Here is a 70,019-nt window from a genome sequence, read left to right as displayed (position 1 = left end):
AGAGAGTCAAAATGCTTGGACATTATAAAATCTGAAATCAACAGAAAAGCTTCAGCCATTGCAAACAGATTATTTATGCTTCTCAAGAGAAGAGATTGTACAATCCAGTGAACAGCATGCAGCTTATGCAGAAGACTTACGAAACTCACAACGGTAGAAACTAAATTCTTTAGAAAAAGCTTCAGAGTAGAAAGATTTAAAGATACCAAATGTTGTGTCCTACTAGAAATTAGAAACCAGTTCCACAGCTACAAACCGAAAAACTTGACATTCAAATTCAAAGAACAGAGATTCTTGGTACAAACCTGCATATTTCCAATGAGAAATGAAAACAGAACCAAGCCCGAGATCGACATGAAAACTGCAAAGCAGATTTCCCAAACATAGGTACTAGTTTCAAGGTTCTGACCCAAAGAACTGCAAAAAGGTGAAGTACAAAGATATCAGACAATACTGTCAGAACTTAATGGCAATGTGCTAACCACAGGAAAGAGAGAGAATACAAGTAATCAAAGAAAACAAAAACCTGTTTTAAAAAAGGAAATTGAAAGTAAATGAATATACTCCAAAATTAGAAAAACTCAGTTGGACTGAAGATGGACATAGAGTCAATCTTCAACAAGCCTAAATAAAGAAGACCATAATTAAAGCCATCACTCAGCAGAGACCTCTTAAAAGCATTTAATCGCAGTTTTTTAAAGCACCACAAGAGCTAATGAAGCATGCTGCACTGTCATGAATCAATCTCAATTTCATCACTGCATCAAACATTAGTCACTGATCCCAACATCACTTCCCACCCACCTCCGAAAAAAAAGAAAAAAATGAACAAATTTATAGAAAAAGGGCAGATGCTTACACCCTGAGTTCTATCAATGATCATCACATATATTATGAAAAGAGGGGTTCATCACATTATACGTGCAATGTACACCACATGCAAATTTTTGCAACCCACCCCCTCAATGCGAAGACAATGTGATAAAAACAAGAGACCACTTCATTTATTTTTATTATGATTCTGAGAGGTCATGAGTTAACAACTTAACTAGATGGCCAAAATTATGTTGAAAGAGTAAATACTTAAAGGCGAAAATCTTATTTAATTAGATTTGTAAATTTTGTCAAACAAAATAAAGATTCATTATATCATTATAATAAAAACAACATTAGACATCATCTATAAATAGAGTCCATGGTTGGGAGATCAATGATAAATATTGTCAACTACCAAAACTAGTGATAAAGAACTCAAAAAGAGGTATGGCAACAAGCATATTAGAGATGGACAGAACACAATTAAGCTGAAGTCAAAGATTTAGCAAAATACTTTTCAGAAAAAAAAAAAAGATTTAGCAAAATATAGCTGAAATACAGCCCATCTAGTAGAGAGAAACAAGCAAGGACCCAGCAAAAACTCTATGGGCAGAGGAAAATAAATGAAAAGGATCATATATGAGCACACCTTAGGTTTTGCAGGCCCCACCAAAAACAGTAAAAAAATTTCTCTGGAAAATCTTTCGACTCCACAACACCAGATTGAAGGGCATCAAGGAATATTCCAAAATTGAAAAGTGTTGTATTGGGTGTTTGTATAGGGCATGATTGATTTAGAAATGCACTAACAGAAGAATCACCAGGACAAGATAATGAATCGGGAGGGCATCCAGTAGAACTATTTCTACAGGCATCTTTCCAGCATGTGTATTCCCTTTCAATGGAAAACAAGTACCAAAAAGCTCCAAGAACCTACAAGAAAAGCTACTTTATCATTGGAAAATTTGGCAGAAGAATGAATTACGCTTTAAGTCAGAATAAGAGATACATTATAAAGAGAAAATATAACAGCTCCAGGCTTATAATATGCAGTTAACCAGATTCATACCATTAAAAAGTTTTAACTGATGTAAATGCCAATAATAATACCCAGACAACAATTCCCCATTGTTAGTTCAAAAGCACAAATTGGCATGCATAAGGTGTAGGATACAAAAATACATCCTCCTTTGGAGGATATCAGTTTTTTTTAAAATATAAGTAATCAGCTTTTATGCATAAATATAACTTAGACAGGAAAAAACAAAAAGTTATATCTTCCACAGGAGAGTGCCAATTTTAATGCAACAATTTGAAGTTCAAAAAAAAAAATGCAACAATTTTAAGAACAGGTCCAACTTTTTACAAAAGTTAGACACTAATTATTTTGTGAGGATCTTAGGGACAAGGGGAGAACATTGAAGATGAAGAAAACAATCCATTATAGATATTATATACCTATTCACTACCTTATATTGAATCATTATTCATGCACTTGCTCTGAAGTTAGAGCAACCTTCATATTTTACATTTCATGCTAAACTCTTCCACCCATTTCAATCAAACCTTAATCCACAACTTCGTAATACAAGTTATGGCTTTTCAAATTCCCATACTTCAGCTTCGACCTCTATTTTCAAAAAATATACATCAGCTGTTTTCTTAATGAAAATAATAATCATAAAAATAAGATGATTGACTTCAGAAGACATAAGAACACTTTTCCTCCACATGCAACAAAATCCATATGGTTAGAGATCTGCCTTTTTAAGCGTTTCCCTCTCATTATGCTGTTTTAATTTTGAAATCTCTTGAGTCCTACAAGCAATAAACCACTCAAGAGCCAAAGCCAAACACAAAAAGTACATGCAAAAAAGCAAATATGACAAAAGGTATAATTATGGTTAAAAATATTCTACTACCATCTAGCAAACTTACATGGCTTGCTAGCATGTAAAGAAAGAGATTGAATGCAGCTCCAGCCCATGCAGTTTCAGTTAGTATGCCAGAAGTCCTCGTAACTTCCTTATATAGAGGATATATTCGAAAAAACCTTGGCACATATTGGAAGAAAACAACAAACTTCAACAAGTTCTTGGTATTCAATGACCTCAAACCTCTCATATGTGGTATGATAATTAAAATCACCACCTGGACAAAGAACAAGAAGTTAAAAGTCCAAGCCGATAGTATCAAATTAAATGATGATGAATTTATGACTTCAATAAGATATTGCACATGATAGTATAGGAGTCATGACTACAGGCACAAGTTCATGGAAACAAAGACTGTGATAAATCATTAGGTTTCCATCAAAGATGCAAAGCTTAGTTAGCGCAATTAGAGTTACCCTTTGAACAACCTGAAAACTCACTCTTGCTACAGCAGTTTTTAGAATGGTTCAACAACTGCAGTTATGACAGAATTGCTAAATACTATTCACAGTGCAAAGAGCACAACAAGAACAAAGCTTCTGCTCACCCAATAAATTAAAAAGATTCATCCATGCTCTGCATTTTAACTTTTAAAGCCTCAATAGAGAATTACCTCTCATATTTTAACCAGGTAAATACAAGAGAAAGAACATTTTCAGAGGTCTACAAGGTTTTCTTACCTGAGGGAGGGGAAGAACTGCTAGAATGTCGATTACAAAATATGATTTCAGATACCTCTTCGCTATTGCCCATGAATCTTCAACTAAAACACCTCTTCCGAAGACACGAGAAGAAGGTGCAATGAACCCAGTACGAAACTGAAAAACAATATGGATTACATAAAAGATATCTGTGAATGAACGCAACACACTGGCTGTAGCCTCCATCTTTTCGTCCAAAGCAAGGCACTTCTTATCATCATTAATCACTGGGATGTAGAAGAACAAAGGATCAATTGAGACTGCTATTATGCATGACAATACAAATATCTTGTTCCACCTTTGAAGGAATGACCCCTGTGGATCAAGAACTTTCTTACTAGAACCAAAGCCTTTAGCCACAACTCTGTTAAATGAACAAGATCTCAATGACTTTCTAATCCCTTTAATCCTTTCTGAACCAGATTCAACCCCTCTTTGAAACTTTTCTGAAAATGAATTTATTGCAAATCTAACTCTCCCCGAATTTATCCCCTTATTATCAGAATATTGTGCCTCAGTGCTTTTCTCTGAATTCCAATCCTGGAACCTGGAAGACAGAAATTGATTTGAAGAAAATAAGTCTAACTTTTTATGTAGACAAAAGTAAAAGTTAGTAAGAGAAAATCAAAGCCCTATACTAATCACACAATATGTCACAATAACAGACATGGCATAAGTTGCAGTTGTGTGAGAAACGATGCATCAATAGTTATGGAAGCAGTAGATGAAGGCTAAGGTCACTCAAAAAGAAGTGGCAGTGACATGGCTGTGTCAATGACAGTAACTACAGCCGATGGGTATCAGTAATAGCATCATTGGGTAATGCAGAGGGTGGACGATGCCAGAGCTGATGGTTTGGCTTGCAAAATCGCACATCTTATAATATCTTAATGGCTTTAGGAATCAAAAAGTACATCTAAGACCTAAAATCAAGCACAGAATCCACTAAAAAAAACATAATCATCCTTTCACGTAACAAAAGCAATAAAAATGTAAGAAGTTACTGACCTCACAAACCTTTCTGGCGGATAACTCATAACTACAGCTTTCCTTATGATCCGACCTCTAAAAGAAGAAGAATCAACTCTGAAACATAAATAAATTTAAGAAACTGCTTCATGTACCCTGAAAAGGGAAGAACAGAAATAAAACACCAAGTTAGAACATCCCAATCTCTATTGCAGGCCAGGCACAACTATAGACAACCACAAAGGCAAAAATATATACCATTGCACAAACGTTAAAGACAACTAAAAACCAGACATAAAATTCGTTACGTCCAATGGAATTACAAAGCCGAAACAAGAAATCAGTCAATTTTACTCTCCCTTCACATGAAGATAATAGAAAATAACCTCCATTAAATCGTTGCATCATCATACTAATTAGTGAAAAAGGAAAGAAAAGAAAGTGACATGTAAAGTTGCAGATAGGCCACTAACTCCAATTGACCAAAATCCAAAAATATCTTAAAAAGATAAAAAGCGATACCGTACTCAACAGTAATGTCTACGCATAATTGAAAGAAGCTCTTGAATTACATGATTATTCAAGCCAAATTTTAGAAAAAAATAAATGTAGTAAATAAAGAACATACAAGCAAGGAACTTCTTCAGTTTCAGTTTCTTCAAGTCAAAGATCAAACCGTTTAAACCTGTTCTCAAAAATAAGTAGCCCTAAGCTGTCGGGAAAGTTTAAATTCAAAACATTCCTCTATAAATTGAAAAATAAAGATAATAATCAAGTTAAATATATGAATAATATCCAAAGCAAATGCAAAAAAAAAAAAATGGAGATAAGGAAGAAGGAAACATACAAAGTAAGAAACCTTTGCGGAGTCTAAACCAGGTTGGAAATGAATTACCGAATTTAAAATTTTCTACTTCCTCCCTTTCCTCTTCAGAGAGAGAGAGAGAGAGTAGGGGGAGGGAAGGGGGAAGCAATTTCCTGGAAATATCTAGGGTAGGGTATAGGGTCAGGGACTGAGTCGTTTCTCTTTTTCCATTCTCATTTAATAAATTAAAGACACGACGCCAAAGACAGAGAGTCCTGCTAGGGAAGCAAGAAATTCTTGTGACTCGGGGTCCACTGGAAAAAAGCTTTCTATGGGGTAAGTTCTGCGTTGGCCTTTCCCTCAGGTTCGCTGTTATCCAATTTCGTCCGCTACAAGGTTGACTCTGCTGTTCAGGTCTCCGGTAATATGATTTTATTTCTACCGTCCCCGAGTCGCTGGTGTTTTCGCTTTTGATTGCAAAGGGATGATGTGGCGATATATGATTGGGGAAGTGTGTAGATTTAAATAAAAGAGAACCGGATCAGAGGCTTGTTCTCATGACATAGGGTTGATGTGCCAAAAACCGTAGAGTACGTCTTTACTGAAGTCAAAGTAAGTGGCAGAGATTCTCGGCGCCCTTGTTGACCCAGAACCCGAGGCTGATCACAGAGGATTTTTGCCACCGTACCCCTGCTCCTATGCTGAATTTCCTTTGAATATTGGGGCTGGGATTTAAATTTCTAGTGGTAAATATATAGATCAACGATAATAATAATAATTGAATTTTTTATTGAAAATTTTTTTTACAGTTTGAACATAATTTTGAGTATTATGCTTACAAGAATAAGCAGCAACTAAATTATGACTCTTGCATCAATTGTCACAAAATATTAAAAACTTAAATTATTACTGAAGAAACTGTTCACAAAGTTAGAGGTGAGGAAACTTAACCAAATGGTTTGAGTTGGGTTAAGAGTTAAAGTCCAGCGTACCCTGGCCCCAATTTGCCCATTTGGAATTTTGGATAACACAATCGACGATAGGCTATGGATGTTAGATATGGAATAGGACAAGTTTCGTCATCTTCCGTCTTTTGCATTCGATATATCCAATACTTTGCTGACTTCTTAACTGATGAAATCTATAGAAAATTCTTGTCTTGGCAGCATCACTTCTTTAATTATTAGGGAGCCAATTTTCATCGTCCATATAAATTATATTAGCATTATTGTTACTTACGTTGCATGTGGATTTTTTTGTTTTAAATAACAATTATATATAAACTATAAATATTTTTAACATATAAAATTAATTATTTATAAATAAACAATTATAATTAAACTATAATTATATATAAAAACAATTCATATTTTAATTATATAGAGTTGAATTTTTGTAATATTAATCTATAAATTATTCAATATTATTAAAATTCTTATATATTTACAAATTAGATAAAACTTATTAATATTAATAATAAAAATATTTTAAAAATGATAATTTAAAATATAAACAATCATTTTTGTCCTTTAAAAAGGTTTCCAAATAATTAAATATACATACATTATTAATATTACATCAATTAAATTCTACATGAACTTCACCCAACATAAAAATATGAAGTTTAGAACTTAATTTAATATCGATTTTCCTTTTCATAATATGTATGAATGTATCTTTCAAAAGTAATTTAGCAAAAGAACAAGTTGTTCACGTGATTTACAGTTCAATGAGTATGGACTGCCCTTGAAGCAGCTGGCAACTTGAAAACCAAGTCACCTATAATGCACTAGTCTACAACACGGATCAAACAATTTAAAGGAAGATGAGTTACCCTGAGCTGGATTTAAATGGTTTTTGGTTTTCTATTTTGAAATTTAGCCAACCACATATTTCAATTCTGAGTTTAATGAACAGACCACGACAAGACCACCTGGCTTAACATGTTGTTTAACTGGTTTAGACAATAGATTGGTCTTAACATGTTGTTATTTTCATGAGCGATGAGGTTAGGCTTGGGCATGAGAAAAGTGACAGTCTAGTGGTCCCATCCCAGGCCTGAACTGCTGTATAACCTATTTTGGTTTGGATTGAGTTGGCACCGACTTAAAACAAGTTTAAGTAGAGGCGAGCAAATGAGTAATTTAGGTAGTTTCGTCTATTATACTAAGATTAATGGATTAAATATTTTTGAAAAATTGATCAAACATAAAAAAAGATTAAAATGATCAAACATAAAATTAGTTTGATCGGTTTGGTTTTAAACTAATAGATAAAAAATTTATCACATTTTTTTTTACAAATTATAATATTAAAATTTATAAACTTCATCCATAATTATAAAATATACAAATTATGTATAAATTATATATAATATATTACTTTATTATATATATGAAATTTAAAACACAACTTATATGTTATAATATCTTAATTTTTATAAATAATAACTAATTATAAACAATATCTTATAAAAATTAAGATAATAACTAATAAAATTATTAAGTGTACTCATATAAATAAAGTCTATTATAAATTATAGTAATACTTATGTATAAATTAAATATATGTATATATGTAATATATTACTTTATTATGTATATATGAAANTATATATATATATAATGTTTAAACAATTATCATATATATATATATTCACAATATTTTATATTACGAAACATTACTAAGATATAATAATTATAATATATTAATATATAAGATATTTACTATTATATATTATAATATTAACATATAAGTTATATCAATTAAAATATATAATTTGTAATTTCATATTAATACATATTTATAAATAAATATAAATATATAACTAAAATTAAATTGTTATGATTATAATTTGTATACGTATATATAATAAACTAATATATTTGAAGTATATTATTAATTCTTCTGAATATATAAAAAATATTTTATATATTAATATATAAAAAATAGTTTGATTTTTTTGATAGATTGATCTAAAAATTTTAAAATTAAGAACCAACAAAAAAACTAATTGAATCAAACATTTTAGACCAATTGATCTCATTGATCAATTAGACTAAACCATTTTACTCAAATTACATTTAATTAAAATAAATAATTAATCTGATTTGATTTTACTCACATATAATCTTAAGAGCTTAAATCAAATTTTATCTATCCAAAACCCAAATTCCATATATAGGGTAATGGGCCCAAGTCACTGCCTGCCCTTGAATAAATAGTCCTAGGAAACCTTCTTGCGCTGCTCCATACGTGCATAGTCCATAATGGTCTAGATGTGTATAGATATATCATCTTCAATTTATGTTTGGGGCGCGGATGTCAAAACTCAGATCCGGACCATTACTAGCTCATTGCATGAAGCAACCAGATACTACTATTTAATAATCCAACCTTGGCTGCCATTTATATGCTCATAGTCATAGCTACTCACGAATGAAACGCATTTACTCGATGATGTTCTGGAACACTATACGATCAATAAATGTGGAGTAAATTCAATTCTTATCATTAAAAATAAACCCTTGTGATCACTGGGCACTTGCAAATCATTTCTGCATTTAAATTATTCTTGGTAACAGACTACAACCAACTGGTACCTTTCTGCTAGTTAATCTATTCTGAGTTTTTTTTTTTAAATCTCAATCCCGTGCTTTGTCCAGTTATCTTCATTGTGATACGCTCGAGCCCCAAAAAAAGAACTGAACCCTTTTATTTTTTAGTTAAATAAGTAAATTAGAGATATTTTTTACTGTTTTTTCTTTTTTGGGTGGTTCAGAAATATTGTCAAAGGGGCCGGTTTGGACAGAAAATGACGTGGTAGCGATATTTGCAAAGGTTGCAAAGCACACTCGTTGAGTCGGTGACTTGCGAACTGGATATGTCTGCCCTGGATCGGGTACCCGATACCACCGCAGGGCGGGCTCGTTCCCTCTACAGTTACATTCCACGAGCTTATGCCTCATATTTATTTTGAAAATTATATGCGGCATTCATAAACCAAAATGTTATCTAATTAGTACTTTCTATGTCAATTTGATTGAAAATTTTATTATTTTATTATTATTTTAATGTTTAATATATTTTTATAAAAAATAAAATATTAATCAAAACAAAATTTTAATACAAATTAATTAAATTTGTTTGGAACAATAAATTATTTATAATTTTAAAATAACAATTATTAATATTAAAGATAAAAAAAAATAATGCATAAACTTTTAAAGTAATATTTTTGTTTTTCAAAAACATTTAAGAAAATTGTAGTCATTTTTGTTTTTTTTAATTGAGAATCATCATTTTATTATGAATTGAAATTTAAGTTTACAAATCATGAGTTCATATTCTTAATCTAAAAACATTATTGCTAGGTAGTAGAAGATTCATATTTATATATTTAAGATCAATTTCATCTTTTACTATTGTGAAATCTGTGACATTCTACTCCACTTAATTGTATAATATTTTTATTATATTGATTTTTTTACTCATATAAGAGAGGAACTTTTACATTAGTGTGGGTCTATCCTTGTATCTCTCAGGGAGACCTACATTGATAAAAATCTGAGTTTGCTCTGATATTAAATATTACGGATCGAAATTTAAGTTTAATATCATGTAACTTTAAATTTTAAAAATAAAATTTAAATAAACTTATAAGCCATGAATCAACATTTGAAATCTAAAAAATATACTTAATAAATAATAAAAGATCCATATTTATATACTCAACTCACCTTATCATTTACTAATGTGAAATCCAAACACATTTATTATAACAAATTCATAATTCAAGAACGTAATAATATTTACCTAAAATTTAGAACGCAAATTCTAAGGGCGGGCGCAGAAGATCAGCCCTCCACAAAAAAACAAAAGTGGATGCATGAAGAGTGCCACGTTGCCACTTCTCTTCGATGGGAAGCTACAAAAGTTGCCAGCTCTTTTTTTCTCTCTCTCCTCCACTCCGCACTCTCTCTTACTTTCTCTTTCTCTCACTCCACTATATAGCTCTACAAGTTTCTTCAATTCTCGTTCTCTTTTTCCATCGCTTTCTCTCTCTAGGGTTTCAGATTCTCCTCTCGGTTTTTCTAGGGAGAGAAAAAAACTACGCAACGCTGCCGATTCCTACTAACATCCACTTCAGATTCGGATCCTCCACGTGTTCCAACCCGGACCCGATCCTTACTGTCCGGTTCCCCCGATCCGATCCGGTTCTTTTATCCGAAGTTTCCAACGAGTGATCCGTTTTTGTTTGTAAAGTTCCGTTTAAATTTGATCGAAAAAATGCAGCTTGTTTTATTCCCACTCTGTTGCATGATTTATCAGCTCAAGAAATGAGTCGATTACTTTGAAAAGTAAATGTAAGATTTTGATTCCTCCCAGATTTTTCTTATGATTATTCTTAGGCTGAACTTACTTTTAGTAGAAAACTTAGCTTAATCATGCTAATTTTTGCTTCTTATGGATATTAAGAAAATGTTCATTAAGAAACATATATAGTATATTCAAATTTAACGTGTAATAATTCATTTTTGTTGGAATCCATTGAACCTATGCGAATTGTGTATTATTTTATTTAATGATCATTTTAATAATTATTTAGTGGGTGGGATGAATAATTATATATTTCAATTTCGAAATTAAAACTTAAAAAACCTTGTTTATTTTTAATTTCGTAATGTTACTGATTTTGTTAGGCAGCATTGTCCCGTATGCCTGAAGATCTGGCGTTACAAGGCCATAATTGAACCATTTTAGATGGTATGCAACAGTTGTTTAAGGAGTGTAATTGTTCAAACTGGGCATATAGGAACATTATTAACACCGAAAAGGGTGCATTTAAGGAGTGTCGGAAGGACTTCACATGTTGATGCTGGATTAACTTTTTGGTGGAATCGTGAATTTCGAACGACTGCAAAGATGATGGTTGATAGAGGTGCAACAGCAAACCAGGGTCCCGTTGTTGATATGTTTCCAGAGAAAGATGATGATGGTGGATATGTTAGCGGAGGGTGGAAAAGGTAAATAATAGTTTTTCACCTGTTTTAGATAGTTGTTATATCATGCACATTGAGCTGTAAGTATAGTCAGCCATAGAAAAATATCATGATTTATTTAGAATCAAACATGCAAATTGTTGGCTCTAAATATGATTTGGTTGATGAATAAATGTTGCTAGGAGTTACTGGTATGCTGGTATTTTAATTATTTAGTCATATTTGTTCTTTTCTTTGCGTCTTTGGTTCAACGAATGCATTGCCTAGTTACGGAGTTACTATACAATTGTATAGTTCTTGTTATTTCTATATGTGATCTTATTTACTCATTTTATGTTTAAAACCACACTTACATGGTAGTTTTCTTGTCTGATTTGGCAGTGAAGATGGAAAATTAAGCTGTGGATATTCAAGTTTCAGGGGGAAAAGAGCAACCATGGAAGATTTCTATGATATTAAAACTTCCAAGATTAACGGGCAGACAGTCTGCATGTTTGGAATCTTTGATGGTTAGATTCTCTCTTATCATTTCTTGCCTTGTGAAAGGATACGAAATTAAAGATATTACATATATACTAGAACACATTGTAAAAACACTTAGAAGGCACCATCCAACAGGATATTTAGAGAAGAGCACCGACGACAATGGGCTTGTCTTTCCCCTATATTGGGTTTCACAACCACAATACTGATGGGCAGAGAAATCATAAAAGATGCGAGTTTAATTGTTGGCATGATGAGTATTTGGTCGTTATGGGGCCATCTGAATATATGTAATAACCTTGGGTAGGGTGTTGGGACATGCTTACAAGTTACAACTTACTATTGGCACAAGCCTCCGAAGTTGTTCTGGGTCAAAGATGGACCTACTTTATGTCTGTCGAAGCTTTCTTGTCATTTCATTTAAATCAGAGTAGAAGTCATTATGAGGCTATGACAATCGTCAATCTAGATTTCTTTTGTTTTATATCTCTTGATGAATATTAATACCAGCAGTCATCCTGGTGATCTGATTTGGATGATATTAACATTTCCATAATATTTCCAGACAGCAAGATGTCTTTGATATCTGAATTGGATGATTTTTTGTTCCCCCGCTTTTAACCACTATTATGTGCCATTGCAGGGCATGGTGGTTCTCGCGCTGCTGAATATCTGAAGCAACACCTTTTTGAGAATCTAATGAAGCATCCACAGTTCATGACTGACACCAAATTGGCTATAAGTGCGTCCAAGATCTCCTATGTGCTGTGCTCATGGAGCATTTGAATTGTTTGATACCCTTTATTGTCAGCAGCTTTATAGAGGACCCAAGCATTTGCAAATATTTTTATATCTTTGTTTTCCTGAGTGTATAACTTGCATTCAGAATGGGGTCCTACATAAAATGCTTCTCAACCCGTTTGAATTCTGTGTCATTCATTTTGGATTCATGGATTATGGCTGCAGGTGAAACATATCAACAGACTGATGTAGACTTCTTGGATTCTGAAAGAGATACTTTTAGAGATGATGGTTCCACAGCTTCAACAGCAGTGTTGGTTGGAAACCATCTATATGTTGCCAATGTTGGAGACTCACGGACTATAATATCCAAGGCTGGAAAAGGTGTTCTATGGATTTTTTTATTGCATATTGATATCATAGTTTCACGCATATTAATTTTGCCTTCAAATATTATTACTTGAAGATGATCATGAAATGTTTTTATGAAATTGCGTAATGCAAGAGGCCAGTCAGGCTTCATGGCAAAGGGAACAAGACCAGGCCCCATTTTCTAAAAGCATTTGACTTTTCTTTATGCTGTCCTTTGTCTTAACTAGATAAATAGTCATGGTAAATCACGGTAATTTGTATTTAAATTTTATGTTTATTAATCACTAATAAGTGTGAACTACAATATGAAATGCATATTACTTTTTGCATTGACTGATACTTATGGTTCAATTAGAATATATCTACTCTAGACATGAAAACATGTTGAGGATTTTACATTTTGTTAGTGGGATTCCTGAAGCAGCCTCTTTTTCTTTTTGAAGCAATCCCTCTCTCTGAAGATCATAAACCAAATAGAAGTGATGAGCGGCAGAGAATTGAAAATGCTGGAGGGGTTGTAATGTGGGCAGGTAATACTGTTTAAAAATCTACCTTGTCTTATTGAAGCAAAAACCAAGAATTTCCATTACATCTGGTGCTTAAATTGGAATTTCTGGCTCCTGAAAGTTTAATAGTGTAAATTTCTTGTTAATCATGTTATTAGGAACTTGGAGGGTAGGAGGCGTGTTAGCTATGTCTCGTGCTTTTGGTAATCGCATGTTAAAGCAATTTGTTGTTGCAGAACCAGAGATACAGGTGATCCTCAAAATCATATACTAATAAGCTAGTAATCTCTAATCAACTTAATTGCTATTGTTACATTTAATTTTGCAATTACTTTCTCCCATCCTATTGCCTTGTGTTTAACAGTAAGGACTTGGTTAGGGTAAACATCATCTCAAGAGAAAATGATGAAGATTATGACTTTTATTTCATCCTTCCTAATTGATGCAACCATCCAAAGGTTAAATGTGTTAGAATTGGATGCTGACTTAAGAATGTGCTGTTGGTTGTTCTTTGATATGAATATGATGGTGAATACTGACCCTTTGTCGCATTCAACTTTTACCTGAGTTCTACTTTCTCTTGCTACATCCTATTTTGTCCCCTGATTTCTGTTATCTAGGATGATCTGACTACAACTTATTCTACAACAGATTCATACTGTATATACTATTTGTTTTCGAAGTGGTAGGTCATGAAAGTTGGATTAATGAAATTACTATTTGTTTTCGAGGTGGTAGGTCATGAAAGTTGGATTAATGAAATTTCTATTTCTTAATGTTTGTTATATCCCAGGATAAAGAGATAGATGAAGAATTTGAGTTGCTTGTGCTTGCTAGTGATGGATTATGGGATGTAGTGCCTAATGAGGTAAACGTCTCTCTGACATGTGTGTGGCTGCACTTTAGTCACCCATCCAAGTATCACTCATACATTTGATAGTGTTTTTGAGCAAAGCCTAAATATAAAGTAGTTATTTAGGTAGTTTAAACATGTGAAAAGGTAGAAAAAATAAAAGGGACTAACCAGCTCACATGAGCTTGCTGGTTTCACAATGTGATCCAAGAAGACTGTATTGGTTAATCAACATTGGAAGTCCCTGCTGTATTTTATTAGGAGATTTCACTGCATGTTTGCCTTGCTATAAGTTTAAATTCTGTTTCCAGGATGCTGTTTTGCTTGCCCGAGCAGAAGAAGAACCAGAAACAGCTGCTCGGAAGTTGACAGAAACTGCATTTACCCGTGGAAGTGCCGACAATATAACATGCATTGTAGCGAGATTCCACCATGACAAGGCAGATCCGGCTAATCCACAGGCCTCAGCATGATTAGATTTCCTTATTTTATTGCAGGTGCAGATTTATTGACAATTTAGTTGGTTTAATTTTGAAATCTGCATGTGCCTTATGGCCACTGTGCATATATCAAGGAGACAATTTGTTTATTCATTGCTTTCCGTTTCCTAATCTGCTCTTGTATGGAATACATGGACCCAACGTCCTGTTTATTCCCGAACTAGTCCTATATCTACCCATCTGTGTGTTGCATCCCCATGTTCAGTTAAAATCTAATAAAGCCTTAGTATTTACTCAATATACTAACTGATCATCTAATACAGAATATAACTAATTTGTTTAAGCCTTTTTGTTCATTTGGGTACTTGGATGAAAATTTTTAAAATTTTTAATCCTAAATATTAACATTTGACCCTTGAAAAAAAAAAGAGAAATTAATCAAATAACAACCAAAATGAGGAATTAGAGAAGGGCGGGGAAATCCCGTGAGACCATGTAGACGCTGATATTGGCTGGACCTTTTTCTTCTTTTCAACAATGTTGGTCTGAGAAATTGACTTTGTAAGCGTGCGCTTTACATCATTGTCCGAACAGAAGATTGAGTTATACTAATGAACTGAAAAAGGACAATGCATTCAAGTTTTGAAGATGGCAACCTGTACCATGGTTCCAAATAAAAAATAAATAAAAGAATTTACTAGAGTAAATATAACAATTTTAATGGTCTTTGATCTAATTTTATACACGTATCTATACTTAATTTACTATATTATTATGTATTTAAAATTTTAAGAATTCTTAAAAATAAATATTCATAGCTTTTTCTAAAAACATTGAATTTTTATCTTTATATATTTATAAAATGATATTTTATGATTAATTGATATTGTTTAAATATTGTACACAAACAATACGTCATATATAAATCTTTATACATAAATTATCAACACTGAAACCATAAAACTTTTTTCTTTAAATATACACTATAATGGTTTTTTTTTTTTTTGAAAGGAAAAATACACTATAATGGTACTTTAAAATTAATCATTATTAACCAATGTATCTATTGTTCAAACTTGATGATAATAGTATAACTATGAATCCATTTGTAATGGAGTTTTGTAGTCATGTTTATAGTTAATGTACACACAACTTTTTTATCTTTTTTTTTTCTATGATCCCTTTTATCTTTATCAGATTTATGACATAGGTATACTATGTACCGTATTATTTGTGTATATTTATGTACACATACATACGTGTTATATTTTTTTATATAAAAAATAGATTCGAATTTATTTATTATCGAAAAGAACACACATTTTTATTGAATTAAATGTCTAGATGTAATATATATTTAATTAAAAAATAAAAATTCTATCTCATCACGAACCATTTTGGGGATGTATTATTATTTAATAAACTTTTTTTTTTTGTAAAGTGCAAATAGAAGGAAGATGAAAATAGTAGTTCCTTCCATTAAAACATAAACAAAATCTACACTTTAATTTTTTTTTTTTCATAGAGAATCCAAAATAATAATTATTTCACCTAATTTGGGAATCCTACAAACCCATCACAAGAGTTAAAAACTAACCATGGTTAAGTTATTTTGCATCAAAACCCATTAAAATAAAAGTTGTATTAGGGTTAACACAAAAAGGTTAATACTATATTAAACCAACCCCATACTTACTTTCCTATTTTTTTTCCCTTTTATTTTATTTTAATTTCTTGGAGCCAACTTGAGGGGAAAAAAAAAGAAAAAGAAAGAAAGAAATTTTCCTCAGGTTCTCAAGGGGTTTTGACAAAATGGGTTACTGTACCTTATGATTCATGCTTGTCTCAGATTCAAAATTTCTTCACTTCAAAAGACTTTCTTTGGACAGGTATATGTTCTATGTATATTTTTATTTTTACTAACCTAAGTGGTTTTTTTTTGTTCATTTTGTCGAAGAAGTTTTCTTTTTGGGTGGTGATTTCTGTGGACTGTTTGTTGAAATTTTATAGAAATCTGGGGTTTTCAGTTTCTGCCGGGTAACAGAATTTGAAACGGCCAGATCCATTGAGACCCTGGAAAGTTCAATTTACTCTTCAGTGTCCTTTTCCAGTAGTTCGAATTACAGATGGGATTCTGTTTTTGGTTATTCAATGTGGCTTAAATGTCATATTTTTTGTTTATGGGGAAAGAAATGCCGATGAAAGTTTATATAAGGGTTGTTTCATTACCTTTTAAGTTAATTCATCTAGTTGTTTTCCGTGATTATATGGAGTTATTTTGGGTTCTCATAATAAATTTTGATCTTGAGAGATTAGCATTTTGCGGTTTTAGGCTATTGCAAACAAAAAAAAAAAAGAAAAAAAAAAGAACTAGTGAGGTTCTACGGGCTTGTTGCGTGGTGGTTATATGTAGATAGAAATATTAATGCGGTTAAGATTGAGAAATTGAGTTTGTCAACGGTATTCTCCAGAGGAGATGGTATGTTGAGTAAGTTAGCTTCATAATGGGTGAGGTGTAAAAATTCAACCATCTGTTGTATGACAGTGTTGTTGTTGCTCATAATAAGTTGAGGAATTTTGTAATCTGCATCAAAAGAAATTAAAGTGTTTTTTTTTGTATACTTATGATTTAGATCGTTGCTACGTATGAAACTTCTGACCATTCTGCATTTGGAATGTTGGTGATTGGTTCCTTTTAGTGAAGGTTAGTGTGCAAGAATTATGATGGAAAACTTTTAATGCTATGCACTTGGTGTTTCCTTGATATGTTTCTAGAGTCCGAACTAGGTGAGGGATGCGAGAGAAAACCAAAAAAACCACAACCAATGTGTTTTATATATTTGTGTATGAAATGGTAACTGATGGTATCAAGCTTATGAAATGGATAGTTAAGTGTTTACTCAGGATTTTATTTATCCAATATTTTGTAAGCTTGTTATAAGGCGCAATATTGTTATTTAGTTATTGATATAAGCAATGCATGATGCAAATGATTGATTAGGTCTGCAGAGTGGAAAGATCTCATCTATGAGAACTATTGTCTGGATAACAAAAAGTAAGCATGTCTGATCAATGCTATGATTATAGGTGGGCCCAGCCATAAAAGTTGTAGGATTTGGTATGTGGCATTGTGCCTATGGTTAATTTTGTTTGGATTAACTAAAAGAAAAAAACTGCTTGTCCCTGTTTCAACAGGCGTTGGCCGTTGATGAGGTGTCTGGGTGGTTCTATAGTTTTGGTTCTTTTGTCGTTGCATAGGCAGTTCTCAGACAAAAAAACAAGTATGCGTTTATATGTTCCACATACCTGAATTTCCATTATCTATCAATGTTCACGTGTTATTTATGCAGTAGTTGCATCTTTTCTATGTAAGAGTCTAAGTAGACATCTTTGACTATGTTCATAGTTATCATATTGATATCTGCTTTCTCCTCTTCTGTTTATAAGTACCTAATTTCCTCAAGTTGGTTGAGTTCATGGGCACATTTCCTTCTGAGTGTAAGATGTATTGTTGACCAAAGTTAACCTTTGGCTTGTAGGATTATTTGTTTCATAGGAAAAACATTCTTGTGGTTTGAGTTAAATCCATTTAAAATCCTCTCTCTCGCTATTTCCACTCTCATGCTCACTAGCATGAGAGAGAACTGATTAGTAATTGCACCACAATGTTTTTTCTTGGAAGGATAGTCTTATATTATTAATTTTACCAGCTCAAGTTGCATTGGATTGAAAGTAAACTTCACCATTTGTGATAAAATGGAATGTGTCAGAGCTTTTTAAGAAATGCAGGATATGGTATTATTATTATTTGAGACAGTATTGTTATAGTTATGAGTTGCAGTTTTTGTTCTACATATGCATTAGATATGTATTTGGAATGTATTGAAATTTAATAAGAATTTGCATTGATGCTTCTGCTTAAATAATGGTGAAAGTTATTTGTAGTTAACGTATGATTCTAGTGTCAGATAAAGAAATATGCAACCTGTGTTTAAGAATATGGATCTTTCTAGAAAGCAACCAAAACTTGTGTTTCAAATAAAGATTTGTCTTGTTTGTTTTTAGTGAAGTATCAGCTTATAGAACATTATCCTATTGGTAATGCATTTCCTTCTCAATTAGTTTTCTAATTCAGACTTATTCTAATTTTGGAGGTTTTTTTTCCCTTCGGACCAGGCATCAAAAACTAGGAGCTGTTACCTCTGTCGTAAAGCATGAAAGAGCCTTAAGCTGTAAATCGTGGGTTTTCGTTGGAGTTTTGTCATATTCATAATACCTAGGTCAGAAAGTAACACATTAAACTACCACAAAATTATGGAGTGTAACAAAGATGAGGCATTCAGGGCAAAAGAAATTGCTGAAAGGAAGGTTACAGAGAAGGATTATGCTGGAGCTAAAAAGTTTGCTTTGAAAGCTCAAAATTTGTATCCTGGGCTTGATGGTGTTGCCCAGATGTTGACAACACTTGATGTGTATATTTCTGCAGAGAATAAAGTGAGTGGGGAAGCAGATTGGTATGGTATGCTTGGTGTGAACCCATCGGCTGATGATGAGGTGGTGAGAAAACAATACAGGAAGCTGGCTCTGATGCTTCACCCTGACAAAAACAAGTCGGTAGGTGCAGATGGTGCTTTTAAGCTAGTTTCAGAGGCCTGGAGCTTGTTATCAGATAAGGCTAAGAGACTAGCATATAACCAGAAGATAAATGTCAGGGGAACACAACAGAAGTTTCCTGCACAGAGTGGGGTTTCATCAATCCCGCCCAGAGCAAATGGCTCTCGCAGTTCTAGTTCTACTGTAACTTCAAATGCTAGGACTCAGAACAGTAATAGCCGGGTAGGTCAAACCTCATTCCCTTCTCCTTCTAATAAAAAGCCTGCTACATTTTGGACTGTTTGCAATAGATGCAAAACACAGTATGAATACCTCAGAATTTACCTGAATCACACACTTTTATGCCCTAATTGTCATGAGGCATTTTTGGCTTTAGAAAAGGCCCCACCTCCAAATGTTTACAGGTCATCAAATTGGTGTAGCCAACAGCAGCAGGTTTCAGGGCATCATGCTACAAATAATAATCAATTTAACTATGGAAAAAATTCGTCTAGCGCGCAAAGTTCAGAACGTGATGGATTGGCCGGTCATGGTTCATCTATTAATGCAAGCTTCCAAGGGGGTCCTTTCTCTGGGGCAGCTGGTGTTAGTAGCACTGTTGCACCACCTTCCACCAGTGCCGAAGCTGCAAGTGTTGTTCGGAATGTACAAGAGAAAGTGAAAAGGGAGCGTGAAGAAGCCCTTAAAGCAGAGAGACTCCTGAAAAAGAGAAAAGAAGATATTCGTGTTAATGGTTATGTAGGTAAGATGACAACTCAAACGACCATGGGGAATGGACCTTGCTTGGGAACGGGTGTTTTTGGAGTGGGAAGTAATTATGGGTACTCTGGTAACAATAACAAGCCCATCAGTGAAAGAGAATTGTCATTGTTTGAAATTCGAAACATGCTGGTGGATAAGGCTCGGATTGTGATTCGTAAAAAACTTAAGGAGTGGAGCTCAGTAACTGAAGCACAAAGTGCTGACAAAGTTAAAGAGAAGATCAGAGAGAAAGAAAATAGGAAACAGAGGAGCACGGCAAATGGAGATGCACGAGATACCAATAAAGAATATCAAGGTAAGCATTCTCCTCCTGCTGCTTCTCCTGATGACTCAGATACTGGAATTGCACTATATTCGATGAATGTTCCAGATCCTGATTTTCACAATTTTGACTTGGATCGAAGTGAAAGTTCTTTTGGAGATGACCAGGTCTGGGCTGCATATGACGATGATGATGGGATGCCCCGTTTCTATGCTCGAATTCACAAGGTGATCTCCTTGAAGCCTTTTAAGATGAAAATTAGTTGGCTTAATTCAAGAAGTAGCAGTGAATTTGGTTTGCTAGACTGGATAGGCTCTGGTTTCTCCAAAACTTGTGGGGAGTTCAGAAGTGGCAGACATGAAATTAGTGAAACATTAAATGCTTTCTCCCACAAGGTTCAGTGGTCAAAAGGTAACCGTGGAGTAATTAGAATATTTCCTAGTAAGGGGGATGTTTGGGCTCTTTACAGGAACTGGTCTCCCGATTGGAATGAACAGACGCCAGATGAATTGATACACAAATATGACATGGTGGAAGTGCTCAATGACTATAATGAGGAACAAGGAATCTCTGTGATCCCTCTAATCAAGGTTGCTGGTTTTAGGACAGTTTTTCATAAGCATATGGACCCCAAGGAAGTCAGGAGGATTCCGAAAGAAGAGATGTTTCGCTTTTCCCATCAGGTGCCTAATTACTTGCTTACAGGCCAAGAAGCTCATGATGCTCCAATGGGATGTCGTGAGTTAGACCCAGCAGCCACTCCTTTGGAGCTACTTCAGGTAATTAATGAAGCTGCTGAAGCACCTATGGAAGACAATTCTCGGAAAACTGATAAAGAGACATTCAAGAGTGCAAGAGAAGGTGAGGCAGATGAACTGGTGGAGATTTCATCAAAATCCCAGGAATGATAGTTTGTAGAGAATAGCAAAACAAGCTAAGGATGATTAACTAATGCTGCTTGCCGAGAGAAGCATAGGATGCTGATGTGTAGATGATGGTGAAAAGGCTAAGAATATAGAATATGGAGACTGCTGACCACACCAGCTTGGTGAGTTTTGATATTGTAATCTTGGTCCAAACTGTAGAAATTGCTTTTTTTGTTGTGCCATAGTTGGATCCAAGAGCGGTCCATGTTTTTGTATTTTTGATAGTAAAGCTTCATTAAAAAACTCATGCTTGATTATACTCAAAATTTAATAGGAGTTGCTTCTTGAACTGTATTCCTGTTGTTTACAGTAGGTTTTTTGCTACACATAAAATTGTCCTGTGTGTGCCACGATTGTGAGGCCTCACCCTAACACTATGGATTACCCTTAAGTCAAAGGAAGCCTTATTTTGCTACCTGCTCTGAGGGTCAGGTTGACATTGCTGAAGCATTACCTCCTAGCTCTACACCAATTCCCTCACTCCTTGGACCATTAATGCCTATTTGATTATGAGAGTGATCATAAAATGACTGAATAAGGCCTTCGTTATTCACATTGCCTGTTGCATTAAAGACTTACAGTGCTTTTCTTCCGACATCCGAGGGGTCAACTTGGTGGGCTTAAATTTCCACATTTTTCATTGCACAGGCCAGGGAAACGTCGATTCTGTTGTGAAGTGCTGAACTTGAAATCTGGGGTCCACGAGTATGTCAGCTTGCCATGGGGCATGGGCCGGGGCCGGCCACATTCACTTTTTGGCTGACGACAAGAGACAAATCCCAAACTGAATTCCACCCCTCCAGTCTCCAGAATAGGTTCGCCAAATAATACAAAGTGAATAAAAGATCCCTCCCCCATCATGTTGTACGAAAAAACTAGCAAAAATCAATACCGTTTTATTGACTTCTTGTTCGTACTTCTATTGGCATATAATTCAGAAGCGTATAATTAAATGCATAGAATTTAGTTTGGCATCTTCCTTGTTGTATATAGTTAGGAAGAATTGAATGCAGAAGACTTGTCAACCATTGAAACGGAGAATCTTAGGACCAACTTCATTTGTTTAATTGGTGGGCATATGGCCAGAAGAGAGGACCTTGCAAGTTCAGAAATAAAAGTATGCTAGGAAGTTTCATGGGCAATTCCCATTTTGAAGACAAATTCAAGGAACTTCCCGGTTCCAAGTCCACGAAGACATTTTTTAGCTTGGGTTCCGATGCAGCTAGTCTCCATGCACTGTTACATGCAGACACATTTGCTCCCTCGATTGAAGACCTAAGCAATAGGGGCGTTTGCGTGATTTTGCTTCTTCTCTTTCACCTTTTCAGATTAATTAATTATTATTGTATATAAATCAAACAAAACAAACCATATTTTCCCTTTTTAATAATGTGTATGTGCCATTTTTATTTCAGAGTGGTAGAAGTTTGTGCTGCCCCGCAACTAAGGGTATGGCTGTTAAGCCCTCTCTTACTCTCTTAAGATGGAAAAGGAATCCAATAATTAGGATTCTAATACAAATACAATGTATATATACATATATACACATATCAAGTTTCTCCTTTTTATGTTTCTTTCACAAGGAATTAAAAAGCTTGCGTAACCTGCCAAACACCTTTGTTCAGCACATTTTTTATACGCCTCTTTCCCATTAAATAAAAAATAATTAATCAAACAGCTCTAACACTTTCGTTGCTTTAAGCACCTTAACTCTTTTTCCCCAAGACTGTAAAACTACTATTAATGATTTTTATTTGGAGAAAACATAATTTCAAATTTAAAATTAACTATAAACACAATAGTTTACGTGCCCCAAGGGACTCTGTTAAATGTATTAATTTGTAAAATATTATTGTTGTCTTTGTACATAATTTCCCTAAACCAGCAGGATTAAAATTTACACTTTCAAATAAATGACTACTTATATACTTTCAAACATCCAATAACATAAAACCCTAAGTTTAATCTTTACCAAAACTGTAAAACTTCCTATACAAAAATTTGGTCTCCCAGTGTAAAATTTGCATGCAATTAATATTTCACAATCAGATATAGATATTTATTATTATTCACTGAATATGTAGCGATCATTACCAAAATAACCCTTTTTTGTATATAATATATATATATATATATTTCTAATTACAGTTGTATATGGAATTTACATTAGAAAGTGAGAACAAATTCATGATGAAAAACGTGACAAACTGACAAGAATTTTGGCCAAGACACAGAGGTATGGTATTGGTAAAATAACAGGACTAATTTGGTCATTGCAAAGCAACACCAGCAAACATCAAACCTGGTAAATTCTAGGAAGTTTTAATGCAGAAACGAGTAAATGACTGACCTTTTAACAAACTTCCAAAATCAAATATATATTATTATTATATATAAAATTCTCCCATAAACCTTTTCTCTCTCTCTCTCTCTCTCTGTCCCTCCTTTCCTTCTATAAATAAAATCCCTCCTCCATCTTGCTTCCCCTCTCTCTCTCTCTCTCTTCATTTTTCCTTGTTTCTCTCCTTTTAGGTTTTAACCCTTTCAAGCTCTGTTCTTTTTCTCTGCTCTGTGGGATTCTCGACCGTATAATAAGCATCGACAACAATTCTCTCGACAAAACAGCTTAAATTTTGGTAAGCATTTTCTTCGGTTTTATATTTCATTTCCTAATATGCCTTTCTCCGCATATTACTTTTACTTTTACGAAGCATTAATGTCGTTTTGTTTCATCGTATTATCCTCTTTCATGCATTTTCTTGTTTGGTTTGTTGTGATCTTACATTAGATCTTTCTTAGTTTTGAATTATAGCATTGAAAGTTCTATTTTCCTTTTACTGCCAATGGCCAATGTTTCGATATTGTGGTAATTCCTCTTTTTTTTTTAAGGTTTTAATTATTAAATTTTCGGCTCGTTGTAGCCGAAATGCAGCGAACAAAACGAAAAAGCGGTTGGTGTTCGTTCCTGGACCTTCAAAAAGATCCACCCCTTAGGATTCCCGGTGACGCACGCGACTGATTCGCGCGTTAGTCCCCGGGCCCACGGTATCAGCTTCTCACGCGCCGTGTAGGCCCGGTCTTACTGTGCAAACCCGCCCTTTTTCAGTTCCTGAGAAACTTAATGCCCTTTTCCTATTCAAGGAATGAAACAAACGGCTTGTGAGCCGTACAAGTGTCACTTTGTAGGCCCGACTATTGACTGGGCCAAAGGCCCATTTGAACCGACAGTAGACTTCATTGTCTCTCGGACCCAGGCCTCGACCTCCTTAGTTTTAATCAGTCGTACAGAGGACTGACATGTGGATCTTATCTGCAGGATACCCCAGGTGTAGGGTTGAGATTGTAGGTTCCACCGACTAGTTTTAAAGGTTGTAGTTTTATAAAATAGTGGTGGGGATGGGGGGTAGGACCGCCCACAAAAGGCACTTTTGGACAAACGACTTATACCCGAAAAACGGTTAGAGGCATTTTTTGATAGTGATGAGTACTTGTTTGTCTAGATTTTTGCATGCACTTAACAGTGTGGTATTTCGATTAAAAGAGAGGACAAAACATTTCGAAAATATAATCATACGAATAATCTAAATAAGATATATAAATTTTTTATTTTTTTATATGTAACTACTTACACATTGTTATTGTTATTGTTTTTGTCTTTTATATTTCAGAGTAGACTATATAATACAATCTTTCAATAAATTAAGCTTATGCCAATTTCCAATTTTGCAATTTTCACTTTAAAAAAAAAACAATATATTGGTAAACTTTTCTAATCTTTTTTTTTAGACTTTCTTTTTTCAAAATTTCATTTGTAAGCCAAAAAAAAGGAAACCATATTTTATGACTGTTTTCAAAAGAGTTGGCAAGTGAAATTTAATAAGTATGCTTACCGCATACATAGTAGTCTGCCTCTTTCTCTTATTTAGTATAAGCCTTCACTATGTTTGCACTTTTTGGGGGACAGGTTAAGAGTTTGTCTATCTTTTAAGACGTTTTCATTCGTTTTGTTTATGAAATCGTCAAGGTTAGCACTTTATCCCATTGGTCTATGCTTTTTTATGTATATCCCAATTGGTCCGATATGTTATTCATCTCACCATAGCATTGAGACGATAAATCGAATTCTAAATTTTACATAATGAAATTTCATTTCAATTTAATTAGAAGGTCAGGTCTTCCATGAATTTTTCTTTTTTAGAATTGAAAAAAGGTGAATTTAAATTTTACATTTTAAATATAGAGATCATACATCAACCGATAAATTAAATGATCAAATACAAAATTTCTATTCAAAAACACTTTAGTTTCATGAAGTTTATGCATTTGAATAATATGCCAAGAGCAATAAAAAATCCTTTGCCTTTCTACCAACTCGTAAAGGAAAAAAAAACAATCACCGTTATTATACGTTAAGAATACAGAACCAACTATCAAGACAGATTCTTTTAATTTACATTAAATAAGCTTGTATCTCTATGCTGAGATTTAGGTGTCTAACAACGGACCGCCATTAGTCTGTTATATGTTGATTCTCAATTAGGTGAGAACATGGGATAAATTAACTTAAAGCACAAGTCATAAGTCAGCAAGGTGTCACTAACGAGGCCATGCATTGGCTGCTTTTACACTTAATTTATTCCCTAGCTATATCAATTCCTTAACTTTTCTTAATCGCAATATTTTACTCTATTTTACATTGATACTACTATAATTAATCATTCAAACTGTAGTTCCAGGCAGTTTCTTTGGACCCAGACATTTCGTCCTTTGTGCGGTGTCTGGTTCCACAGGGCCTTTTTTCCACTTACTCTAAACCGTGTCTCGACGTGTCCTCCTTAAACACCCAGATGTCCCGCTGCTTCTCAATCAACCGTTTACCTCTTCGACACGTGAATCCGTCTTTATGTACTAGAAAATATGTTACACCTTTCTTTTTTTTTTTTCCTTAACCCAGGTTCATGGTTTTTTCAATGTTCACACCTGACATGAGTAGGTTCAAAAAGTCATCAAGATTTTCTTTAAAATATAGAAATAAAGAAATAAGAAAAAAGGACAAGTCAATTCATGGCTGCATTGGATACACGTGTCTTCTTGGAACGTGTCATGTTGAGCAGCTCTTGTTTATTGGGTTTTGGTTATGCGGGCTGCACGAGTGTAACTATTAACTAACAATGGAGTTTGGCTTCTTCTGCTGATGTTGATGAGGAGCATGTTGATTGTTGGGGTCTCTAGAGTTAGTGGATGTCAGAGAACAAATGGAAAAGAAAAGAAGGAAGATTGTTCGATAATTGATAGTTTTCGTTTATGTACGCAGAGAACAAAGTGAAAGCTGTTTTTCCTCATCCTTCTTTTTCTATCGTATCAGCTTTAAATGTCAGATAAAATTTGTGTTGGTTTGTGCGTTGTCATGTGAACAAAAAAGGTGATGGAAAAGAGTAAAAAACCCCACCAAATGTTGTTTCCATCTGGTGCATGCTCACTGGACCTAAGAAAATCATTGTTAGAGGGGATCAAAGAACCTTTCATGAAAGGAAAACTACTGTTTCCTGGTAATTATAGAGCCGTATTTCCTTTAGTTAATGTAATCTGTTACTTTTGCTTGACATAGAATCCCCTTTTTTATTAGGAGGAGACATGCTGGGCGTTTCTCTTCTTTGATGAGGCTTTAGTTTGATTTTGATTGTAGCTTTGTAGGAAGCAATCATGTCTTCAATAGCTTTAGGAGCCTATGAAGAAGTTACTAGGAATGTTTGTTTCTTTGAAAATTCTAACTAAATCATGTCAGTTATCTCTAATGAAAAGAACAAGGCCGGAGATTCCTAGCAAGCAGCGGATAGAGCTTAGAAGTTCAAATAAAATCATTTTGCCTTTTCACTTTTACTCTAATAGTAATGACTGGCTTGCTACATTTGCTTTGTCTTTTAACTTTTCATGGTTAAAACTCAAGATGCATGCATGTTTGCTTGTTTTCTCTCGTCCACACACGAAACTGATGTGTCAAAATTGTTTTCCTTGGTCGCAATAAATTCGAGTCTTTATCTCATCCCCCACGGATTTGAAGATGGATGATAATATATCAAAAGGGGTTTGTTTTGAGTCCTTTCAATATTTACTCAAACGAGAAAGAAAAGTAAGTAATAACAATAATATTATTCTAATTCAGCTGGCGGCAGGGGTTGGAAATGAGGCAAAGAGGGTAGTTGAAGAGTGCAGCCAGATTGAAGCTACCCATAAATTTTTCTATTTTTTTCTCTTTGTTCATGTTTGTCTGAACTTTGAAAGACTGGTGTCGAGCCATAGCTGTAGTAGCAGATGTCAGTGTCAGCTGAATCAGCTGATGGCAACTCTAGTGAGACAACGCATTACAGTGGGCATGAGCATGCAATGTCGACTCATCATATCTAACTTATCTGATAAATCACGTTGCCCCTGTTTTGTTTTCTTCTTGTTTCCATGTATTCTCCTTTGACAGGAAGTTTTCAACTGGACAGTGACCTTTCTTAAACCATCCATTCTGGAGAAAGCCCGCTATCATGCTTTTGTAACACTTGTAAGGTTATATTGCTGTTTCCATGAAGGTGGCCTAGAGAAAAAATTAATACTACCATTGATAGCAATTTTCATGGGCGAAAAGGACTTGAATCAAAATGTTGAAATTGTAAACCCCATAATAATTCTTAATTGACTCAGCTAAATATGATCACATGAAAATGATTTTTGCCGCTTTATATAATTGTTTCATGTCTGTATATGTGTAATGGTACACCGCCGACGTCTAAGTAATTTAGACCCTCAAAGATATATTTGACCTGCTTTTCTTTCGTAATCAAACAGGGCATTTTAGTTGAAAAATTTAGGAGCATATACAGTAGTGCGTAGAAATAAATTAAGAGCCTTGTTTAAGTGGTCAAATTGTTTGACTTAACACATGCAATAAGAAGAATGTGGGTATTCCAGACACTACGAATTCAATTTGTGTTACTCTGTAAACTAAGGAGCCCCAACCCTACAAAAGGAGAGAAGAGAAACAGGGAGAGACAGAGAGAAGAAAAACAACCGTATGTTGTGCACCGAGCGGGAATACCCGGGCATTGAGGTAATCAAATTAGAAGAGCAATTCCCTTGGGTTTGCTTAGCATATTCCACCATGAATGATTGAGCAGCAGGTGCTTCATTTGTGGTAAATAAATCATTGATTCTTTTCATTTGTAAAGGCCACTAACTATGACTAGTACCTAAATCTAAAATCGACAATAATTTTTTGTGGCAAACCATCTGCCTTGTGGGGCCCACTTTTTCTTGGGCTTGGACTTTAATTGTCACTGGACTATCCTGTCATTGGTCATTTATTCGGACTCTTTTCTATTTTTTGGTTCTTTCGGTTTAGCTATGATTAGATTTCGAACATTCCTTTATTGTTTGATGAACAATTTTTTTCCTTCTTTTTCCCGTAAACAAAAGGAAAGCTTTTTGCGTATTAATTGGTTTTTCTTTATTTTTATTCGTTACGCATTTGTTTTTGCTTTGTTATGAAGTATTTTGTTTTCTATATATAGAGTTATGTTGTATGAAGTCGTCGAGCCAGTGGTGAAGGATTTTGTTTCTTCTTAATTTCCCTTTTCCAGAAGTGAGGAGAGTGTATGATAGTCGGCAGAAGTTTGAGAACAAAGCCCTTCTTTTTGAACGTTTCATTAATTGGTGAGGCCTGAGGATTATGCTAGTAGAATATAGTAGGAGCACCTCTCCTCAAATGTTTATTGATTGTTAGAATGTTTTCCTCTTCTTTTTTTCTTCTTTTGTATTGATCAATATTTAGTGATTAACTGTTCTATATTCAGGTGATCAAATCGCTAGCAAGTTTCATTCATTGCCATATATATAACATATACTAGTAGTTATGATTTCATCTGTTAGCCTCAAAGAAATGTTCTATATGTATGCTTTCTAATGAGGTTATTTCTGTTTTATATTAGATGATCAAGAGAAACTTGGCAAAGTTTAACGAGACAATGGGGTTTCAAATATCACATTCCAATAAGCAGAAGGTGAAACCTTTCTTTAGGCCAAAGAATGATGATAATGATGGTACAATTAATGGCTCCGTGAAAGGGATAGAATTAAGCCCACCTGATGTTGCAGGCTATGATTCATGGCTGGTAATTGAGTAGTCTTTCATCTACTTCCAATACATGCTCATTATATCACAATGGCTCTTTAAAATTCTCTGTTGGCTTTGGTTGGCGTTTACCATTGTTGCTGTTGTACATTAGCTCTTCTTTTTGCATGAATATTATCTCTTATATTTCTTATGTTATCAGGTGAAGCACCCTTCTGCATTGAACTCATTTGATTCCATAATGAAAGAAGCTAAGGGGAAAAAGGTCGTCGTGTTTTTAGATTACGACGGCACTCTGTCACCAATTGTTGAAGACCCTAATAAGGCCTTCATGTCCGCTGAGGTAGCCATTCAATATTACGTGTGCATGCACATAAATCTCCACTAAAGTACTACACAAAATCATCCCTGTTAGTCATGATTGTAAAATAATCTTACAATCTCTTAATTTTAGATGCGTGCGGCTGTGCGTGAAGTTGCCAAGTATTTTCCAACATCTATAATCAGCGGAAGGAGCCGAGATAAGGTAAAATAAATCTATGACATGGTCAGTTGAGTCAATTTTGAAAACTTATTTGAGCCTATTGGCTGGTTTACTGGCTAGTTTATAAACCTAAGCTGACGGTATCAAGCCTATCTTTTTGATTCAGGTTAAACAATTTGTACAGTTAAGTAATGTATATTATGCTGGAAGTCATGGGATGGACATAATGGCACCACCCAGAGCAGTGACGTCCTGTGATAAAAAGGTCAGTTGCTTTCTCCAACCCAATGAAGCTGGCAAAAGTATGCTTCTAAAGATCAATTTTTAATAAGCTCGGTTACCTTTTGGATTCCATAGGGGAATGAAGGCGCCTTTCAACCTGCGAAGTTGTTTTTACCTGCAATTCAAGAGGTAAGCTAACTTTGCAGAGGAAATTTGGTCTTTCAGGAGACTACCTTAGGAGATACATTGCAGGCTTTTCCACTCATTGTGCATGTATTTACATAAATAAGTTATTTCTTGGTGACAGATATCTGTGGTGTTGGTAGACAAAATTAGAGGAATACAAGGTGCTAGGATAGAGGACAACAGATTTTGCATCTCTGTTCATTATCGGCAAGTTCCACCAGTGGTAAATTTCAAACAAACCGACGCACATATACAACATTAAACATTTTCAATGTTTGCCATAGATCAGTTACATATCATTATAATAGTCTTAGGTCAAAACACTTTACTATTGTTAACTCTTTAGTTAATTTCTTGTAAAATTGGATTTCATATGCAGGACCATGAAATTTTGAAGGAGAAAGTGAAATCTCTAGTTGAAAATCGTCCAGAGTTTCGTCTGACAGAGGGTAAAATGGTAGGATAAATCATTTCCAGTTTCTGTTTGTAGATTTGGTGTGTGAATAACTTTTGTCCTCGCATCCTGAATTTTGTCTGTGCAATTCATGTAAAAAGGTTTTAGAAGTCCGACCATCAATAGACTGGAACAAAGGTGATGCCCTGAATTATTTGCTTGACACTTTAGGATTCAGCAATGCCAAAGATGTTCTCCCACTGTACATTGGAGATGATCGGACGGATGAAGATGCGTTCAAGGTATTTTTCCTTGTTCCCTTTTTCTACTTTACACTTATGATTGCTTTGAGGTTTAATTCATTGTACATCTGTGACATGTAATGTAAGACTATATTACTGATAGGTAAAATCTTTTCAAGACAACTAATGTCTCATCTTTCAGGTCATAGCAGCTAGACGGGAAGGGTTTCCCATCATTGTTTCTTCCACTCCGAAGGATACCAATGCTTGGTACTCCTTACGTGATCCGCCAGAAGTGTTAGCTTTCCTACTACGTCTAGCCAAATGGAGGAAATCGGAGATTCCTTTCTTCAAGTAGATCTGTCTGTCATGTCAGCGGTTCACATATATGTAGTGAAAGTGTATGTACTGAAATAATACTAGAGGAAAAGGGTCTTTCAATGGATGGATCACTTTAGGTGTTTTTGAAAGCTATTGTGTATCCATCCAGCTTGTAAATTAATGATATACCAGTTATCATTTTAACCGCAGGCTCCAAGCCCCTTTTTTCCCCTTCATTTTTAATCTGGGGCAGGATTCTAGTCCTTCACATTACTGGTTTGAGAGTCAGTGGTTAGTCACCCTGAGAACCAGAGCGGCCGTTGTCCCCCCCCCTCAAAGCTTTTGTAACTTTTTGGTTTGTTGGATTATTACCCATGAATGAAGGGTCTTATTATCTTCCTTTTGATTGGTTTCTCTTCTTCAAACCGAATAACAGGTAGAAAATAAGAAACGGGCATATAAATGTTGATGGACATGGATCTAAACTAGGGTTGTCTTCAAAGTCCAATTTCAACTTGTGGTCAATGCAGCCCAGGGCCAGGAGTGAGATGTAGGGAGAAGTTAAGGAAAATAAGTTGTTGTCTTTCCATGTTTTGGATTTGATTCGACCAATGCCACTATTGCAATAGGGACCAACACGTATACAACCGAGATATCCATTTCCTTTCAACTTCCAAAGTTCTACCCCTATTTTGGGCAGACAGGATCAAAAAGACGAATAAACAGCCAAATTGATGATGAGGCAATCCATTAGGTCACTGCTCAGAGAACACACTCCCTGGTCCCAATCTCCAATTCCATTCGACTTTAATAATTTACCAAATTTCATATTTATTTTATATATGAAATCACTTGTTGTGTTGAGGATTTTTAACCTTACCTATCGAATTGCTCTCCAAGTCTATTATGTTTATAGTCGGACTTGGTTAAACTTTTCTTGAAACATAATTATGTAAGTGTTTATCTGTTTCAATGATTGTTTCTACCTGCTTTTAAATTGCAAAACTCCTAGCAGCTATCGTTAATTAAGATTATGTTGATATATAATTATAAACTAAAAATTCATTATCCATTTTCATCAAAAGTTTGAACATCATTTTCATTCAATTCTATCAATGATATAATCACCAAAAAACAAAAAAACTCTAATCAATCGTCAGAATTCCAAACTTGAAGATGCGACCAGTATTGAAGTTTAAGCATGCTTATCTTAACATTTGCAATGAAAGTGGATTCGTCCAACGTCATGGATGTAATATGCCATTGCTTATAAATATGTGTTTTGCTTTTTTAGTTATATGTGGTTAATGGATTTAGATTTTGAGGCAGAATATTCCAAGTAATTTGGCACGTTCTTTGTCAAGATAAGAACCTAGAAAAGGGATAGCCAACATGACCTTTAAACCTTTATGCTCTTAAGAGGGAATCCATCACTTCTAATTGGAAAGTGAGGAGAATAATTAATTTGATATTGTTTTTTGTTGGTATTATGGTAAAGATGTAAAGACTTCTTCAGTGCTATTCTTCCTGTTTTTTCCCCTCATTTTTTCCTGGTTGGCTAACCATTGCATGCCAGCTATTAAGTTGGTGTTGCTTTCTAATCTAAAAGCATAGGCAGATTCTTTGCTAGAATCCCAGCTTCGTCTGTGTCCAATGTAGGCTTTGGTCAGATTCTTGGTAGGGAGTCATTTTCCAAGATTTAAAAGGTGTTCTTCTTTTCTTTGTAAAGGTAGCCAATAAAAATGGTACTGTGCTCGTATCAGCTAGATGCATTTGATGTCTGGCTCTCGCCTCTATGCTCTGAAGATGTGCCACAGATATCTTCACACCGACTGAAAAGTTTTAGGTGGGCCTTAAATTGGAATATTTTAGTGTTGTTGTCAATAGATCAAAAATCGATTCATTTTCAAGTAACAGCCTGAGGACTGAATTATGCAACAAAAAGCATTGGACATGAGTGACGTCAATGGTGGAGTAGCAGAAACGCCCCAAAGAACCTTGATAGGCTAAAATAATCTTCCCGCTGCATAGTTTTTCTACTTCTTTCATTGACCCACCAGCTTGAAATTTTGGTAGAAGGATGCAATATTGTGAGTGGATATAGTCTCTACAAGGTTTTGATAATTCAAACAATATATCCAATGAAACTCACTGCTAGTGCTTATGCTATTAATTTATCTAATAATGGAAATGCCTCATATCTTATGTGACTTCATCAGACTTGCAGGCACCAAGTGGCATATAATTCAAGTCACAGCTAATGCAGGAGATCCGTAGAAAGTTCTTTTAAAGGCACGAAAACCAATACTGTTGAGCGAGTAATTGCTGTAGCGAATTGGATTAAATATAAAGATCCATTGTTGGAGCAATAACCTTTAGTTTAACAGATATATCCAACATTCTTTAATGCCAATCCTGGTTGTGGGCAAATCCTCAAAGATACATTGAGATTTAAGTGCTACCTACATAACAATCAGGATAGTGTTATAAAAGCTTGGACAGACTACAACCAAATGAATCTCATTAGTTTATATTACTTAATTGGTGGGTTTGTCAGTGTCAACAAGATTACTTATTCTTGTAGATTGATAGAAATAAATTGTTATGATTAATTAATTAAGGATTGAATATGATGCTCCTCTTCGTGATTGTACGGCTTGCCATAAAATCGTTACTGTCTTTTCCCAATACGAAATACCTGAAAGCCATATGTAGCAGTTACTGATTTGCTGTACATGATTATGGTAGATCAGATGCATACAAAACAAGAAGTAATCCATTGCTTTAAAATAAGCAGTGTTTACCACAGCCACAATGACATAACCAGTGTGGTATCATGCTCTTAAATGCTTGCCTGCTGTTTGAGGTCTATGCCTACTTGCCTAGCTAGAGCTCGCATAAGTTTGGATTGAATGATTGAGGGCATTTGAATTTGTGATCAAGGAGAAGGACAGCTACCAAGTAGTAGATTATGCCTCAGCAAAACCTTTTTCAGGTTTTTTGACATTGTCGGTTTGTTTAGCCCGAGAAAATTGTTTAGCTAATTCAATCATGGGTTTTTCAGCAGAAAAGCATGAAGAATGTTGGCTTCATCTGATAATTTTCAGACTTCTATGTGAATTACCATCCAAGTTCCTCAACGAGATTACAATTACTATCGGTTAGGCAACCCTACGTTCTCCTAAAGGCTGGCCTAAGGCCTTCAGCTTCCACCAAACGTATCTAATGACCTAAAAATCAAAACACAAAATGGTGCCTTTCAAGAATGAAAGATGACCTGAAGTGGAAGATAAGTACTTTACTTTTCATTTCCATGTACCCCCTGTTCCACACATGGATTCCCTGCATCCTCACATTTAAGAATCCAGAATGTGACAAGTGTCTGTATCTAAATATGAGAGCACATGCCTAACATCAAAGGGCTTAATTTTTTTTGCTTTGTGAAATGTTGCTTCATCTCTTTTACAAATTGATACCATTATGTATGGTTTACGTATGGTTGCAGAAATCCAACTAATTTTACTTCCTGAACAGGGGCTTACCCCCTGCTTTGCCAGACAGGTTGATCCGAACAGTTACAACACTATCAATCAATCTAAAAGCAGGTTTCAGAAATTTGGGTGCTTAATGACATGCTCATCTTGTATTTTAATTGCTCACTTTCTAAATGAAACAATTTCAGGTGTTGTCATTGACACAATTAAAGAAATTATGGTTTTCCCATAAACTCAAGAGTTGTTCAGACAAAACGTGTAACAAAGGCACATGGAAATCCATGTAGTGATCTTTGTTTCTTTGAACTTATCATAATCAAAATGGGCAATGTTATAATTAGCTGAACATATGAAATTTACAACACAACAGCATGACTATAATTAGATTTTTTGGACTCTTATGAAATCACATGAGCAAACTTTAACACAGCATCCTCTTCTGACAATAATCTTTGCTCACAGCAGAACCAGATTTAAACCAACTCAGATCAATGAAGTCGTCCATATTCATCCAATCACATCAGAATTGTTTACTAAGTAGCTTCAATGATGAACCTGAGTTAAAGTTCATGATCTCTCTGATAACTTATAACCTGCAGTATACTGTTACAAGAAGGAAAGGGAAGATATTAGCCGAAACCAGTAAGAGTAGCATTTCTAGTTTTGTGCGGGAAGATAAAAGACAACATCATGGCCTAAAATCATCCCAACCTCTGCCACTCTGCCAACTTCCAGAATTATCAGGCAGGACCTTGCAACATAAATTTCCTTGGTTAGTTGACACTTGAAAAATTGAAATGGAAAATCCAACAATAATTTATGAAATCCAGAGCTTCCAAAAGGTCCCATTTCGTGTGATAGAAAAATTGTAGCCATGGGATGGAGTTAAAAGTATAAACGAAGTGACATGTCTTTTTGACATCCTGAAAACAATCTTCTATTATTTGGGAGAAGCAGAGAGACTGAGAAAGCGATAGATTTGTTGCAAGCTTAATTAAAAACTTGCATTATAAACATTATGATAACACATCAGTGTTGTCAAGGTCTGATCATTGCCATTGGATGATGGAACAACCCCCCACCCCCCACAACAAAAATAAATAAATAATCATATATTGAACTAAGTACTGAGGTCTATTATCATTAATAACGTTTATATCCGCCACAACTCAGTTATTTGATGCAGAATTATCATTGTCAATCTATTTATTTTGAGAGCTGATGTTGGCTATCATTTTCCCTCTCAAAATCAAAACAAAACCTTGCTCTCTGCCCAAGAGCCACGAACAACCAATCACCCCTATAAAATTCATGCACTACCATTTCCTCTGAATTTCTAGACCCATCCATTTATTATTTTAATGCTTAATTCGACAATGATTGAGTTGTATTTGAGTGTGTGATTACTCTTTTCTGTTGAAACCAAGTTTGATAAACAAATTTTATCTTGTTCAATTCACACATATAGAGAGAATTCAACCTTATATTAGTGCAAATAAATTTAAAATCTCCAATTTATGATTCAAAATTCACCTTAATATTAGAAAAGAAGAAATTAATTTTGATACATAAGGTCTATCATTCCCAAATTATTTATACTCACCTAATAACTTTTGTCCCTTTGTTTTTATATCTTAAAATAGCATGTGATTTTTTGTTGATTGTGTGGCTCAAATTAAGAAAAGCAAATATATTAGTATTATGTTACTTGCACAACTTAAGGAAATAATAAAAGCACACATGTGGCTGATTATTGGCTTGAATTGGGGACTTTATTAGCCACTAAATCATTTATGATATTATGAAAAGGAAAAAAGAAAAGAAAAGATAGGAAGAGTGGGAGAAGGAATTTGGTGGGGATGATGGAATCTAGCCTGAGAATATAAGATATACTTTACTTCTCAATCATTTTCCATATGAATCATGCTTTTACGCTTTGATAATGCTTCTCACCATAACCGGCCGCTGCTTTGCTTGTCCCGTTTCTTCATTGGGCCTCTTGCACAAACGCGTAATTTTGTTTGACTCCTCGGCCAATTATTGGAGCCGGAATTTAATGTTGTGCTAGGTTGTATCTTTTAAGCAATTAAACGTAACTTTTTTGTAGGGATAAAATAGGGAAGGAAACTGTGATGGCGGACTAAGATTTTATTTTCCTCCTACAAGTACTATTTGTTTTTTATCTAAAAATAAAAGAAAAGGAAATACCATTAAGAGAATAATACCGTTATTATCATAGTATTAATAATGTTGTCACGCTTCATTTCTCTTCACTTGTGATTGGGCATCTTTTTTCTACTTCTTTTTCTTATTTAAGAAAACATGTAATACTTTTATTGGTTAAGTACTTTACAGTGAAGTACTAACAAATCATTAAGATGCACTTGTTTAAATAGTCTCAACTTCTTACTAATCATACTTAATAACCACTTAATTTAATTCATGGTAAAAACATGGTTGCGATTGAGGGAAAAAAAATTATGGCTGTTGACTTTTTAAGATTTGTCTTTGATACAATATTAAAAAAAAAAACATTTCAACTATTCAATAAAATTCAAATAAATTTTCGTTCTTTTATTATATTTAATCAAACTCTTATATATTTTATTTTGAATTAAATACACTTTTATGATGAATAGTTGATTAATTATTTTTAATCAAAAAGATACTTATCATTTTTATGTCGTATAATATCAACGTGTAATATTAACATAGTATTGTGAATGATGATATAACATACTGATATAATATAATGACATATATTGTGATCTATAAACTTTAACTTTTTCTTTGATTTATTGCTACGTAACACAACATAGCCTCGTTGGTAGCAAGTGCTTTTAAATTTTGTGCGATTTCGATTGTATCACCTTGAAACTATTGCATAAGTTTAAACACCTAAATGACCAAATTGCTTTGCGATAATCAACTCAAGTAGGTATGGGTTGCATAAAGATGTCTTGAATGTCAAATTCCGTTGAAAAAAAGGTGTATACTGTCAATTATTTGCATTTACAAGTCCAAATAAGAAAAATAAATACTATTGAGTAATTAATTTCTATCAAATTCTCATAAAAGATTTCCTTACTAATTTTATTTCGAGCGGCCAAATTTTTACGGTCTGCAGCCTGCGGCGGCTGTAAACCTCCTAGTTCGTCACGTGCAGCTGACCTTCCACGCACGCTTCCTTGAGATGCAAAGTTTTTTTCAAAGAAAGGGACAAAATGCTGCTCACTTTCCTTCACAATGCGTATGTCGCACTCTCGAATCTTTGCTGAGAAATATGCGGATTTAAGCCGCGGCCGTTCAGTTTCGAAGAGTGATTTCACACCGCACAATATCCATGAAAGGGTAGCATCTTGCAAATGCTGGTTAGATATGATAATTTATATTTTTGTGTCTTAAATGTGTAAGATACGTTTAGATACGAAACATGTTAAGATTTAACACGAACACAACACGTTTAATATTCATATTTTAAATTTAAAATACGTATATGTATACGTTTAATACACGTGTAACACGACACGACACAATTAACACGTTTTACACGTTTATTAAACGTGTCAATATACGACACGACACGATTAATAATACGTTTAACACGTTTAACACGATTAAATAAAAATATTTATAATTAAATATAATTTTATTATTTAAATTTAAAATTTAAAATTATAAAAATAATTATAACAAAAAAAAAATAATAATAACATCAAATATAATAAAATATAATATAAATAACATATATAAAATTTATTATCATATATAAGGTTAAAATACACATTAAATAATTATTAAAAATTATTTATATAAAATTAAAATAATCTTTAACTATTAATATTTAATAAGTTAATAAATGTATCATGTATATATGTTTATATATATATACATATTTAAATATGTATACATATTTAAACACGATAATACGATTAAGTAAACGTGTTTATCGTGTCTGACACGTTAAAATACGAAAAGTTTCGTGTCTTAATGTGTCAGACACGATTAGACATAAAACACGTTAAGAATAAATTTAAAACTTATTTAATCTATGTCTTCTCATATCATGTTTAAAATTATCAAATTTAATACTGACTGCTGCGGCTCGAGATTTAACGCACCGCCTCCTCCGTGGAGCGTGGTGGAAGTAGCTTAGTTTTTGCCTAGCACTGTCTTTGCGGACCGAAGTAGGTGCCGCACTTTAGTTTTAATGATAGTAATTCTTATTTGATAAACAAAAATGTTGATAGTAAAATGAACATTCGAGGAGTGTGTGCTGACAAACGTGCAAGTTGTGATAACGACAGGCAGGTAATTTAATTTCATCACCACTTTTAGTTGGTTTGGTTATTATTATTATTATTATTTATTATAAAAAATGAATAATAAAAACTTAAATATTTATATCCAAATTTTGTTACAAAAATTATGATTTAATGCTTATGAATTGCACTCCACCGTTTGAACTTAAACCCAGGGACAGACTTACATTAAGACGGGTGGTGTCTCATGATATTAGTGTCACATGATACTACTTATTTATTGAAGTGTAAAAAATTTGTATTTATTATATTACTTATATTAAAATTTACATAGTTAATTGTATCAATAAATTTATTAATTTTTTAAAAAAATTTATAAAAAGTGAGATCAAAGACTTCAAATCAAAATAAATTTAAAAGTAATTTATATATAATATTTAAATATTACATAAAAAATAATAAAATTCTTTTTATAATTTAAATATAATTATTTTTTAATCATTATTATTATTTTATTAAAACATCATTTAAATAAATTTCTAAATCCGTATCTGTCTAAACTCCCGTTGTTCAACCACTGAATTGAGTTGAAATGACATAAATATATTAATTTGATTGATGGCCCATGGCCCCTATTTATGTACTCCACATGTCTTAATAGATATTGGCTTTTGGAGCAAGTGGAAAGCTGAGCCAATGCCTCCCAATAATTTGGAATGATATTAAACAGTGATGATAAATGGCAAATCAAGAAATTAAATGAATTTCTCTCGTTATTTGAATACTATTTTATTTGTATTTAAATAATTGAAAAAATAATAATAAAGCTTCAAAAAATATAATGTCCGTTTCCGCAAGGCCGTGAAAGCAATAAATATACGAAAAGGTCCAAGTTGGCATCTACCAATATAATTTAGCAGCAGCAAAACCATAAATGAGTAGATGGACCATAAATGAGCCGACTATTTTCCCTAAAATAAAAGGGTCAGTGAAAATATTAACATTCCAACGGCCAGTAAGTGTTTCCTCTTTTAACACAATTAACACACACGAGGGGCATTTGCGTCAAGGAGAAAAGACAAAACCAGAAGCAGACAAAACTCATGGCAACTCTCGTAATAACATCCTTAATCCTATGTCAAAGGGAAGAGCTGATCCAGTAATAAAACATGTTAAAAATTAAAAAAAAAAAAAAGTTGAAGCGTTTAAATTGGGTGCGTATTTTTTATTTTTATTATTTCAGGTGGTGAGATAGATGATAGGGAGGCTTAGACGTGGAAGAAGTCAGGTAGCTTCTCTCTCTTTTTATGGCGGTGGCTCACAGGCTTTCCTTCTTCTTCTGTCTCTTGAGATAAACCAGTTAAGACAATTCCTAGAAGCTTCGTCGGAAAATCGGTCCGGTCGGTGGTCGGTGATCGGAGCTCTGGTCGCCGGCGGACGAGACAAGGCAGAGTGTTTGTTTTTTGTTTGTTGTTGTCACGTAAGAGAGAAGCGAGCGTGTCTGGATTGATACAAAGAGAAAAGAAGAAAAAATGAATGGGAATAGCAATGGATTTGGGAGTGGGGCGGCGGTGGTGGCGAGTGAGTATGTAAGGAGACATCATAGGCATGAGATAGGGGAGAATCAGTGTAGTTCAGCTCTCGTTAAGCACATCAAAGCTCCTGTTCCTCTCGTAACTCTCTCTCCTCCCCTCTTTCTCTCTATGTTTACAGTTTTGTGTGGATTTGATTTTCAACTGGTCTTTCTCAAGATTCCTCTCACTCACCATCTTCTATTTCGTTTCGTTTTTTTTTTCACTATTTCTTTTTGTTTTTGATTTATTTGGAAGGTTTTATTATGCTCTCTCTTCTGATAGCATTTGGATCAAACAAAATTTTTTTCTTGTGATTATTTTGCATGTTTGCTGAGTGAGCTTTTTTCAATGTTTGACTTTTGTTCTCGAGAAGGATTATTCTTGATCTGTGGTGGTTCTTCTTTCTCAGTTCTTGAAAATCTTGATTGTTTTTATTGAATTTATTAGCTATTCTTTTATAAAAATAAAGAAAGAAAGAAAGAAAGAAGATTGAATCTAATTTGTTGCATTTGCTATACGGGTTTACATAAACTTCTTCCTAAGTTTCACTGATTTGTTGTTGAGAAATATGATTGACAAAATAGAAGAAACTTTGGCATGTTTTGCAATTTGTTGAGTTAGGTAAGATTATTTTGAAATCTGACATTCAAACTGATCATTTGCGGGCAAAACAGGGAGCATCTTGATTAAGTTTAAATGTTAAGGAGCAACTCAAAACTTTGGGTTTTGAAGTTGTTTGTTTCTCTGATTTTTTTTTTGTATTGCTAAATCCAATGTATGAGATTCAAACTATGATCATTTTTTTTTTGGTGAAAAATTTTAATCTGCGTACTACTCTCTGAAACTATTTGAACAAGTTTCTTGCTTTTGATTGATTGGGTAGTCCAAAGGTTATGCATAAATTCATTTCCACTGTATATGTAGTTGCTTTTTTTGTGAACGATGGGCTTAAGATTTAATTGAATTAAATGCAGCTTGTCTTGTTGGTTGTTGCATTTCCTAGATATAGGAAAGACGTGAAGCATAAGCTGGAACATTTTATTTTCCTTTTTTATCTCCATTTTGCACATAGCCAATGAATGGTTAGTATTTTAGAGGTGTCCACTGGAGGAAGAATATGCCAAAGAAAGGGGAAGATAGATAACTAATTGCGGATATTCAGTTCATGTTGAAATAAAGCATTCCTCCACAAATTGTAGGGCTTGATTCTTTTATTTTTGTGAATTTGAAATCTATCTCCTTGGTCGAATCTTTTTCCTTTTGTCAGAATATGCATAATTTTCTCTGAAATTTGTATTACTTTGTTTTTTTTTTTTTTACAGGTTTGGTCTTTGGTGAGGAGATTTGACCAACCACAGAAGTATAAACCCTTTGTCAGCCGCTGTGTTGTGCAGGGAAATCTTGAGATTGGGAGTCTCAGAGAAGTTGACGTCAAGTCAGGGCTTCCGGCCACTACAAGTACTGAACGACTGGAACTCCTTGATGACGACGAGCATATCCTCAGCATCAGGATTGTTGGTGGCGATCACAGACTTAAGGTAAGGAATCTCTCCTCTTTTTTCTGTTTCAACCTTTTCTTCTTGTATGATTTGTCCTCCATGAACATTCAATATCATCTATGTCTTTCATCTTAAATCCATTCATTTTCAGAACAAAGCAATTTAAGTGCAATTACTTGCAGTTTATTTCTCTATGTTCTGCTTGATAAAGTAGTTTGCTAATTGTATACTAAATGTCAAGGTCATGAAAGTTATTCAAATTTTCGACAAAGGATGTTTTTTCTCTTGAAAATCAGTTAGTTAGGTCTGCAGCTAAGTTTGGTTTCCTGAATTCCTTGGTACGAAGATTATGTCCGAACGATGGATTAGTTTCAACAAAAACAACTGAATTGTCTTTTCACGAGCTTTAGTTCATTAGTGAGAACTCAAGGTCATGAGGTTTCAATTTTAAGTGTGACAGTGGTAAAATGAAGATCTGGGCCCTGTTTGATCTCTTTGACCTTATTTTATTTTTATCCAGAACTACTCTTCAATCAGTTCCCTCCATCCAGAGATCATTGATGGAAGACCTGGGACTCTAGTCATTGAATCCTTTGTGGTGGATGTGCCTGAGGGCAACACCAAGGATGAGACTTGCTACTTTGTGGAAGCTTTGATCAAGTGCAATCTCAAATCACTTGCAGATGTCTCAGAGGGGCTAGCAGTGCAGGACCGGACAGAACCCATCCATCTCTAAATGTTGGGTTTGAGGAGATAAGGTGGTAGCTATAGTTGCCATGGATGAAGCTTCGGAGGCTTTCATATCTTGGAGGCTTTAGAGATGGACTGGCAATTGTGGGTCTTCCATCTTCCAGACACACTCACAGTGCATTCCTTCTATTTGTTATGCTCTCTCCTTTTGTTTTTAACATTATGTGCTGGATTTTCCTGTCTTTTAGTCGATCAAGAACCACAATTGTTATAAAAGTTTCTTCTGTTGAAGGATGAAAAAATGTGAAAAAGAACAGAAAAAAGAAGGAAAAGAATGGACTAGGTTGCTGTCCATCTGATCCAGAGTTTTGTGATTGTGGTATTTAATGGTTGTACATAAAGGTGCTGAAAAAGAGTGGGTTTTTCAATGCTGGGTTGTCTCGTGATAGTGGTAGTTTCTAGTTGTAGATTTGGTCAAAGCTTGGTGGCAAATGCTGTCTATAGACTATAATGATAGTTGAATCCTTGCTTGTTCGATGCTGCCGAAGTACCAACCATCACGTTGAAAGCATAAAAAGGTTCAGTCATGTCGTCGGAGCTGGCCGTATGGCTCAAAGGCGTAATTAACCTCAAAGTTGGGCCTTGGGCTTTTGGTAACTTAGATGTTACAGCACACAAGACAACATCCATGGATAAGCGAACAGATTAAAATTGCTATTAACAGATAAGGAAGAATGACGCTTGGCAGTAAATATGAGCTTCTCAGAAGCTGGAAGTATATCATAAATGCCACTTCTATGCTAACACAATTCAAAATTTCACCCAGAATAGGGTAACAGTACAAATACTACATGATTTCACGAATGCCGCAAGATGGATGTTGGTCTTGGGTGTTTCTGGACGCAGGGCAGCATAGGACTCGGATCGTTCTGATGGGTGCCTTGTCCCTCGTGTCTAAACAGAGTTCCCATTGCACGTCTTATGACAATGGTGGGGAAAAAATTGCACGAAATTATACAAACAATCACCTGTAGTTCTTAAAATACACTGTACAGAGCTTCCCCTACAGGCAAGTAGATTACAGATGTGAGTTTTAGTTTAAGCCAATACTAGCTCCCCCTCTTCCTGTTGTTCTTGTTGCTCAGGCAATCCTCCTTCCCGATGTGGGAGAAGAATGCGCTTTATTTCTTCCGCACTAAGTGTTTCATACTCCAAAAGCACATTTGCTAGTGCGTGCAATGCATTCTCTTGCTGAAAAAAGATGTCAAACAAAATGTTCAACTAGAAAATTTGCAGTATGAAATTTGATTACTACGATGTATTTCACTTTTCTACTAGCAGTTGAAACTATTACCTCAGCTAAGATATGACTCTACTCAAAATTACTCCATGGATGAACATAATACAGAAACATATATTTCTTCATATGGCTTCCTGAAATCTTAGAAGCTAGGATCCTACCATTCAGATTCCATTTTAATTCATTGTTATATAGTCTGGTTTCTTCTTCCTTATCGATAAGAAAATTTCAAAACAAAGTGGTTTCATGAACAAACCTTCTTTAACAAGGCTTTCACACGATCATATGCTTCTCTTAGAAGCTTCACCACCTGCATAACAAAGTAAAACATATTATGATTGAAAAGACAATTAACCATTCAGAACTCCAGCTTGCAGAAACATACTTCAGCATCAATGCGAGACTGCATTTCTGAACTTGGTCGCTCTTTGATATGAACTGGTCCAATTGCATCACTCATCCCACAACTCGATACCTAGCATAAGAAATGAGAAATTAAATAAAAGGGACAGCATTTTTCAGAGTGAACAGACTTGAAATATACCATATATTGAGCAAGCTCTGTAGCTGTGTTCAGATCACTACTGGCCCCAGTTGTGATATGATCCCGACCAAAAATGAGCTCTTCTGCAACTCTTCCTCCCATACAAACATCAAGACGAGCTAATAATTGCTTCTTACTGATTGAAGTCTCATCACTTGAAGGAAGCTGGGTAACCATTCCCAGAGCAGATCCACGGGGCATGATTGTTGCCTTGTGGATTGGATCTGCACCCTCAGTGTTGAAAGCAACAATTGCATGGCCACTCTCATGATAAGCAGTGAGCTGATTATGTGTGATAATGTCAGCAAATAAGGATGATCCATTTTGGATAACAATAAAAGTTTATATTGAAAATCTAATGACCTAATTTGTACACTGACACTGTGCACAAACAGAATCAAAATACTACCTAGTTGCAGCTGAAAAAGAACTTCAGCAAGCAATTGGTCATTTATCAACATGAATCGCATCAGGAAACATCTTATGTTACAGTTTAAACACGGAGAGCAATCCTAAACTGTAGCCATTTATCTGTGTATCCTAATTTGTAGATTTCTCTGGAATCTTTTGCTAGTATCATAATGGGTCCTTTTACATCTTTGTTTACATTAGTTACAGAATTAATGATTCAATACATTCCAAGCAAACCACAACTTGGATTCTACCCTAAAGTGTTTGATAAAAAACTTCAATACCTTCTTTGACTCTTCCGATAAAAACATTGTTTTACGCTCAGTACCCATGAGTATCCTGTCTTTAGCATATTCTAACTGTGCAGCAGTCAACTTATCTGCACCTTCAACTGCAGCTTTGATTGCAGCAATATTCACCAAGTTTGCTAGATCTGATCGACAGGATAACAGGAAAAAGTTTAAAGAAAATAAGAATGTTTGTTGGCAGGAACTAGAAACTAGTTTCAGTTTATGCAGAAAAGTTTACCTGCTCCATTGAATCCAGGAGTACCACGGGCAATTGCTTTAACATCTACATCATCAGACATAGGTTTATCTTGTAGATAGAGCTCCAAAATCTCTTGACGACCTCTCACATCTGGATTAGGGACAACAATCTAAAAATGGGCTTTATGAGTTTTCTCTCTACAAGAGAATAGAAGATGAAAAAAGCAAATCCTATCCTAAAAGAATAAATATAGTCTACAGACAAGAATTCAATGGCATCAGAACAAAGAGGTAAAAGATTCAGACAAGGATTGGCAGATGAAGTAATAATTCAACTCAAATTACATAGCAAGTCCTTGGGAAATGAAAATTTGTATTCTGAACACTTCAATGACTTAAGTACCACAAACTGGGGCACAGTTTCTGATAAAGAGCAAAAATCTTCGCAAGGAAGGGGAGACCGTATATGATTAAGGAACCAACTCTATTTTGTCATCTTCACTTCCTCCAAGAATAACTTTCCACATAATGTCCCAAACCCCTAGACTCAACAAAACACTAATGATTGGAGCACTTACATGCCTGTCAAATCTACCGGGTCTTGTCAAAGCTGGATCAAGAATGTCAGGTAGATTTGTTGCAGCCATCAGAATTATTCCCTATGAGAGACAGAGGTTAAACAAATTCAGAAATGCAAAAAGGAATTATTGATATAGCAAACTTGTTTAAATATACCTCGTTCTGTTCAAAACCATCCATTTCGACAAGGAGCTGATGTAGCGTTTTTTTGGTATGGCCTTCCCATTGTTTTCGTGTGGATCCAACAGCATCTATTTCATCAATGAAAATGATGCAAGGGGCCTATTAAATATGAAACATTGTTAATGACATGGTCAAAAAGTATGATGGATATGATATAATGTAGCCGAAAAGGTTTGATTGTGTTTGGAACAATAGAAAGATAATTAAGAATAAACAAAAAATCATAATAATGATCCCCTATCTAGGATCATCTACTTCTACTAAATCCTAATCAAATAGAAATATTATAATCCTACTCCTAATAAATAAAAAAATAAAAAAAATCTGAAACTAAATAAAATAAAAAAATAAAATCCTAAACCAACTAAAACACTAAATAAAATAGGATGGATATGGTTCATGACATGGTCAAAATAGAATATTAAAAAAAATATTAATTATGAAACATTGTTAATGACATGGTCAAAAGGTATGATGTACATAATATGATGTAACCGAAAAGGTTTAGGGTAATTAGAACTCAACAATTAGGGCTTGAATAGGGTTGATTGTATTTGGAATAATAGAAAAATAATTGGGTTTTAAAAACCTCTTGAATAAAAATTTTGAATAAACAAAAAAATAATAATAATTCCCTATCTAAAAACAACTATCTATACTAGCTAGGATAAATCCTAATTAAATAGAAAGATCAAAATCCTACTCCTAATAAATAAAAACTTAATACATTAAAATCCTAATAAAGATAAAAAGAAAAAGAATCACAAACTAAATAAAATAAATAAAATAAAATCCTAAACCAATTAAAATACTAAATAAAATAGGATTCTAAATGTGCCTGCATCATTCCCCTTCGGTCAGAAAAAGACTTGGCTTCAACAATTATGCCTTGACACACTCCTCGTAGATGTCTGGATTTATTTATTTCAATTCCACTTCAACAATCCAAGAACTTTCATTAACAGGTTTACCAAGCCACTTCACCAAAAATCTTCTATATAGGTTCCCTCGTCTAAATCAAACCTCTTTTACATCTAATACTTTTTCAATAACTTTAGCTTTAGCAATTGGAAGGTGCTAAACTTGATTGTTTATAGTAGATGCAGTCCCATTGATTCCATTGAGTGGATACAAGTCCGAAATATTGAAAATAGGACTGATTTTTAACTCAAGTGGCAGCTCAATTAAGTAGGCATTTGAGCTAATTTTCTTTAGCACCTTACAAGGTCCAAACTTTCTAGACTTGTGCTTGTGACAAGTACCCTTAGAAAATCTTTCTTGCCTCAAGTGTACAAGTACTTGATCACCTTCCTCAGGTTCTTGCTTACGACGATGTTGGTTGGCAGCAAAAGAGTATGCTGCATTGCTAGCTTTTAAGGCAGCTTTTACCTCTCCATGAATCTTCTGAATGTGATAAGCAAATAACTCCCCTTCATCACTCACTTTAGCTTCTTGTGGTAATGGCACCAAATCAAGTACATGTTGAGGTTTTAATCCATATGCAACCTTAAATGGTGTCTTCTTTGTACTTTGATTGACAAAATTATTGTACGCAAATTCAGCTTGGGGTAGGACTAGATCCCAAGTCTTTGGGTTGTTTCAAATAAGACATCTTAACATAGTACCCAAACTTTGATTCACAACTTCTGTTTGACCATCTGTTTGCGGATGACAAGTACTAAAATATTTTAATTCTGTCTCAAATTTCCTCCACAAAGTTCTTCAAAAATGTCCCATAAACTTCACATCTCTATCAGAAACAATAGAGGTTGGAATACCATGTAGTTCTACAACCTCACGAAAGAATAATTCTAATGAGTTGCATTAGAAGTCTTAAAATACGGAATAAAATGCGTCATTTTTTAAAAAAGATCCACCACCACAAAGTGTCGAACCTTTTTACTATCTTTAGGAGTCCTAAAACAAAATCCATACTCAAATGAATCCATGGTGCGTCCGGCTCAAGTAAAGGAACATATAAACCTGTGTTTTGAGCACTGCCTTTACCAAATAAGTAAGTTGAACATCTTTTCACCAACCTTTCCACATCTCAGTGCATTTTGGGCCAATAACAACAATCAACCACCATTGCCAAAGTCTTGTCTCTACCAAAATGTCCTCCCAAACCATTTCCATGAAGTTTTCTAATAATTTACTCCCTTAAATATCCTTTTGAAATGCACAACTGGTTACCTTTGCATAAATAATCTTCATACAATCTATAAGGTAAATTTCCAACTTGTGATGAGCCTTGCAAATCAGGTATTATCTTGTTGAAATAAGGATCAGAACCATACTGATTTTTAAGTTCCTTAAAGCCTATAACTTGAGTGCTCATAACTGATAATAGTGCATATCACCTACTCAAAGCACCAACTACAGTATTAGAATGTCTAAATTTATATTTTAGTGAGAAGTTAAATTCATCAAGGAAAGAACTCCACTTGGCATATAGATCATTAAGCTTTTTTTGTGAATGCAAGTACCTTAATGCTTGATGGTCAGAATAAACGACAAACTCACAATAAGCAAAGTAGTGCTGCCAATGATGAATATAGCCCTTACCAAAGTGTAGAACTCTAGGTCATAAGTCGAATAATGTCATCTAAAGTCCATTTACTTCTCACTACAAGCCTTCCATCTTGGCTAAGAACTGCTCCAATTCCTAGAAGTGAAGCATCACACTCAACAACAAATAAATTCTCAAAATCTAGTAGTGCAAGAATTGGGGTTTCGGTCATCAAAGCTTTCACTTTTTCAAAAGCTTTTTGTGAAAAATGTGACCACTCAAATCCACCTTTCTTCAAAGATTCAGTTATAAGACTCATAATATAACTAAAGTTTCAAATGAATCGCCAATAAAAAGATTCCAATTCATCAAAACTCCTTACTTTTTTTATAGATGTAGATGCAGGCCATTCTGGTCATCACTCTTTGTATCACCAAAGACTCACCTTGTGCAAGATGAACATCAATTTCCTTTATATCCTCATCATATTCATCATAAATTGATTCCAACTCTGCCCAATCCAAATAATCCTCCGCATGTAACTTCTCACAAAAGTTAACTACTTCAACCTTGACTCCACCATTTAAATTAAGAACGTGTAATAACCAACCCTCCAATCCAACTCTTTTCGCTGGATTTGTAGGTCCATCTTCATGAAAAGGGTTCTCATTCTCAAATTCATCATAATCCTCAAGATCTTGAATCTCAGAGCGGTTGTGGTCACCTTCCAAATTCTCTATTCAGGCTCCCATTGGTTCTTGACGCTACAAGGCTTAAACAACCCAAGTCAAGTCATCAATCATTCTTTGCATCTTAACCAACTAGTTTGTTGGGACTAGTTGCCTCTAACTCGACCTTTGCCTTGGCCAAACATAGTCTCCTAGTTAAGGATAGTAGGATCATTTGCTTTGATACCACTTGATGTAGCCGAAAAAGTTTTAAGGCAATTAGAACTTAACAATTAGGGTTAATTGTGTTTGGAACAATAAAAACATAATTGAGTTTTAAAAAAACCACTTAAATAAAAATTCAAAATAATTAATAATAATCACCTATTTAGGTTCACCTATTTATACTAGCTAAAATAAATCCTAATTAAATAGAAAGATTAGAATCCTACTCCTAATAAATAAAACTTAATGTACTAAAATGTTAATAAAGATTAAAAAAAATTTCAAATTAAATAAAATAAAGAAAATATGATCCTAAACCAACTAAAATACTAAATAAAATAGGATTCTAGATGCGTTTGCATCATGGTATCAAGCAATTATGAAGATCAACCTTTTTCTTAGCTGCTTGGAAAAGGGATCTCACACGTCGAGCACCAACACCAACAAACCTGCCACAGAGAAAGAGATTGTCAGACTCAGCATTTATAACAGCACGTAATCCCCAAAACCATGCATATAGTATACGTTAAGCAGATGGAAATCTACAGAAAGGGTTGCCAAGCATAGATGAAATGAGAAGATGGCTTACATTTCCTCAAATTCAGATCCTGCTCTATAGAAGAAAGGTACCCCAGCTTCCCCAGCAATAGCCTTCAAGGTTCAACATATCATTTATTATAAGTTAAGTCTGGATATATGCACATGCAACATACTTCAAAGGACCACGTCGAACAACTAGCAGCAAAGAGAGCTTGCATGTGGTTAAGTTGAAATGTAATGCACAAAAACTTCCCGACATATGTAAGTGACCATTAGTGAGAATATAGAAGGAAAACCTTACCTTGGCCAACAGAGTCTTTCCAGTTCCAGGTGCTCCAGTCAACAGGATTCCCTGCAATTATGTAGCTAATAAGAAAATACAAACAGAAGATTACAACAAAAACCATTTTATTCCAGAAGTGAATGAATCATAGCATGCAAGTTTGTGCACTCATTATTCACATAAACATGCAGAATCACATGCTATAAACTAAACAATGACGTAAAAACCCTAAATGAGTTGTTAAAATTTCTCCCTCCTATACAAGAAAGCATGAAGAGAAGAACCTAGAACCTCTTGCCAATCCCCTACCCACCCACCTGACCACCTGAACAAAACAAAGCTGACAGGACTTCTGGCCATATCTTGATATATGTGGCTCTCCTAGCATAGACACCTTTCTTATCTTTTCTATTCTATATTCCCATTTTCGTAGGATGCCTTTGAGAAAATCGGAGAGTTAGAAATCCAAAAGAAAGTCCAACATATGGAGTAAACCAGACAGAATTAAACCTATTTCAAATGCCATATTATCTTGCACAAACCTTTGGCAACTTTCCCCCAAGGCGGGTGAACTTTGATGGGTTTTTGAGGTATTCCACTACTTCCTCAAGCTCTTGTTTTGCATCATCACAGCCTTTGACATCCTTAAATGTTTTAACATTCTGCAAATAAATCAATTAATGAGGAAAAGAAAACAAGAAAACAAGGCTTAGATTATCTATCAAATTTCCAATAGATGGCCCTGGCCCATTCATACGAAAACTAAAGTTTCATCTCACATGCATGCCCTGCAAAACAGGCCCTTGATCACCATTTATATAATTAAGAATAAATTTTCACCAAATTACAATAGTTTCCGTTTAGTCATGAATGCTTTTCGATTAAGATTTTCAGCCATTGCCCAAAGTTTTCATATCTTACTCAACAAATGCAATATAATCTCCTTAATCCTTTCCGCGCACATTGAAAATACAAATGCAACTAGATGCCATAGTCTGGATTTAGACTGCAAGCAGAGAAATTGAAATACTTGCCTTCTCTGGCATCACTTCTTTGTTCAATTCTTTTGGGGCATAAGAGGAACTTGATCCAACACCTGAAGTTCCTATTCCACCTAAGCTTCCTATATACTTCTGAAGTGCAGCAGCACCCATTAACCTGAACATAGCTTTCATGTTAGATAAAATTATGACTGTAGGTAAATAGCAAGAACTGGCTGATTCAACAATGGAGAAGTGTGTATCTGTGTGTGCATGAGAGAGAGAGAGAAGGCAAGAGAGTATACTACAATCAGGAGAATCCATACCAAACCAATCCTACAGCGACAGTGAACAAGATAGTTGAAATAAGCTCTTGTGCAAACCGTGATTTATTTGAAACTTTAGGATCAACCTAATAAAGAAAACAGCATCACTGTCAAAATAGTTGAGAAGGTATTCTAACAGGGAGTGCAGAATAATCCAAATTGTGGACAGGTTTTGGTAGTCCATGTATCATAGTACAAGCATAGACCATGCCAAAAGAAAGTACTTGTATAGACCATATTCTCTCTCATACATGGCAATAGTTAATAGAGCCTTACCATCACCACATGCAACGGTTGCTTCTCAGAAATTCCAGGGCTTAGAAAGGGCTCATCCATATTCCCTGATGCACGCTGCTTCAATTCTTGCAACTACATTGAAATTTTAAAGGATTAGTTATTTGAAGTCTTTACGGTGACATTGAAGCATAGATGTATATAGAAATATTTCAAACATAACAAAGTACTTATCCATCAATTGATGGGTCCAGCAGAACTCGAATGTCAAAAGAGATAACATTGGTCAGACCAAGTTTGACAATTTTAAAATGATTAAAAAAATTGAATCAAATGCATATAAAAGAAAAGCAACGAAGCAGGGCCTTCTTACCAAAGTAGGGAGACTAGAAGGCTTTCCAGTTTGTTCATCCGGAAGATATTCAGCAATGGCATTAGTGACCACCAGAGCTCGAAGATATTCGGCAACTCCTTTACTGTCTACCGCGTGATCCCTTTGTTCAAATCGCTTAATCACGGACTCAGGACTGTTTTAAAAAAAGAAATAAAATCAAAGATTAGAGAGATAAACAATGTTTTAAAATTAATCAACAATACTTAACTGAAAAGAAAACCTGTGCTTATTAAGCTCAGCTAGCAAAGCGCTTTCTTTAGCGGCATCTTTGGGATTTGCGTCGGCTTCGGCAATCAGGCGATCAAGCCGTTTCTCCTGACGCCAAAAGGGCCACCAACTGAACCAATCCAAAGCCGCCAATCTCTCCAGTCCGTTTCTCATCATGGCCCAAACTCCCATCAAAAACACCATTGCCGGAATTTTGCTTTTGGCCCCTTCGTTTTCCACTAATTTATCATTCTGCCCCTCGCTCTCCGCCACATTCTCAGTTTCCCCGCCGTTATTATTCACTTCATTTCCCTCACTCTCATTCTCGAGTCCATCGATTGTCGGACGTTCAAAATCCGAAACTAAAGCTTTGGAATCTTCAACATGAGTATCCAATTTGGACTCGGAGTTAACGTTCTCGGGATGCAATGCGCAAGGGGTTAAAAAAGGACGGGAATAAAATCGGGAATTTAAGAAAGTTCCGGATGGTCGAGAGAGTTTGAGAAGTGAAGAAGGATTGAAAGACAGAAAATAACAACGGTGAAAGCGTCGTTTGGGAAGAAAAGGAGAAGGAGAAGGATTGCAGAGAAGTGAAGCTTGGAGAGATACGGTCATTGCTTAGGGTTTAACGCGAGAAGATTGCGGTTTTTTTTTTTTTTCTTTTTGTTTCTAACTGAGGGAGGGAAGAGAACAGAAAAGAGAAGAGGAAGAGAGAGAGGGAGAGGGACAGGGAGTTAAGAGCCACGAGATTGGGAGGAGAGGAGATTAGAGGCAGGAAGTGTGAAGTAAAACCTTATCTCGTCTCGATTGAAATGGGCTCCGGCTTATCTGTTTTTTTCTCTCACTCGGCTGAGTGTCTGTTGTCAACTCACTCGTTTTTCAATATCTTCCTTTCGAATTTCATTTGATTGCATGCAAAACATTTTAGTATGCTGGAATGGGGTCGAAAATTGAAACTGAAAAACTATTCAAAGGCATCATACACTGTTTTGAGGATAATTTCTGTCTCTTCAAAATATAAAATTTGATGTAAAAAATTTTAAATAGTTATTTTTCAAGATTCAATAAATTCGATGTACAATCAAAACTAAAGGAAAAAAGTATTCAACAACATAAAGAGCTTAATTGTCAAAATTAAATACCAATTTCATAAAGTGAAAAAGCTAAAAACATTTAACCACCAAGGTATAAAAATATTACTTATGCTTAGCTTTCGTGTATACTCATGTGCAGGGGAAGAAGATAATAGCAGAATATATATCTTAATTGTCAAAATCAATGACTGCATAATTAGAGATACATGGGGAACAGAAAATTAAAGAAAGAAACAACCTAACAACTCAAAGAGGAAGATAATCGTAAAATATATATCTTAAATGTCTAAAACCAATTCTTTAAGATGAAAAAGTTGAAAATATATAACCACCAAGCTACAAAAATATCACGCAGAAAATTGAAGGAAGAAAGAACCTAACAACTCAAAAAGAAATATAATAGCAGTATATATATTTTAAGTGTCAAAAACCAATTCTTTAAGATGAAAAAGCTGAAAATATATAACTACCAAGGTACAAAAAATATCACTTATACCTTAACTGCCAAAATCAAAGATTGCACAATCAGAAAGACCAATTTCGTAAGGTGAAAAAGTTGAAAACATATAACTTTTCTCAAACCTTGGCCAAATCTCGTGTGCATACGAAACCATTTTCTTTTCTAGCTTTCAACAAGCCATAATGAGTTTGCTTATATAAAGTACTGATATCTTTTGTACTTAGGTAATGTGGGATAAAAACCTTATGAGATATCACTATATATATCCAACAATCCCCCACATATTTTATAAAGTTTTATAATAAGAAGTTTTTGCCAGGTCTAATCTCACTCAAGTGTAATGCATTGAGATTGGTGCTTTTTGAGCTATGAACCAAACCTAAAAAGAATGAAATATAATTCAAAGAATTTTGATGAAGTTTATAACTTATATGAATAAAAAATTATTTATGTAAAATATGATTTTCATCAATTACATTACACATCCACAATTTCTATTGTTCAACACAATTTTACGCAAATAGGCCATGCGCATGCTTGGTTATTCATAATGCTTTAAAGATTCTACCATAATTCTCATAAAAGCGACTCCACTCAACACTTATATAGATGATTCCATCAAGAGTATATTGCAATTTAATACATTACTTGTAAGGAATATGGAATTAAATAAGAGTTTAGCTCAAACTCTCTTTCATTACACTCTTGCACTATTTACACGTCATAGGAAAGACAATAATCTGAATAGTGTATTAATTTATCAACAAATAATTTATTATTACCCATATAAACTTAATTCCTAATTCATAGAATCACCACCCACATAGGTTGGGTTGCTATTATTGTTGATTTTTCTCAATTAGCTTAAATCTCATTCCCTTCAATATATCATTAATTAATTTTCTTCCCAAGAGTTTAATTAGAGGATTAGTCAAATTCAATTTTGACTTCACATAATTAATAGATATAATTCCATCTTTAAGTAGTTACTTTATCACATCATATCTTAAAAAAATGTGTCTATTTTTACTATTGAAAGTTTTATTTTTTGTATGGCTATTATTGCTTGGCAATCATAATGCATAAACATAGAAAGTGTTAGTTTCATTTTTGATAGAATATCTGCTAAGAGATTTTTTAACCACTCAGTCTCATTACTAGCCAACTCTAAAGTTATAAATTCTGATTTCATTGTAGATTTAATAATTATTGCCTATTTAGCTGATTTTCAAGTTACAACACCCCCACTAAGGGTGAATACATATTCACTTGTAAATTTTGTCTCATATAAATCTGAGATTCAGTTAACATCATTGTATCTTTGTAATACAAAGGGAAATTCATTATATAAAATGCCATAGTTTATAGTACCTCTCAAATATTTCATTACTCTACTAAAGGCAGTCCAATAATCTTGATTGGGATTTTGTATATATCTACTTACTGTACACATAGCATAAGTTATATCATGTCAAATAGAATTCATCAAATGCATCAGACTCCTAATAAGCTAAGCGTACTCAAACTGGGCCACACTATCACCTTTATTTTTCTTTAATTGGGTATTAACATCATAAGAAGTACTAATATGTGTGACATTAAAATGTCCAAACTTTTTAAGTAACTTCTCAATATAATACTCTTGTGTCAGCATTAGGCCACTATCACATCTTATTATTTTAACACCCATAATAACATTGGTTTCTTCTAAGTCTTTCATATCAAATTTAGAAGTTAAAAAACATTTTGGTTTGTTGACAACATTAATGCATATACCAAAAATAAACATATCATCAACATATAAGCTTATAATCACACATTCACTATCAATAGTTTTTATATACACACATTTTTCAACTCCAAAAGTAGAAAGTCTATTACTAAAAAAAATTTGATCAAATTTCTCATGCCACAATTTAGTGCTTGTTTTATGCCAAATATAAATTCAATCAATTTACAAACTTTGTTTTCATAACTAAAAAAACACATCCCTTAGGTTATACCATATAAATTTCTTTTTCCAAATCAGCATTTCGAAAAGATGTTTTAACATTCATTTGGTAAACAACAAGTTTATAAATAGAAACCAAGGCAATTAAAACACAAATAGATAAAATTTTTGTTACTGGAGCAAAAGTATAAAATTTGTTAATATTTTGTTTTTAAGTAAAACTTTTAACAACTAATCTAGTTTTGTATTTATCAATAAAACTACCAAGATTAAACTTTATTTTAAAAATTCATTTACAACCAATTGGTTTAACTCCAGGTGGTAAATCAATTAATTTTCAGGTTTGATTTAATAAAATAAAATCAATCTCATATTTTTATAGTTTTTTTTCAAAATAAACTTTTTTTTGAAGAAATTGCATCAGCATAAATTAAATGATCGTTATCTACAAGAAAAGTGTAAAAATCATTATAAAAAAAAAATTATTTCTTTGGTCGTTTACTCTTTCTCAAATCATCATTTGGTATTTTAAAATTATTTTTACTAAAAGGTGCATAACAAATTATATCAGTTTTTAATAAAAAAATTTACTCAAAAAATTCATCCTTTTTGGTTCCAACAAAAGTATTGCAATTAAAAACATTATTTTTTAATGCAATAAATTTATATGTAGCACTATATTCAACATAACCAATAAACATGCAATAAAATATTTTAAAGCTATTTTTTTTTTCTTAAAATCAAGAAGCATAGCTTTAGTAAGACACCCCACACTTTCAAATATTTTAAGTTAGGAGAATAACCGTTTCATAATTCATAAAGTGTCTTACCAATATTCTTATAAGAAATTCTATTTTGAATATGATACGCAGATAATAAGCCTTCATTCCACAAATTTTCATATGCATTAGAACTAACAAGCATAGAATAGAATTCATCATTTTTTTTAATGTTTCATTTTTTCTTTCAGCTAAACCATTTGATTTAAGGGAATATGAAAAAGCATTTTCATGAATTATTCCTTCTTTTTCACAAATATCATTAACTAGTAAATATTCACCACATTTATTTGATCTAATTCTTTTTATCTTTTTATTCAATTAATTTTCTATCGTGGCTTTATACTTAAGAAACATGTCAAAAGCTTCATCTTTATGCCTAAGTGAATAAACTTCAGTAAATCTAGAGTAATCGTCAATAAAAGTAACATAATATTACTTACCATCTTTAGTCATAGTTTATTTCAAATCTCCCAAATCAGTATAAATTAAACTTAACAATTCAGATTCTCTATTTACTAAAGCACAAATTTTCTTAATCAATTTCATTTTAGCATATATTACACATTTACTAAATTAAACTTAACATTTACAAAATTTCGTTTCAGTTTAAATTAAACTAAACATTTACTAAAACATGCGTTTTTAATATCAAAAATTAAACCTAAGGATTGCATTTTTTTTATATATAAAGAATGCTAAAATGTCCTAATTTCCCATGCCATGGATCAATAGGGTCAATCAAGTAACTAGAAGAACTACTATTTTCATTCAAGATATTTGAAATGTTGAGTACAAAAAGTCCCTTATTACAATATTCCTTGTCCACAAAGATATTATTCTTTGTCATTATAATCTTGTCAAATTTAAGAGATACTTGCACTTCAACTTTACCGAATAAAGCCACAAAAACCAGGTTTAAAGTAAACAAATCTGAGGTGTGATACATTATCCTTAAAGATAATTTTTACTCCTTCGAAGTATGAAACTTGGTGCAAAAAGATTAAAGCAATTATCCTCAGGATTCAACAAATTCTTTCTGAATAGTTTATACAAACTATCAGAGACACAGAAGCAGTAGAAAATTAAGGAAAGAAATAAATGAACAGAATCAACCAAAAATAAAAGAAATAAACTTTTAAAATTTGATTCTGTAACAGTTTAAAAATTAGATTTAAAAAGAAGATAATGACAGAATATATTTAAAATATCTTGATTGCCAAAACAAATGCCAATTCTGTTAGGTGAAAAAGTTAATAGTTTGTACAAACTATCAGAGATACAGGAGTAGCAGAAAATTAAAGGAAGAAAAAACCTATCAAAATCAATCAGAAATAAACGTGTAAAATTTGATTTTGTAATCATTTAAACATTAGATTTAAAAAGAAGATAATGATAGAATATATTTAAAATATTTCAACTGCCAAAATCAAAGACCAATTTCATAAGGTGAATTTGATTCTGTAATAATTTAAAAATTAAATTTAAAAAGAAGATAAGGGTAGAATATATTTAAAAATCTCTTAATTGCCAAAATCAAAGAACAATTTCGTAACGTTTAAAATTTGATTTTGTAATCGTTTAAAAATTAGATTTAAAAAGAAATAATGATAAAATATATTTAAAATATCTTAACTGTCAAAATCAAAGACCAATTTCATAAGGTGAATTTGATTTTATAACAATTTAAAAAATTAGATTTAAAAAGAAGACAACGACAAAATATATTTAAAATCTCTTAATTGCCAAAATCAAATACCAATTCCGTAGGGTGAAAAAGTTGAAAATTTTGTAAAGTGAATTTGATTATGTATCTGTAATAGTTTAAAAATTAAATTTAAAAAGAAGAATATATTAAAAATCTTTTAACTGTCAAAATCAAAAACCAATTCTGTAAAGTGAAAAAGTTGAAAACATATAACCACCAATTCTGTAAAGTAAAAAAGTTGAAAACATATAATTACCAAGGTACAAAAATATCATTTATACGCATCTTCTCTATACTTAATTTAATTTAGTGTGCGCACAAGGCCACTTTTTTTTTAGCTTTCAAAAAGTTTACAATGAGTTTGCTTATATAAAATACTAAACATTTTTTATAGCTAAGTAATTTGGGATAGAAAGCTTATAAGACATCCCTATATATCCAACATGAAATTAGGTCATTTTGGAATTTAATTCAAAAGGTTTTTTGTTTTTTAGATGTGAATAATAGAATTTTGTATTTTTTTATTATAATTTATAAACAAAATTCTGAAATTAGAAGGGGTTTAGCTTTTTTCTTTTGATACACTAACATCATATATCAAATAAAAAAAATAAAATCAACTTATTTGCATACATATTTTGAATATCAATTATTATATAAGTATGCCGGTATTGAAAATCTTATATTTAATTAAAATCACTTAAATATCATTAATAAAATTATTAAATTTTCATATAAAAAATTTATAATCATCAAGGCATGCCTTATGTTTGTATATATTCTTAAATTTTTTAAATTTAAATATATAATTTGTTGATCCAACAATTAAACTATTGACTCACCTAATACGTTAGGATCGGTTTTGATGACTGTAACCAATTTGCATTAGAAATAAAAATGCATAAATATAAAACCACCTTAAAAATTAATGCTTCTGTTAAACTATCAGTTGTTTCATGAAATAGTCATTTATAATAAATTTATTTAATTTAAAATATTTAAGATAAATTATAATAAAACCTAACATAAAAAATTGCAAACATATTTCTTAAACCATCAAGAACAATAAAAATTTTACCTTAAATTATCAATAATGATTAAAAGCTCAACTCAAATTCCACAACATGCACCCCACCCCCTCCCTTTTTTATTTTTGGGTTCCTTTTTTTAGCTGCACAATATATTTGGTTAAACGTTCAAACAATGTCTCCGCAAGCTATCTCCTAACATCGCCCCTCTCTTCCCTTCCAGCACTCCTTTCTCTTCTCGAAATTCCGACAAATACAAAAAATGTCCACTTAACATTGCTCACCATGTTCCCCAATTCAAATTTTAAAAAAGAACAGAAAAAAACAACTGATGCTGGAAGCAACCAGCGTGTGGCAGCTATGAGGCCACCCCAACTCAGTTTTTATGTATTGTAAAAAGATGCTATTACATCGGATTGGGTCTGTAAGGAGGCACTGCCCCAGCTGGTGGTACGCCACTATGGGCTGGCATTTGCATCATTCCTGCAGGAGTCATTTGAGGCATTGAGGCTGGTGGCATGTAAGGATGACTAGTCATCTGTCCTGGTGCGGATTGCGGCACTGCTGGAACACCTGAGGCCCATCCAGCTGAAGGTTGAAAATGAGGAGGAGCATATTGAGTCCCATTGTACTGATGAGCAGCTGGAGCCCCCACTGTTTGAACTGGCTGTTGTCCCAAAATCGAAGGTTGTGGGTTAACCATGGCAGGGTTTGGGATTGTATAATCTCTGCTCCTATCATTGTTGACCTGTAATGAACAGACTAACCATTTTAGACCAGGCTTTATTCTCTTCAAATGTAAGCAGCAATCTTAACACAAACAAAATCAGCAATGTATTTCAATTGAAATTAACGCATAATAGCAGGATTCTGAAGAGTACCACACAGCCAAAACACTTAAACAACTCTTCCGTTCCCCTCCCTCTTCCCCTCCTCACACCCATTACTAAATTTCATGAAAAACTGACAAGAAAATGTGAGGCCACCATTTTTGCCACCAAGCTAAAGCTTCAGAGCCAATTACGTTTCTTCCTCTTATATTTGTACGTGTTATGTTGGAATGAATGAACACATGAATAACAATAAACTATTCCAATCAAAACAAACCGTTTAAACTACAATTACAATCAGTAAATGGTATTGTCCAAATACCTTTATACTGAGATCAGTGTGGCGTGAATATGAGATATGAAGCTTGCAAAACCCACCATCATATATGCAGTGACCTTCCAAGGCCTCCTTGGCAACAACAGCTGTCTGAACATCTGCAAAACATGGAACCATTGAGACTTAAATTTAAGGGACAAGAGGAATTGCGTGTCTGATCTCTTTCCTGTGTTCTTGCCTTTAATATAAAAAGAATAATGGATTAGGCCATGAGCAAGGATGAATTTCTTTGAAAAAGCAGGCTCAATTTAAAAATAACATTTTTCTCCATAGGCAGAAATTCTCAAAGGTGAATATAGGGCCATCTTGATGAAAGGACTACCAGATTTGAGGCCTAATTTAAAAAAAATAAAAATAAACATGTTTGAACATTACCTGGGTACTGAATTAGAGCCTGCACTCCACCGTTCTTATCAAACATGGCAATCTTTTGAACAGGGCCAAAAGCAGAGAACACCTAAACATAGGGGACAAAAATATTGATAAAATACCAGTATGAGGGTTGAGGTACTAGACTATCAAATAAAAGTTGCTTTGTTACTTGTAAATACCATGTGTAGCACATCCAAGGTAACAGCATACTGCATGTTCTCGATAGATGCAAGTAAAACGTTACTCTCAGGTTCTAGTTTTTTCCCATCAAGACCCAAACTGAACTGCAATGATGAAAAACGAATCTAATTAATAAACAAGCAAAACACTAAACAAACACTACAGAGTCCAGCATAGTGATGCAGCAACATTATTCATTTCTTAGTAGAAATACAGGTTCACAAGAGTTGAATCTTGTTGCATGTGACACCTTGCATGAGAAAAGATCACATATAAACATTTTAATAAATTTATGAGAAGTACCTTGGGCTAAAACTAAGGCTTTGTACTCTAGGAAACTGTACACAGTAAATAAATTCACAGAGAAACTATATAAAATTCTAACTGCTGCTATGAATTTAATTGGGAATAGCATGTTCTTTACCTGGCCACTTCCATCTATAGCCGAAGGAGCAACAGGAAGATAGGGATTGGTATAGTCCCTGAAAAAAACAAAAGAAAAAGGAGAAACAATTCGTATAATTTATAAGTATTCAACACAAACGGAGATAACTAGCAGAAAGATGAGCAGCAGTACAGTAAATGGTAAAACAACAAAGGAATGGATGAAAAGTTCAGATATGCAAACAAATACTAACTTCCATAACAATCATAGGTTCATAAGCAATGCCAGAACCAATTATGCACTTGAATGTGAGACATATGATCAATAATCAGATACGAAGAGGAGACATCAGGAGTACCTGCTTCGGTGGCTCTGAAATTTCACACTCAAATCTGTGTGAGCAGAATATGTGATCCTAAGCGTACAAGGAGCTATATTTTCAGAAAGCAGATACCTGAAAATCCAGGACAAAGTCAGAAGATCATTGTGCAAGAAAACTGATAGTCACAAAAGAACACAAGCTGCGAGATGAAAAGCTTTGCCTATGGAGGACACTAATCTTATAGAAATGAAACTTTAATTCTAACTCAGTGAGTTGTCTATATACTTTATCAAGGACTACGAGAATGCAAATAAGTAGGATGTTGCAAGACTTAACAGAAACAGTCCGTCAAAAGTTTAAAGGCCCAAAAGACGTATGTGCTCAATGCAAGTGCACCACGTCTACAGCTATATGGTCCATAATAGTTGGACTAAATACCGTGTCTAACAATTAATACAACTGTCACCTAGGGATGATTCGTCCATCCAAGGCATTTTTTGCAGACGTGGCTGTTTCTGCATCTGAAAACTGCACCAATGCCTACAGAAAATACAGGGTATAGAATGAGCTTATTTTCTAAGGCTGAAGCAAACCAACCAAAACTGAAAGAAGGAGATCTAATTCATATACCTGGAATCCAGCTGTCTTCTCAAAGGTAGTAATTTTATGCACAAATCCAAAAGCTGAAAATACCTGCATTATTAACGACTTTAGCAAGATGAACTGAAAAAAATCAAGAACTCTAAAAAGCAACTCCAATCTGTAATTCCCTTCAACATATTTTCCAGGAAAATAAGGAATGAAGATAAGTCCAACATATCCAGGCCATCCTCATAGAGACAGAAGCAATAAAATTATTAACAGAATACAGCTTGACAATTGCAGTGATAGGTTACGCATTTCAGATTTTCCAAGGCAGTCGGTTAACAAGAATAGTACACGTAAAATAATGACTGCACCAGGTTACTAAAATGCTACAAGAGATGAAAGAACCGACCAGGTAGTGCTACAAATAAAACGAAGCTACACTTGAAGCCTACTCGAATTTCATTTTATTCAAGTTTTCACGGAATAAATAACTCTCTTAATTTCAATGCAAAAAATCTATTTAATCACTATTCTTTTCTAAGGATAAAAGCTAAAGCTCCACGTGCTTCACAAACAAATTGAAGCAAACTGCAGATGCAGGACAGATACTAATTGCTCTAGCAATTAAAATGATAAAGCTCATACTCAAGGTATCAAATGCAAAAGTTGCAATAAGCACAGGGCCCAGGATCAGTCAAGGTGCCAGGCACAAAGAAGCGCTCACTGAGGATTAAGGATAGGTACCTAATTTTAAAACATGTTAATATATACATATAAGTAAATCTGTCTCTATATGATAAAGTTACAGAGTAAGTACATTTTCAACATCTGGCACTAAAGAAGATTATACTTTGTAGATTATATAGTTCCCTTAGAAAAATAACCAGTGTTCTTTAGTACAATAATATCTATGCAAATAATTAATTTACTGTTCAAAAGCAGAGATAGTTATACAAACTTTAAGAAAAAAAAACCATTTAGACTGTAAAAACAATCTGCCTCATATTATTCCTATATGATTTAGGGACTATATTAATAATTGCAAATTATGTTTTATTCCAAAATGGCATAAGTATGTTTGCATGAGCACAAAGGAGCAGAAGGATCTTTCAATCTTCACATGCTATTAATGATGATAGTCATCCATTCATTCGGTGAATAAATGACATCAGTGAACAAAAAGCACTGCTGATTACTTGGATGATTGGCTCCTAATCAGAGGCTATCTATGTAAACTTTACAATGTACTACCAATTTACGAAGGAGCTTATCTTAAGCACCTTTTGTTCTACTGAGATGGTCAATATGCACCAAAGCAAGCACCTCCCTTAAAGTTTATCAGGGATCTAAGACACTTGTTTGGTACATTACTTCACCTGATTGCCAAGACAAACTGAGGCACTCGACTAGACTACCCTGCTCACGTCCAGTAAGGAGTGAAAATTTTGACACTCAGCAAAGCTAGCATCAATTTTAACCCACAAATATATAATACAGACCATATGCACAAAGTTTTAAATGGAGCACAAACTTCATAAAAACTACATTGCCAGCAGCAGCACAAGTGAAAACATAGTGACAGAAAGCATCTAAAAGTCCAAGGGAGATGGATGCACATGAAAGAAGAAATGATAAAAAAAAAATCATCCTAAATGGTAGGAATAGGAGGTAAGTAAGGAAGAGTAGGGAAGAAAGAGGCAGTGTTAAGGAAAGAAGAAAGGAGACAAACACACGTGTGCTCTTTCTCCCGATGCACTAAGCTGCCATTGGAGATATTTCCCTTGACATGATCCTGCTAATCCATTCACATTCATGTCAAAACACAAAAAGCTTTTTTCCATAAGAGCATGAAAAAAATTACATAACCCTAGTTATTACAGAAACTCATATCAAACAACAACCTACAAAATAGTAACTTCACACCCTCTAAACCAAAAACACAAAAAGATCAAGGTCTTCCTCACCAAATGCAGAACATCAATGGAAACAAGCCGCGCATCTTGGCCTTCAATTGTTACCAATAGAACATTTCCGGCAACATCCGCAGTCGTTTTGTTGTTTACAATCTCTTGCCGATTAGAATATTGTAGGTAGACCGTTTTGCCCCTTACTTGAGCAGGCTCTGAAGATGAAGCATAATATGATATCATAGCAATGGCCTGATTCAAATCAGCCTAAAAAACGATAAAAAAAAAAGTACAATTACTAACATTATTGAAATAATAGGACGAAATTCGAAAAAAAAAGGAAAAAAATCTGATTAAACTTACAAATTCAATGAAAGCCTGATTACGATTGGCTCCAACATTGCACTTGGTGTTAACGACCTTACCAAATGGCTTCCCGAGCTCGATCAACTCTTCCTCCGTACACTCCCAGGGCAAGTTTCTTAAATGCAGCACCTTAGACGGGGGTTGAGTGTAACGGAACTGCGGCTGACTTGATACGGAGGCCATTCCGTTCAGCTACCAACCCCTATAAAAGTCTTCGCCAAAAAACCAGGATTCAAAACCCTAAATGCCCAAAATTTTGTTTAAAAAAATAAAGTTTTAATATCAATCGAGATATATATATTTATATATCTATAGATTGATGGAAATCAGGGAAATTAAAGGAGTCGAACAAAATCTGAAGAGATTATATAGATAAAAAAAGTTGGAATTTCGTGAATTTTGTTAAATTAGGGTTTCAGAAGGATGGGAGAGAGAAACGTATCGTGGATTCTTTTTTGTTTTTTTTTCTTCTTCTACTTATCGTGGTTTTTGTTTTGGCGCCGGATGGGTGTATTGAGCACCCTGTTGATGTTAGTCTATAACAGGAAAAAAGAGATTGGGTGGATTTTGACTTTTCCAGCGAAAGGAGATGGGCGTACTTTAGCCGAGGCGGCGTACTTTAGCCAGGCGGCGTCTTTCGTTTCTGACTGCTGATGGTGCCAGTGATGTCGTAGAATATAGAAATATCTCAAAGAAACTGATATTTTAATAAATTGAAAAGGTTTTTTTATTTTGAATACAAAGATAAGTAACATTTTTATATAAAAAAATTTTAAATTTTTTTATTCTTATTTTTATTTTCACTTTAAATACTTATATAATATATAAATAGGTGTTACATTTAATTCTTCATTTATAGTTACTTTCATTTGTTAATAATTCTAAAATAAAGCAAAAAAAAAAATTAATAGCAAAAAAAAAAAAAAAACTAATTTCAAGTATCTGATTTAACCTTGGCCAAAAAGAAAATTAAGAAAAGAAGTGTCAGTGACTAACAAATCCATTTATATGTAATAATTGGATTCGGAGAGGAAGAGTTAACTCAAACTTTTCTTTATTACAGGAAAGAATGTGGCTATTAATATACCACTAAGATTATTTTTTTCTCTTTTTTAATTTTAAAATTTTCATTTTCAGAATCTCAAATTTACATGAAAACCAATCATATGTTTTTGTCTATAACCATTCAAATCTAAATTTGTTATTTTGTTTAATGGAATTAAAGCCATGAGGAGTGGGCCCTTCACTAAAAAAGAATGGAAACAAAAAAGAACCCATAAAAAGAATAGTAGATAAGTCTTAAAAAAAATAATTATACATGTTAAGATTTCTCATTTAGCATATTGATGTTGCTAGAAAAGTTAATCAATTATATGTAATTTGAGTATTTTAGTATGTAATATTTTAGTAACTTCAAGTTATTGAAACTAGATAATAAGCTATTGAGAAAATATTTAAAAGTTACCAGTCACACAAATATTATTGAGAAAGGTTTTTAGTACTTTATATATATATATATATAACATACATTAGATTTTTATATAATTTATACAGTTTAATGTTATACAAGATTTTCTTTTATTCTAAAATAAAAATTGTTGAAAGTTTATAAAAAGTTATTAAAATTTTCAAGTTACTGAAACTACATAATAGGTTAATAAGAAAATATTTGATAAGTTGCTGAAAATTTATACAAAACTATTGAAAAAGTAATTTTGATATCTAATATCTCAACAAATTTATGTTACTAAAGTTATATAGAAATTGAAAAGTTTTTTTTTTGTATTGAAATTACATAAAAAATTACTGTAAATATATTTTAGATGTGATATATCAATAAGTTCTCGTGTTGTTGATAACTACATAACAAGTTACTAAAATCCATACAAGAAAGCCGAAAATGTATTTTTAATATTTAATATTTTAGTAACTTCTGATTAGTGAAATTACATAGCAAGTTTCCAATGAAATTGTTTGTAATTTCCTAAAAATCCAAAAAATATTATTGAAAATAGTAGTTTTAGTGCTTAACATTTTAATTACAAAGCAAATTATTGATAAAGTATTTGTAAATTATTAAAAATCAATATATAGAAGGATATTAAAGTATTTGTAAGGTTACTAACTTTTAATAAATAAATTTTACACAAAATCATTATTTACTTTAAGGTTATTGACTTAAGAAATTGATATTACTAAAAATTCTAAAGAAGTATACGAACATAAGTTGCTGAAAATATACATAAAATGCATGGTAAGAAGTACCCTTGATTTTATTGATTTAGGATATCATTGTTACTGAAAATTAAAAAATTATCTAAAGTTTCAATAACTTTGTGTATAATAGATTTTGAGAATATTAAATTACTAAATACACCAAAAAGACTAAATAAGTATGTATTATAGTAAGTAAATATCTAATATACTAGCACAAGGGGAAGAGACGAGATTATCGAATATGTAGTTGAAGTTATTGATTTTGCGGGTTACCGAAAACCTATAGATTAGTATAAGGGGAAGAGACGAGATTTGCAAAGATGTCTACAAGAATATTTAGCAAAGGGTGAAAGAGCTGAATTCAAAGATGAAATGTGATCATTCTCAATTACTAATACTCAACGACCGAGAAGCACATCCTTGTAAGGAGTGGAAGCAGCAGCAGTTGCATTTACCTCCTCAACTAGCATTTTTCTCCTTGGCTCCTCTATAATCAGAGGGACGTGCCGTTCCCTGCCTTGAATCAGCCTATCCTGTGCTCCTCCCCGCAATTTCTCGAGCCTTAGCCCGTTGATTTGCTGCATCTTGAACACCTTAACCACGTTTGTCAATCCCCCAATGAAAAACATCAGGCTGCCACAAATGCCTAACCGCACCCAAGTTCTACCCTGCATATGTGAAGCAACTTTATGCTATCATAATTGCTTCAAAATTGAATCCTCGTACTGTAGTGGATAAAGCAAACGCAATTCAACAGTTATACAAGTTGAGAAAGAAACGGGATGCACTAATGACAGAGATTTAATTGCACTGTCATAGTTATATGCTATATCTTTCACAACTTACCAGTAACTCTAAACCATGATGACTAATTCCAGCTTGCTCGTGGCTGTTGAGAATAGATCCCACCATGAGCAACACACTCCCAATTAAAAATGGGATGTGGACACTCTGTTGCAAGATTTGGACATGCCCATCTGCTCTCTCATAGATTTGACACGAGTTGTGGATGGAGCCAAGAACCCAAAAAACAGGGCCAGCAATAAGCAAACCCAAAGCATGCTTTTCCAATTTAAAATAACCATACCCTTTCTCAGCCTGCAATTAACCAAGCAAAAAAAGTTCATTAGCAAATAGCAATGTACTAATGAGAACAAATTGCCTACAAATGACCTTTTGAGGGATTCCAGGGCTAAAGGTATAAAAAAACGCTACCTGAATAAAGAAAAAAAGAATTCCTACAAAGAAAAGCAGTGACCCTAAGACCTGAACCACTGGAACAGCGAACTCCACAAGAGCAAGCTGCGTATCGAACCCCATCAAAGGAAACCTATAGTCAATGCCCGCAAGATGTGCCAAAAGATCATGAAGGTTAACAAAAATAATAAGAGCCAGTGCTATAAGCATTAGAACAAGACCCGATCGGGGTTCCCATGAGAACTCAGCTGCAAAACCACAAATCAACACAACTGTAGCAAACAAATACAGCCCTGCGTTTACGCATTCGGCCCTACTCCGAGATAGCCGTGGCCCGTACGTTCGACTCTCTCTTGCCGAGGCTAGCTTCACCATGATTGTTATGGATATTAAATTCCCGATACAACAATTAAAGTCTTTCTTTTTCTTAAAAAAAAAAAAGAAAATTCTTTTGGGAAAAATGGAGATTTTCTACGTATAACTTTCTTTTTTAATGTAATATGTTCTGCTTCTTGTTCTTGATTATTTTTGTGTTTGAAGAGGTAAATTGAGAAAGAAAGAAGTGGTCTGTGAGTACGAGAGAGAAGTGGCGGAGTGGGTACGTGTCTTCATGCACGAAGCTTCCTTTCTATAACACGCGGCAGTCCTCTGGGTAAAGAGGAAAGTGGAGGAACAATTCGTTTAGTCTTCGAGTTGAACAATATCCAAAGAATGAAAGGGTCACTGAATCGTGAAAGGGAAACGGTGCGTTTCAACTTTCAACTGCTTTCTCTTCCTCTCTGTTTCTATTTCTTACTGAGATATATTTTCTCGGGAAAATGGAAAACATAACAGATTCGTTTGGGCTTGTTGTTAAATCCAGGTGCGGGGAGTTTTGAGATTGTAGGAAGCGCATTCGTTGTATTTTTCATTGTAATTGTGATTTATGAAGCTATCGATGATGCTAAGAGAGTACTATGATGGAATAACAAATCCCTGTTTAAATGCTTCAAACTGACTTTCTGGAGGGCTTGTGTGTACATTGATGGGTGGGATTGAAGATGAAGAACTGATTTTTGATGGACTGGTTGAGGTGAATGCAGGGCAAGAAACCCTATGACATGGACTCCAATGATGTTAGGTAATATTCAAAGTAAGCAATACAAAGAGGCTCCCAAAGCCTTTTCCAAGCCACTCTCCCTTGGGAAACAAGTAACGGAAATCCAGGAGCAATTGTTGCTCATGAGAGTAAGGAAGAAATGGAAGTATGGAAATGAGGTTTGCTGTATTTTTTCATGCCAACACCTTCTCTCTAGTATTTTTGCATACTTTCTTCTCTGATGAGAAAAATTGTGTGTCAATCACTGGGGCATAATGCTTTTATTCTTCAAACTTAGTGGCTTGTATACCTTGGCAACAGTTTTGACTTGTATTTTAATTGGTTTGGCTTGCATGGCTATGATTTATTAAGCATATTTTGTCAATGACATTTGCCTTTGCATTTGTCAATGTAGAATGAGTTCTAGGGGCATATTCTTTGTCAGAGTACACTTCATACGGAACAATTATGGTTCAATTTTTCTGTTTGATGTCTGATGATAATGATTAGCATGATAACAGATGTTCACTGTTGCTTTTGTGATCGGTACCCAAAGTGTCGATTTTTGTGTCAAGATGTAAGAGCAGGTCTCCGTTTTAAGGTTGTTTTGGGCTGTCCTGTTCTATTTCACAATACGCCAACTCCTGTAATCTGACACAAAAAAGTATGCTGCCTTTTG

The 70,019-nt window shown here is 33.8% G+C and overlaps 8 protein-coding genes across 12 annotated transcripts in view; 4 read left to right on the top strand and 4 right to left on the bottom strand.

Annotated features, from left to right (window-relative positions):
- LOC18605730 (cyclic nucleotide-gated ion channel 1) overlaps positions 1-5,474 on the bottom strand; it is a 6,979-nt gene extending 1,505 nt beyond the window's left edge. Inside the window, exons 1-6 of the mRNA XM_018118021.1 lie at positions 5,268-5,474; positions 4,460-4,576; positions 3,431-3,998; positions 2,755-2,967; positions 1,466-1,749; positions 306-417 (exon numbers count right to left, since the gene is read on the bottom strand). Coding sequence (XP_017973510.1) covers positions 306-417; positions 1,466-1,749; positions 2,755-2,967; positions 3,431-3,998; positions 4,460-4,488 — 1,206 coding nt within the window. The 5' untranslated portion in view covers positions 4,489-4,576; positions 5,268-5,474. The remainder of the gene's footprint in view (positions 1-305; positions 418-1,465; positions 1,750-2,754; positions 2,968-3,430; positions 3,999-4,459; positions 4,577-5,267) is intronic.
- LOC18605729 (probable protein phosphatase 2C 76) lies at positions 10,200-14,920 on the top strand. Of its 2 annotated transcripts, none has more exons than XM_018118435.1 (9): positions 10,200-10,591; positions 10,932-11,251; positions 11,609-11,736; positions 12,354-12,452; positions 12,677-12,835; positions 13,267-13,353; positions 13,488-13,579; positions 14,123-14,197; positions 14,494-14,920. In XM_018118435.1, the coding sequence occupies exons 2-9, from the start codon at positions 10,989-10,991 to the stop codon at positions 14,653-14,655; spliced, it is 1,065 nt and encodes a 354-aa protein (XP_017973924.1). In that variant the 5' UTR covers positions 10,200-10,591; positions 10,932-10,988; the 3' UTR covers positions 14,656-14,920. The 2 variants fall into 2 exon arrangements, with proteins under 2 accessions (XP_017973924.1, XP_007038975.1); XM_007038913.2 differs by having other exon boundaries at positions 10,928-11,251.
- On the top strand, positions 16,362-21,480 carry LOC18605728. Of its 2 annotated transcripts, XM_018118455.1 has the most exons (3): positions 16,362-16,511; positions 17,624-17,903; positions 18,799-21,480. In XM_018118455.1, exon 3 carries the CDS (start codon positions 18,937-18,939, stop codon positions 21,166-21,168), a length of 2,232 nt encoding a protein of 743 aa, XP_017973944.1. In that variant the 5' UTR covers positions 16,362-16,511; positions 17,624-17,903; positions 18,799-18,936; the 3' UTR covers positions 21,169-21,480. The 2 variants fall into 2 exon arrangements, with proteins under 2 accessions (XP_017973944.1, XP_007038974.2); XM_007038912.2 differs by lacking the exon at positions 17,624-17,903.
- Positions 23,693-31,557, top strand: LOC18605727 (probable trehalose-phosphate phosphatase F). Of its 3 annotated transcripts, none has more exons than XM_018116890.1 (10): positions 23,693-23,822; positions 29,160-29,342; positions 29,505-29,645; positions 29,757-29,828; positions 29,953-30,051; positions 30,144-30,197; positions 30,316-30,417; positions 30,574-30,651; positions 30,750-30,890; positions 31,033-31,557. In XM_018116890.1, exons 2-10 carry the CDS (start codon positions 29,160-29,162, stop codon positions 31,186-31,188), a joined length of 1,026 nt encoding a protein of 341 aa, XP_017972379.1. In that variant the 5' UTR covers positions 23,693-23,822; the 3' UTR covers positions 31,189-31,557. The 3 variants fall into 3 exon arrangements, with proteins under 3 accessions (XP_017972379.1, XP_017972380.1, XP_017972381.1); XM_018116891.1 differs by lacking the exon at positions 23,693-23,822 and adding an exon at positions 28,765-28,884; XM_018116892.1 differs by lacking the exon at positions 23,693-23,822 and adding an exon at positions 29,062-29,080.
- LOC18605726 (abscisic acid receptor PYL8) lies at positions 40,125-43,098 on the top strand. The gene is made up of 3 exons (XM_007038909.2): positions 40,125-40,580; positions 41,804-42,019; positions 42,501-43,098. Exons 1-3 carry the CDS (start codon positions 40,440-40,442, stop codon positions 42,714-42,716), a joined length of 573 nt encoding a protein of 190 aa, XP_007038971.1. The 5' UTR covers positions 40,125-40,439; the 3' UTR covers positions 42,717-43,098.
- LOC18605725 (ATP-dependent zinc metalloprotease FTSH 11, chloroplastic/mitochondrial) lies at positions 43,396-53,320 on the bottom strand. Its single transcript, XM_018117813.1, has 17 exons — positions 52,555-53,320; positions 52,314-52,467; positions 51,983-52,075; positions 51,707-51,792; positions 51,435-51,558; positions 50,943-51,062; positions 50,419-50,469; positions 50,167-50,228; positions 49,969-50,026; positions 46,149-46,274; positions 45,992-46,072; positions 45,454-45,583; positions 45,210-45,358; positions 44,515-44,796; positions 44,356-44,445; positions 44,227-44,280; positions 43,396-43,921 (listed from the first exon to the last, which is right to left on the bottom strand). The coding sequence occupies exons 1-17, from the start codon at positions 53,154-53,156 to the stop codon at positions 43,769-43,771; spliced, it is 2,415 nt and encodes an 804-aa protein (XP_017973302.1). The 5' UTR covers positions 53,157-53,320; the 3' UTR covers positions 43,396-43,768.
- Positions 59,606-65,363, bottom strand: LOC18605723 (polypyrimidine tract-binding protein homolog 2). The gene is made up of 10 exons (XM_007038903.2): positions 64,846-65,363; positions 64,540-64,749; positions 62,618-62,680; positions 62,454-62,527; positions 62,024-62,119; positions 61,705-61,762; positions 61,280-61,384; positions 61,104-61,185; positions 60,714-60,826; positions 59,606-60,309 (listed from the first exon to the last, which is right to left on the bottom strand). Exons 1-10 carry the CDS (start codon positions 65,029-65,031, stop codon positions 59,968-59,970), a joined length of 1,329 nt encoding a protein of 442 aa, XP_007038965.2. The 5' UTR covers positions 65,032-65,363; the 3' UTR covers positions 59,606-59,967.
- Positions 67,240-68,770, bottom strand: LOC18605722. Its single transcript, XM_007038901.2, has 3 exons — positions 68,281-68,770; positions 67,912-68,163; positions 67,240-67,733 (listed from the first exon to the last, which is right to left on the bottom strand). The coding sequence occupies exons 1-3, from the start codon at positions 68,635-68,637 to the stop codon at positions 67,464-67,466; spliced, it is 879 nt and encodes a 292-aa protein (XP_007038963.2). The 5' UTR covers positions 68,638-68,770; the 3' UTR covers positions 67,240-67,463.

The sequence above is a fragment of the Theobroma cacao genome, chromosome 3, assembly GCF_000208745.1.
Source record: "Theobroma cacao cultivar B97-61/B2 chromosome 3, Criollo_cocoa_genome_V2, whole genome shotgun sequence".
Lineage (NCBI taxonomy): Eukaryota > Viridiplantae > Streptophyta > Magnoliopsida > Malvales > Malvaceae > Theobroma > Theobroma cacao.
Note: the sequence above shows the minus strand (reverse complement) of the source record. Positions and strands in the feature narration are given on the sequence as shown.

What these genes read in the sequence shown, in the direction of transcription:
- LOC18605729 (XM_018118435.1), top strand. Translation starts at nt 10,989, where the DNA reads ATGGTATGCAACAGTTGTTTAAGGAGTGTAATTGTTCAAACTGGGCAT. An exon ending in CATGTTTGGAATCTTTGATG is followed by an intron (nt 11,737 to 12,353) that starts GTTAGATTCTCT and finishes GTGCCATTGCAG; the next exon opens with GGCATGGTGGTTCTCGCGCT. An exon ending in GGGATGTAGTGCCTAATGAG is followed by an intron (nt 14,198 to 14,493) that starts GTAAACGTCTCT and finishes TTCTGTTTCCAG; the next exon opens with GATGCTGTTTTGCTTGCCCG.
- LOC18605728 (XM_007038912.2), top strand. Translation starts at nt 18,937, where the DNA reads ATGGAGTGTAACAAAGATGAGGCATTCAGGGCAAAAGAAATTGCTGAA.
- LOC18605727 (XM_018116890.1), top strand. Translation starts at nt 29,160, where the DNA reads ATGATCAAGAGAAACTTGGCAAAGTTTAACGAGACAATGGGGTTTCAA. An exon ending in TGACGTCCTGTGATAAAAAG is followed by an intron (nt 30,052 to 30,143) that starts GTCAGTTGCTTT and finishes TGGATTCCATAG; the next exon opens with GGGAATGAAGGCGCCTTTCA. An exon ending in TTTTACCTGCAATTCAAGAG is followed by an intron (nt 30,198 to 30,315) that starts GTAAGCTAACTT and finishes TCTTGGTGACAG; the next exon opens with ATATCTGTGGTGTTGGTAGA.
- LOC18605726 (XM_007038909.2), top strand. Translation starts at nt 40,440, where the DNA reads ATGAATGGGAATAGCAATGGATTTGGGAGTGGGGCGGCGGTGGTGGCG. An exon ending in TCAAAGCTCCTGTTCCTCTC is followed by an intron (nt 40,581 to 41,803) that starts GTAACTCTCTCT and finishes TTTTTTTTACAG; the next exon opens with GTTTGGTCTTTGGTGAGGAG. An exon ending in GTGGCGATCACAGACTTAAG is followed by an intron (nt 42,020 to 42,500) that starts GTAAGGAATCTC and finishes ATTTTTATCCAG; the next exon opens with AACTACTCTTCAATCAGTTC.
- LOC18605725 (XM_018117813.1), bottom strand. Translation starts at nt 53,156, where the DNA reads ATGACCGTATCTCTCCAAGCTTCACTTCTCTGCAATCCTTCTCCTTCT. An exon ending in TCCTGGATTCAATGGAGCAG is followed by an intron (nt 45,359 to 45,453) that starts GTAAACTTTTCT and finishes CCTGTCGATCAG; the next exon opens with ATCTAGCAAACTTGGTGAAT. An exon ending in AGTCTCGCATTGATGCTGAA is followed by an intron (nt 44,281 to 44,355) that starts GTATGTTTCTGC and finishes TTTGTTATGCAG; the next exon opens with GTGGTGAAGCTTCTAAGAGA.
- LOC18605723 (XM_007038903.2), bottom strand. Translation starts at nt 65,031, where the DNA reads ATGGCCTCCGTATCAAGTCAGCCGCAGTTCCGTTACACTCAACCCCCG. An exon ending in CTATAGATGGAAGTGGCCAG is followed by an intron (nt 61,385 to 61,704) that starts GTAAAGAACATG and finishes TCATCATTGCAG; the next exon opens with TTCAGTTTGGGTCTTGATGG. An exon ending in GGCTCTAATTCAGTACCCAG is followed by an intron (nt 60,827 to 61,103) that starts GTAATGTTCAAA and finishes CATGTTTTGCAG; the next exon opens with ATGTTCAGACAGCTGTTGTT.
- LOC18605722 (XM_007038901.2), bottom strand. Translation starts at nt 68,637, where the DNA reads ATGGTGAAGCTAGCCTCGGCAAGAGAGAGTCGAACGTACGGGCCACGG. An exon ending in TTCTTTTTTTCTTTATTCAG is followed by an intron (nt 68,164 to 68,280) that starts GTAGCGTTTTTT and finishes GGTTAATTGCAG; the next exon opens with GCTGAGAAAGGGTATGGTTA. An exon ending in ATCATGGTTTAGAGTTACTG is followed by an intron (nt 67,734 to 67,911) that starts GTAAGTTGTGAA and finishes TCACATATGCAG; the next exon opens with GGTAGAACTTGGGTGCGGTT.